This window comes from Beta vulgaris, chromosome 8 (genome assembly GCF_026745355.1).
Source record: "Beta vulgaris subsp. vulgaris cultivar EL10 chromosome 8, EL10.2, whole genome shotgun sequence".
Lineage (NCBI taxonomy): Eukaryota > Viridiplantae > Streptophyta > Magnoliopsida > Caryophyllales > Amaranthaceae > Beta > Beta vulgaris.
Genome location: NC_079209.1, coordinates 3,954,423 through 4,009,506, shown reverse-complemented (window position 1 = coordinate 4,009,506; position 55,084 = coordinate 3,954,423). Strand labels below are relative to the sequence as shown.

The 55,084-nt window shown below is 35.8% G+C and overlaps 5 protein-coding genes across 5 annotated transcripts; 3 read left to right on the top strand and 2 right to left on the bottom strand.

The window, feature by feature from the left end:
* Positions 1-1,219: 1,219 nt before the first annotated feature.
* LOC104900840 (tetraspanin-9) lies at positions 1,220-5,892 on the top strand. Its single transcript, XM_010688370.4, has 2 exons — positions 1,220-1,738; positions 5,525-5,892. Exons 1-2 carry the CDS (start codon positions 1,262-1,264, stop codon positions 5,822-5,824), a joined length of 777 nt encoding a protein of 258 aa, XP_010686672.3. The 5' UTR covers positions 1,220-1,261; the 3' UTR covers positions 5,825-5,892.
* Positions 5,893-8,762: 2,870 nt separating this feature from the next.
* On the bottom strand, positions 8,763-16,805 carry LOC104900716 (hypothetical protein). The gene is made up of 5 exons (XM_010688211.4): positions 16,489-16,805; positions 14,151-14,204; positions 10,054-10,157; positions 9,452-9,490; positions 8,763-9,294 (listed from the first exon to the last, which is right to left on the bottom strand). The coding sequence occupies exons 1-5, from the start codon at positions 16,580-16,582 to the stop codon at positions 9,160-9,162; spliced, it is 426 nt and encodes a 141-aa protein (XP_010686513.1). The 5' UTR covers positions 16,583-16,805; the 3' UTR covers positions 8,763-9,159.
* Positions 16,806-27,863: 11,058 nt separating this feature from the next.
* LOC104900715 (allantoinase) lies at positions 27,864-37,711 on the top strand. Its single transcript, XM_010688210.4, has 16 exons — positions 27,864-28,044; positions 33,278-33,371; positions 33,657-33,777; positions 34,198-34,271; positions 34,769-34,845; positions 35,000-35,036; positions 35,123-35,208; positions 35,310-35,369; positions 35,467-35,603; positions 35,700-35,826; positions 35,968-36,123; positions 36,227-36,337; positions 36,637-36,747; positions 36,876-36,974; positions 37,127-37,273; positions 37,382-37,711. The coding sequence occupies exons 1-15, from the start codon at positions 27,961-27,963 to the stop codon at positions 37,253-37,255; spliced, it is 1,503 nt and encodes a 500-aa protein (XP_010686512.1). The 5' UTR covers positions 27,864-27,960; the 3' UTR covers positions 37,256-37,273; positions 37,382-37,711.
* A 1,678-nt stretch (positions 37,712-39,389) lies between these two features.
* LOC104900714 (uncharacterized) lies at positions 39,390-47,697 on the top strand. Its single transcript, XM_010688209.3, has 5 exons — positions 39,390-39,922; positions 41,287-42,226; positions 42,321-42,845; positions 45,915-46,361; positions 47,246-47,697. The coding sequence occupies exons 1-5, from the start codon at positions 39,435-39,437 to the stop codon at positions 47,552-47,554; spliced, it is 2,709 nt and encodes a 902-aa protein (XP_010686511.1). The 5' UTR covers positions 39,390-39,434; the 3' UTR covers positions 47,555-47,697.
* Positions 47,698-49,919: 2,222 nt separating this feature from the next.
* Positions 49,920-51,582, bottom strand: LOC104900839 (glycine-rich cell wall structural protein 1). The gene has a single exon (XM_010688368.3). The coding sequence runs from the start codon at positions 51,413-51,415 to the stop codon at positions 49,952-49,954; it is 1,464 nt and encodes a 487-aa protein (XP_010686670.2). The 5' UTR covers positions 51,416-51,582; the 3' UTR covers positions 49,920-49,951.
* Between the last annotated feature and the right edge of the window lie 3,502 nt (positions 51,583-55,084).

Genomic DNA, 55,084 nt, shown 5'->3' with positions numbered 1-55,084 from the left:
GTTTAACATATAATGATCTAAGCAACCCGGAAAGATTGATGTCTTTGCCCAGGGCCACCTTTGAAAAAAAGGCAAGCTTTAGCTTGACTTGACTTGGCCTTCGGAAACCAATATGAAAATTGAGGAAATCTTTTGGGTCAGATGAAGTACTATATGGCACTTGCATGCATGTTTCTAAATTCTTTCATGTATTTTAATGGCTACAAGAGGACCAAGATCTGTATTTGTATTTCACTACCATTTGTTTGGTTGGATTTAGAAGAAAATTTGTTTTATTGCTTGTTAAAGGTGACTCTCCTAATATATATTTTAAAAAAAAACTCAAAGTATTAGGGTTCATCAATTGTTGGGGGTGAAAGGAATGTATCATGGGAAAGCTGATTTAATTGGATTAGAGCTATTTAGTACGTAGACATTTATTTTAGGACCTTAATAAATCTAGCAATTTTACCATTTAATGTCCCTGAAATTTGTTGCCAAACAGAATAAGATTTAAAGAATAATTGAGTCAACATTTGCTAAAATTTTATTAATTAGTGTGTCGTTGTCATTTAGTCATCATACGAACAATTCCAACCAACATAAAAACATTTCCAGTTTGTAATTCGGCAAGAGATAAAAATATAAGAGTATGATGTTGATAGAATAAACAATTTTGAGTTTTTGACCAAACATAAAATAATTGAGTCAACATTTGCTGAAATTTTATTAATTGGTGCGTCGTTGTCATTTAGTCATCATACGAACAATTCGATTCCTACCAACATAAAAATGTTTCCAGTTCGTAATTCGACAAGAGATAAGAATATAAGAGTGTGATGTTGATAGGAGCTAAATATTAAACAATTTTGAGTTTTTGACCAACCATAAAATGTAGAAACTATAGATGAGTTATATTAGAGGTGATTATTTTGGGCCAGATTTTTTCGGTCCGCGGGTCGGGTCCGGCCAGATTTTTTCCGCTTTGGGCAAGGCAAAAACGACTTTCTAGTCTATTTTCTGGCCCGGCCTGTTTTGACCCGCAAAAGCCTGCTAATTTAGGCCCGAAATAGCGGGCTTTGGACACAAAAATTCGACCCGAATTTAGGCCCGACCCGACGAATGGGCAAAATTTTTTGGTCGCTGCCCGGCCTGAACCCGGCCCGGCCCATGATCACCTCTAAGTTATATATAGTCTATCCAAACATGAGGCAGGACTTGGAGTATGTACATACTTCTATAGAATAGTCTTAAGACAAATTAACAGAAAGACAGTAAAAACATGTTAATTTATTGGATTAACAGAGGACTATACATGTTCTTGATTTGCACGGGAATGATCTTGATTGTGGCGATGGAAGTGTGGCTACTGAGGGAGCATCGCAGCGAGATGTGCTATTTCGGCATGCACAGGTTTTATATCGCGTTTACCATTGAGCTAACTATCTCGTTCTGTGTCTACTTTTATGCCTACATGCATGCAGCAGGTTGGAGAACGATGAACGAAGGTGTCTACAAGGAATTGAGACGTTATGGCCCGTATTTATGTGTCGTATTCTCTTTCGATATCTTATGTTTCGGCTTAGTTACTTTGGGACTAAGTATATTCAGTTTCTCCTTAGTTGATGGGAGTTCTAAATGGGTGTATATCAAGCCGTGTCTTTACAACAATAGCAATGTGTGCAGTCAGTTGCAGCACAAATTTGTAGATGATCACACCGCGGTAGCGTTCTTTGCTTCAAACTTGACTAATATAGAGGTACGTAATGATCTTGTGGGGCTCCTGAGCTACTTGAGTGAGCTAAACTTGATTTAAGAGGCTTGTGAGTAAGCTCGACTTTGTTAGTTTTTGTTTATCACTTTATTCTAATATATTCTCATGATTCATAATTTTCTCCCTTTTTTATAATACATGCAACACTTTTAGAATTACGAATTACAAGACAATTTTTCTTAGGCTATGTTTAGTTCATCTGAAATTTTCTAATCTGAACTTATCTGATCTAATCTGAATTTATTTTTTCTGATCTGATCTGATTTGATTTGATTAGATCTGTAATAAGCAAAAATAAGGTGAACTGAACATAGCCTGGTGTACAATTAGATGGAAAAAGGTATATAATTAGACTAACTAATACATTATATCAAACCCCAGGATCCACCACCTTACCTCCGCCACCACCACCCGCCAACACCACCACTCTCTCTCTCTCTCTCCTCATTCCACAATTCTCTGTCCTAAAAAATTCTAAAATTCATCTCCCTAAAAAATCCCCAAATTATCAAAATGCAGATTTTCGTGAAAACCGTAACTAGAAAAACCATAACCCTAGAAGTCGAATCTTTCGATATAATCGACAACGTGAAAACAAAGATCCAAGACAAGGAAGGAATTTCACCAGATCAACAACGCCTGATTTTCGCCAGAAAACAATTGGAAGATGGAAGAACTCTCGTAGATTACAACATTCAGAAAGAATTGAAGCTTCATTTGGTGTTCAGGCTTCGTGGTGGTACGGTGATTAAAGTAAAAACCCTAACTGGTAAGAAATTAAGATCAATATTGTACCAACTAATACAATCGATCGAATTAAGGAACGTGTTGAAGAAAAAGAAGGAATTTCGCCTGTTCAACAGAGGTGGTGTGGTCGCTAATGGTCGGCGAGGGAGGGAGGGAGGAGGAGGGTTGGCCGGTGGTTTGCGAGGGAGAGAGGGAGGAAGGTGTGGTGGTTGGTAGTCGTGGTTGTTGGTTGTGGTGGACTGGTGGGTCGTTGTGGGTTGCTATTGCGGTTGCGGAAGAAGAGAAGTTAGAAGGGTGGTGGCTGTTAGATAGGTGGAAGTTGAAATTAGTTTAATGGTTTTAGATTGTAGTTAAGCAAAATTAATTTTTATAAAGTAAGGATATTTAAGTAATTTTATAGTCCAAAACTTATCAAATTAGGAAAAAAAAAGGAGTATTGTGTCTATTATGAAACACTCCTTAACAAAAAGTGTTGCTTGTATTATGAAACGAAGGATGTACAAATTTTGACATACATGTAAACTAAACTAGGTATACTTATGGATGGCAACGGGGCGGGTCCACCTGCACCCAGACCCAGACCCGTTTATTTTTCACAGACCCAGACTCGCTTTAGATCCGTTGGGTTTAGATTTTTCAGACCCAGACCTAAATCTGCTGGGTCTAGCGGGTCCATGGGTCCTTACTGAGTGCTAAATGGATCCTTCTTAGTTTTAAGTTTTCATCACATTTTTGAATATATGTAATTAAAAAATTTCGCCCTAATATATATAGGTTTTTGTATCCATGGTTAAACCATTCTCCAAATAAAATTTTAAGAATTAACTCATAAAATATTAAAATGTTACAACTTATAAAGTTACATGTCTTAATGGAGTTACAACACTAACGAGTTCACAAAATCACAACTCATAAAATTTTAGAGTTTTGGTAAAAAAAAATATTATAATATGTAAATGGGTCCGCGTGGCGGGTCTGGGTCTAGCATATGTGGACCCGAACCCAGACCCGACCAATGCTTTTCGAGACCCACACCCGACCCAGACCCATTGGGTCTAAAATTTCTGGACCCAGACCCTTATAAATGGGTCGGGTCCGGGACCCATTGCCATTCCCGTATACTCATAAACTAATATCCGTGTTTTATGTTCCAAGACCTAAGTAAAATTAATGATAGGAATTGGAGTTGATTCAAGTGTTGGGAATTTTCCATCTTCCCCAACAATATATAGAGTTCAATTTTTACCCCAAGCAATTTGCTTAGAATTCAGGGGAAAATTGGCTTATAATAAGTATTTGGGTGAGGTGACTATACGAGGCAGCCCAGAAGATTTCTTCTTATATATTAGGAAAAAAAAAGTAGATTTAACTATTATATTTTAGGAGTGCATTAAACACTCAAACTTGGGATGGGGACGATGTAATTAATTATATTATATTCATTTTCTTAGTATACCTAAGGATATAATAGACATTCTATAATTATAAATTCATTAAACTCTCCAATTGTTTTAACAATCCGTCTTGCATGGACCCTGTTCACACTAAAAATAGTGTGGACGAGACCCATGCACGTGACCGGTTAAGAATACTATATGATACATAGGTACACTATATCAAAAATAGATACACTATATCAAAAATAGATACACTATATGATACAGAGGTACACTATATCATATAGGAAAATATTTACATAAACGCATTATAGAAACATACACTATATCAAAAAATAGATACACTATATCAAAAATAGATATACTATATTATACATAGGTACACTATATCATTTTAACATGTGAAAGTATTGGGTCAGACCGTCTGACCCAATATGTTTCGTCGGACGAAGCCGCGAGAACGGAGCCGCTGCTCCTTCATCTTCTTCCTCCGCCTTTGGACAATACGTTCTCTTGGAAACAAGTAGTAACAATGGCGGTCTTCTTATGTTCGTTTCCCGTGGAGTTGATGTGGTGGTCGAAACTCCTGGTCGAATAATAGATTTGGTGAACAGTAACAGCCTCAAACTGGGGGAAGTTGAATTTTTGGTTCTTGATGAAGCTGACCAAATGCTTGCCGTTGGGTTTGAGGAAGATGTGGAAGTAATATTGGAAAAGCTTCCATCTGAAAGGCAAAGCATGCTTTTCTCAGCAACTATGCCTGCCTGGGTTAAAAAATTGGCTAGGAAATATTTAAATACTCCGCTGACAATTAATTTGGTAAATCCTTCATTTGGTGGTGGGGACTTGGCCAGAATCAGGTAGTGTAGGTATTATACAATTTTCAGTTGCGCTTTGAATTTTTTCAGTTGGGTATTGATATTTTTTAGTTAGGTATTGTTTTGTTTCAGTTGGGTTTTGTTTTGTTTCAGTTGGTGCTTTGTTAGTGTTTCAGTTAGTTCTTGTTGTTATTTCAGTTGGTGTTTAATATATTTCAGTTGGTGCTTAATATGTTTTAGCTGCTCTTATTTTTCTTTTCATTCAGTTGGTGCTTTGTTAGTGTTTCAGTTAGTTCTTGTTGTTCTTTCAGTTGGTGTTTTATATGTTTCAATTGGTGTATAAAAAAATTTGAAACCAACTGAAAAAAAAAGAAGACTACCTGAAAAAAAATGAAGACTACCTGAAAAAAAATGAAGACTACCTGAAAAAAAAATAAAGACCAACTGAAACCCAAGTGCGTCTAACTGAAGCACAAGTACTTCTAACTGAAGTGGTCCGACGAGAATATTGTGTCGGACGAGTCCGACACAATACGAACTCATTTAACATACAATATATCATTTTAACATACACTATATCATATCAATATACACTATCCTAAACTCACGTGATATAAATTGGGTGCACACTAATTAGTATGCACCGGGTTCATATTAGTTTTTTTTTATTGTTTTAAATGATATTGGCAAGTGGTAACTAATACAAATTAGCTAATTACAGAGATTATGCATCATACATATATAATTTATAGAAGTTGTATACGAAAATACTTAACCAGTTTAATTGTTGTTTTGTATTTACTTTTCAGTCTGGATGTTGCAAACCCCCGAAGGAGTGTAACTTCAAATTCTCAAGCCCGACAGTTTGGATGAAGCCAATAAATGGCACCTACTCAAACCCTGACTGTTATAATTGGGATAATGACCCAACAATCCTCTGTTATAACTGTCAAGTTTGCAAGCTTGGTTTTGCCCAAGATATGAAGGAGACATGGAGTAGAAGTGGTTTTATTGGAGTTTTAGCGTCGCTAATAATACTCCTAGGTTTGAAATTGATTAATGAGGATGTACTCTTGTTAGAATCAATTCGAAGAAGAGACTCAAATTAATTGTATACGATATTGGGGAATAACTTATATAATAAGTTTGCCAAACATCAGGCTTGACAGGATTCGAACCCAAGAACCTCAAGTAACACTTCGCAATATCTTCTACTTGGCCTATCATGTAAAATAAGAAACTGGAATGAGTCTCACAAAATAATAGCTTGTATGACTATACTTATTTTAGATACAATAAAGGTCCAATGTAAATTTAACTATATGATCATCGATCAATTTTAAAGGTGATTTAAGGGTGATTTTATACATATATAATTATATATATGCATTGATGTAAATCAAACACCTCATTATCTATAGATTACTTTCTTAGTTTCAGTTATATAATTTTTACTTATTCAATTAGGAATAAGGTTTTACATGTAATCAGAAATATGTGTTCATCTTCTATAGTTGCTTTTAGGGGCTAATGAGGCTCCCAAATTGTTCTTAGAATTGTCTTTGGCTTTAAATATGCGTCAATACATTTACTTGGAATGTAAGTAAACTAAGGTTTTCCAAGTTAGCTTTAGTTAGTTACTGGGTTGCCGACGTACATAACTACATAGTAGATATGTTTGCATTGGTTCCCTACAGAAGACATATCTCTCTTTCTTTTAGTTTCTTTGTGCAAATGTGTCTTACTTTTAGGAAATTAGTAATCAATCTCTACCTTTTTTTTTTAAAGGAAATTTCATTAATTAAAAGCCAAACGGCATCTACAAATGAAATTGAAAACCGAGATACAATCTAACAAGGCTAAATCAAACTTGTCTTCAAACAAACGACAATGAGCCAGAACATGCACTTCAGCGCAGCCCTCCTGAAATCGCTGAAACAAGCAGCTTTGAATGAGGAAGCCTATCATTGTGATAAGGTTGAAGAAGAACGATCGTGATCGAACCCTGCAGATCGCACCCAAGAACACAATACCATCGAGATGACGCTTGAACTTCAACCAATGAAAAACGGCGCACAAGTACGAACTATAGACAACCCAGGCGCACAAACTCAAGCCTAAGCAAACCAACACGAAAACACACCCCAACCATGGAACAAAAACTAACACAACCGTGGGGTTTATTAATAACAACCAAAAAACAAACAAACACCTGACCCGATTACAGTCGCCGCCGCACAAAGCTACCCCAGCTAGACAGTCCCAAAAACGGTGGAATACCCCTTTACTGACTGACCCGAAACGGAAAAACCGACACACAAAGAGGGAAGGGAAAGGGGGGGGCCTTAAACAGCAAACCAAACCAATCAAAAGGAGGGGAAAGGAAGGGGGAAGCCCTACAGACCAAAAGGGGAGGGGAAGGGGGAGGCCCGACACTTAAACAGGGGAAGGGAAGGGGAAGCCCGACACACAACTGGGGGAGGGGAAAGGGAAGCCCGAAATTTGACGAGGTGAAGAGCATGGGGTGCCGACTGTCACAAGCAAGGGAAGGGTACACCGGAGCAGGCGCGCCAACAATCAGTAGATCGGGAGGCGAAAACGGAAAGAAAACGAGGGACGAGAGAAAGAACAAAACCAACGAGAACGACGGCGGGGGCTCGACGACCGCCGAAGGAGCACCGAGGCGGCTGCAGCGGTGATCGAGCCCCAGTGGGTGACGGCTGCGAAAGGAGGGAAAAGAAAATCGCCCAAGCTAGGGTTTTTTTGGAGAGAGAAACTTGTGTTATTAGAGTTTTTTCCTAAAACAATTTATTTCATTTTAATCAATCTCTACTTTGTGTCCTAATAATTATTAGAAAACAACTTAGAAATCACCTTTTTACCAACAACTTTTTGCAAAAATCACATTATTAATTTTTTTTTTCAACCACCCCTTATCAGAATCTTGTCATTGACCTAGAATATTTATCTCTCCCTTGCCTCCATCTCCTTGTCATGCTCGTTGCCCAACCACCAACCTTTAGGTGGTGAGCGACATTATAATTATGTCATAAGTTATAATCTTCATATTTTGGTTTCAAATTTGAAATTACGGTTTTTTTATCGTGTACCCTTGATATTTTTTTTGCACCATATACGCTTGCAAGTTTCAAAATTCATCATATACCCTCTGTTTTTTCATAAAATCCACAACATGCAAAATGACCAACGAAAGTTAACTCCGTTAGTCATTAACTCCTAATTAAACCATCTAATCCTAATTTACTCATCTAAACCTAACCCCCTCTAACCCTAATCCTAATCATAACTTTAACCCCTAACTCTAAGTCTCTAACCACCCAGCCCCAACCCCTCCCACCCCTGTAGCCCCCCTTCCCACATCCTCTTCCTCCCAAAGCGAAAGTAACTTGTACTGTCATTCATTGAACCAAATAGGCAACCCACGTCATCCATCGTCACTGTTGTTCGCGGGTGCAATTACACCCACGATTCTCTTATGTTTTCGTTCTCCCAATCTGAATCCAAACTTATGAATTTTACAACAATTTTGGCTGTGATTTTCAAAAATTTTGGGGTGTATTACTCAATCTCAATTGTTAACCAAAGTGGAGGGGGGTTGCGGGCTGCAGGGGAGGGGAGGAGAGGCTGTGAGAGAGGGTCGTTGCGAGGATGGAGGAGGGGGGGACTGCGGGGTGGGGGAAGGGAGGCTACGGGGTCGTGGGGTTGCACGGGTGGGGGGGGGAGGGGAAGGGATGGTGGTTAGATTAAGGGTTAAGGTTAAAAGGGATCAGATTTAGATGAGTTAATTAGGATTGCAGGGTTCAATTAGGGGTTAACAACTAACAGAGTTAATGTCCGTTAGTCATTAACGCCATGTGGATTTAAAAGTGAAGGATAAATGGTAAATTTCAAAACTTGCAAGGATATATGGATAAAAAAATTTTTGTCAAAGGTATATGATGAAAAAAACGTAAAAAAAATCATTTATGATCATCCACTTGACAAAAGATCTACTACTCCGGCACCACATCCACTTGACAAAAGATCTATCGCACAAAATCCACAGTTTCTTTTCATTTGTAAGCATTTCACAGTCCAATTTCCATCTTTCAGAAGTTACACTTCAGCTAAGAATCTAGGTATGATGCTACCTGTCTTGAGAGTTACTGTTAATGAAAAATTCCCGTTCAAAGAAATTTTAACCAGCTGATGGATCTATGAACCTGCTGCAGCTGGCCGAATCCGAGGAAAGGGCCTCCTTCTTCCCCCATTTAGAAAAAAAGTAAGACATGGGAAGAAAAGGAATTAATTACGGAAAATGCCCAACCGAAAAACAGTAAATCGAAATCGGATGGGCCAATGGCTGCCTAATTAGATGAAGTTTTCTACACCTAAATTACCCAAATGAGATAACTGTATGCATGACTTGGAAGTTGAAATGAGGTCAAGCAGAAGTGGTAGGCACATCATCCTCAATAGGTGCTTGTGGTGCAACAATTTTCGCCGGTTTTGGTGCAGCAGGAGGTTTAGATGGCCTGTTTGGGTGGCACTCTTCGACCTTCTTAGCAGGCATCTCAAACTGCACCATAATTAAAGGAGGAAGAAACCCATTAAAAAGAAAAAAAATTAGAATCCTTTCTTATCCATGTAATTGAGGTTTCCACATATAAATGTGCTATGAAAAAGGCATTGCTTCAATAAATCGTACACAAATTAGCTAGGACATGCAAACTGACCTTGTAGCCACATCCAGCAACACAAGCATGAAAACATTCCTGTGAACAATGACAGAATGTATACGAAGCTTTAGTTTTTTTCTGACTGAGAAGCTTTAGTTGTCAGAAATCGTTAAAAGAATGTTTTGAGAGTCACGATTACTAAGGAGAATTACCAAAGAGAAAAAAATGACACATAAAACATGGTGACAAAAGGACAGAAAAAAGTATCATCCACTTAAGGTCATTCCCCCGAGTTGGTTATGAAATCATATCTCCAACTGGATCACCACTTACATCCATAAACTCTATTTGGCAAAATTTCAATTAGCCAAACAAGAGATAGGAGGGTTTTAGGCACCACACGATGAGAAGTTACGAAAATGTCCTACTTTCATAGGATTAAAATTAGCTGAAAAGCTATATTCCTCGACCACAAACAGCCAATTTAAATGGCCAATAGATCACAGATATTATTTAAGAATCCAATGTCAGACAATTTGAATATTTGAGTCATAAGAGAAGTAGAGAACTATGGGTTTGTAACATAGGTAACTTCTGAAGCAGGGGTTGTTTATTCTGTAATCAAGTAATGGAATTGAAACAAGCACTTTAATGCAAACCTCAGAGTAACCAGCATCTCCAGGAGAACGATCAATATAAGCACTCCACTTCTGGTCTTTTAATACTGGGTCCTTGTAGCATATCTGATCACATTCACTCACACCTGTATGTCATGCATTTAGATTGAAGAAGATCAAAACCATGTACAGCTTTCATTTAACAAATAGCTGCAGTACTTTCACAAAAGGCTTACAAGTACATCCAATTAACCCCTTTGAGGGTACGAATTTTGAGAATAAGAACAGTTATTGTAACTGAGTACTATGAGAAGGTAAACAATAGATTTTACATTAAGGCCAACATCAGAGACCATGTACAGAAGAATATTGTGTAATGTGATAGTAGTGTGATACCATCAACAATATGTAGGCACATACGTCTTGTTGCCAAAACAGGGGAGACAAACAAATGGGTCCACGAGAAAAATAAATGGTAGCAACACTAACAAAGATTGCTGACTTGCTTAGAATAACCTTTTACTGCTTTCAAGATGACCACATGGATAAAGGCTTATACAGTTTTACCTAATTTACAAAATCCTCCATGAACTGCGATCCAAAGAAGGCAATTTGATACATGAAACTATGCAAGTGGTATACTTTTTGGGCTAATTTAACATAATCGGTAGCAAATAGCATTCTTTCAACTTTATTGTAACCATGAATTAGGTAACACAGGGCATATGGATACATTAAAAAACCGCACACTCAAACAAGAATTTCAACAGGTCACTATGGGATTCCCCTTAGTAGTCATTGCACAATTGTCAATCTTATCGGACAGGTATAATAGGAGCTTCTGTCTCATCAATCATAAATCCACTTATCCATATGTCTAATCCTTGATCAAGTGGTGCATAAGATACCTTATTTCATCCTATTCACCTCATTAAGTGGTACACCCAATATTCCAATGTACTTTTTTCTATATTCCTTTCAAGTAGAAAACCAAATATCCAGGAACAATTGATTTTCAGCACGACACTTTGGCCATGTCTGTATTTTGTCAAGATTATGAGCCCAAAAATTGCAGAATGCTGAATAGGAGGTGAAGATAGAGCAGGGAGAAGAGAACACCATAGCTGAAGGACGGCCTTAGCACAAAACTGCAGAATCTTAGGAAGACAAAAACTTCACATTATCATAAGTAGAAGCTACCCAGGCACTTAAGAGAAAAGCTGTTTCCGGGTTTAAAAGACTTGGCCACTAGTTCTTACAAAGAAAATCTTTACAGTCATATGAAGATTACCATCGAGGAGGCCAAAATTATCTGGAAACACAAACCAGTCGTAATTGAGAGTTTGACTTGAATAGGAAAATTGTCTACCTTGCTAAAGAGTAAAAGCTGAGCAAACACCTTCCCCAAAAAGAATAAAGCAACATAACTTGAGGATTTTCAATAAAACAGCATACAGAGGTCTTCTTGCTCCAAAGGAAACGGTGAATGCATTTAACTTGTAAGCAAAAAAAGTCTTGAACTGACAAGCCATTTCACCAAGCAACACAAACTTGTGGTTAAACTATTCATAACAACTTTACGCACTAACGAGGCTCGTGCCTATGGAGGAGTAGGGGGTGGATGTAGGAAACCATACCCCTGTGACAACAGAGATGTTGTTTCCAATTAATCCTTGTCCAAAATGCAATGACTATTTGCTACTTCCACAATATATAAGAATCGCAATCAGTTTTATAAGCTGTTTTGATTTGGTAGAATCATTATAATCGGATTGGATATGCATTGACAATAATAAACACATACAAACCAAAGGACATATTAAAGGATGTCCCTCATAGAGCGAAGAATTTCCTATACGAAGATTGCACCACGTGGCAATGCAACTTTCTCTTAACTCAGGAAATACATGAGGGGTTTTGGGGGAATCGTGAAAAAAGACAAATCATTTTCAAAATAATTTATATTGGTTGACAAGGGTTTTGTTGTACCATATAAAATTTACAACAGTTGTCAAGAATATTTTAAGCCCATAAAGTTACACAACATGTATGAACCAAGCTTTAAAATAAGAGTCACCCCATAAACATAAGCAATGAAATTAATATTCAAGCTTCTTTATAGTTGTTCCAATTGGGCTAGTCACTATTGCAAACACAAGACTTTGACCATTGATAACTAATTATCTATTAATAAAAGTATAAAAGTTGTTTAAAATATAGATACATTTGTCGTTTACTCTTTTTTTTTCCAGACACACTCTTTATCAACTGGTTAAAAAAAAGGGTCGAAGTGGATATGTGAATACTGTTCAAAGGCAAAGTTGAACAACCAACAATAATGGGGAAAAGAGGATGCAGCACAATACAATCCATTAGTTGGATAAAAGACAAGTGCAAGTATTATTTAGAACTTCCCACACATGAATGAGTTTGATCTAATGAAGCATGGGATGGAAAAAAAGTTACAGAATGACCATTGTTTCTGTATTCAAATAAAAAAGACTATAGAGTATTTCTGGCTCATTAATAACAGAAATATCAATGTTTCAGCAACATCCTTACACATGCAGATAGCACACAGCACAAACATAGTGTTCAAAGCTGCAGGAAGCTGCTCAATCGATAATAAAAAAAAATATTTGACACAAATAGAATCTGTATATGATGATACTAGATCCACAACTCTCCTTGACAGTTCCCCATGGCCATAGCATGGAGCACAGATAGCAGAATTGATCAAAAAACACTCAATCTGGATATCCAAGTCTAATGTAACTAACCCAAATTGAGGTAAAGAGTATATCCAAGAGTTTTACTTGCCAGTTAACACAGGTCAACATCAAGGACATGAGGACTTCGTCTAAGATCTGGACGCATTAAGAGAGATACCATCAATTAAAACATAAACTAAAATCTATCATGCAAATTCGTGTACCTATTACATTGATTTATTTGCGAATACTTGTTCAGCCATAAATCTTATCAGATCAATTTGTGTGTAAATGTTACATAAAGAACCTGTCTTGACTATTAAGCCATGATTAGCCATCCTCTCTCTTTCATTTCCTTCACCACTTTGTGTTTCACAATAGGCTTGTGTCCAACAAAGAAACAGAGAGCTCTGTACAGATGTTCATACCCTTATTAATGTTTTCTGTTGTGTGGACTATGGTGTGACTAAAAATGTCAAGTAATAAAAATGGTGATCCATACACAAGATAATGAAGAAAAATATGTACACCCCCTCCCTCATCTTTTGCATCTCATTTGGAGAAAAATACTAGTAAATGAGGGTGAATACTATAAGAGCAAGCAGGAAATGGATCCTTGCATTTAATCAGCACGATGACGTTACTAAGAAATAATAATTGTACCTGTCTTTCTTCTTTCTTTTTTAATACCCCGGGAGCATGTTGTATAGTCTGAAACCTAAACGGTTAGAGCTAGAAATTCTTTGAAGATGGTGCACTATAGTTTATAATTACTGTGTCAAATAAAAAAAAACAGAGGAAGATGAAAACAGGGATGTTTTGAATGTTAAGTGTGAAAAGTGTATTATTTAGCAGATCCACAATGTAATAAATGATGAGTTGTTAATCCCAGTAATAAGTCAAGAGAGCAAGAGATACCACACCTTTCCATGTGGATCCACCATTCTATACAGCCCTTTAGACCCTAAATAAGAACAAACAATCGCCTAACACTAATGCAAATCAGAATGCGTAAGAACTGCTCATTGGTTGCTCAGTGTTTTCTGTCTCCCGTAGTCAGATAGAGCTAGACTAAGGTGCATAACTTATTTAACTTGCATCATTTTTCATTTTAGTAGTACAACTAACTTCCAACTGGCATAAGCATGGACTTAGACTCGTCTCTGGAGTCTGGACACCACTTTCACAGCAAAAATCATCAAAAATGAACAGAACACATGTATTATGAAATGTATAAAACACCTACAGAACAAAAAACAAAGAGAAAATGATAAAGAAGGCAAATACGAATACAGGATAATACATTGACAATTAACAAATGTAGACACAACAAACCATATAAAGATATACATCATGAACTTGACTATGATTGAAATTTGTCTAGAAGACTTCGATGATCACCCAAGACAAAGAAAAGGTAATACTCACATTCATCCCACGTGTCACCATCAGCATCACATCCCTTTTTGCAGAATACTCTCCCTGCAGAATACACAAAGAAGCAAGAAAAATTAAGGTTGCAGAACTAGTTTATACAGCATTTATTGACTATACACAGATTTTTATTATTGTCAATCCATAGAAAATTGCAGCAGTTCAGAAACCAAAAGATACATCAGAATTCAGATATAAGATTGCCAGATTTACCACTTGCGGAAAAATATACCATGAAACTACAACCACTCCTTATCAAGGAGTTGAAGAGTTGAAGTTGCTTTACATTCTGTAGCTACATCAAGTAACTATAAACTTCTAAGAAAACAACCGGATTAATGGCAAGACAATCTAAGTAATACCACCAACTGCTTTTAGATCTATGAGTTTGTTTGCTATGTTGAAGACATGTAAAAGCAAAATCGAGTAATATGCTAATAGGTTTTCATAGAGTAGGCTTGGGTTTAGGACAAATAATCACTTGGGATTTTAGGAGTCTGCTTGTGATAGCACATGTTGAATGCATGCAGGAAGCCGAGAGAGATAAATAATAGATAAGATGCTGCAAATGGGGGCAAGAAATTAAAAACTAGACTAAGAAAAGATCTGGTGGAGATGCAAAGTATCTTATACAACTCATATATAAGGACTTTCTTACAGATTACTTAATTCACATCTCAACCAAATGGGACTCTTGATAGTTTGTTGTTTACAACAAGCATCCTTCCGTCACCATGTAGCAAGGATAAAATGGAACTAGATCCATTGTAGACAAGAATATACTTAACAAGGCATCGCCCTTATGACTTATGAGTACATGAATCAAAGGTTTCATCCATCAAACTCAAGTCTTTAAAAGATATTCTGATTTATAGAATCTAAAATCGTGTAGAAGAACTAAAGAATTATTATAGTATGAATCTCCCCACTATAAACTAAGGCTCTGTTTGGTAGAGCGTAAAATATTTTCCTCGCTACTGTTTTCCTCTATTTTTAATTTTACATTGTTTGGTTTGTAAAGGAGTGTAAAATCATTTTTTCTAGGAGTAAAATTGCTCTCTCAATGATGGAAAATCATTTTCCCTTCAAAATGAAGGGAAAACTATTTCCCTTCCTTTTCCTTATCGCTCTTATACACTCCTCCCACTACCTCCTTACTTTCCCTTTCATTTTCCTTTCGTTTCATCATTTTTCTTACATTTAACCAAACAACGAAAACTAATTTTGGAGTTATGTTTTCTATTGTAAATTGTTTTCCATGAAAATCATTTTACCCTGAAAATATTTTACACCCAAACAAACGGAGCCTAAGTGCCTCATTGATTATCTCAAGTATATGATGGAAGTAAATCTTGCAACTCACTAATAATGTTCACTAAATTATAACAAGAGTCTACTAAATTTCATTCACCGCCAAGTCTTGTGTAACAATCAGCATTACCAGAAGTAAAGCTGTATCCATCAAACTTCTAGAATGACATGAAAAACCATCATGACCAATAGCAATATCTTCATAAGAGATTAGATAAAAAAAATCTAAATGTTCCACCACAGTTTTCGATCGAGGTATACAACAAAAAACATACAAATCATACAATGGTGATGAGGATGATAACAGAAACTAAAAAAGAGAAAGAAAACAATATAAGGAGGTATAAAGGGACATGAACAAAGACAAATATAGATTTCAAAACCAACTATACAGTATAAATCCTTAAAATGTACCAACTAAACATACTTGGCAACCACATATTCAAGGAAAATGTAACACCAATATAACATACAAACACACACCCATCCTTCTTTTTTTTCTCTTCCATTTTTTTTCTTCTTTTATGGTTTTTCTAATTAAAAATTCCCAGCACCAACTGAATCATACCATTTTCTCAAACTCTGTAACAAATAATCCAGAACATAATTCCAATGTTCCCATCTAAAAAATAGATAATGCATATGCAAAGTTTGTCTAATAATATTAAGTTATTAAACATAATAATCACCACATAAAACCACCATTATAACATAACATGATCAACCAATGCATATGCAAAGTTTGTCTAATAATATTAAGTTATTGAGCATAATAATCATCACAAGATACCACCTTTATAACATAAAATGATCAATTAACCTAAGTTCTATCATAATAAAAATAGCCCAGAAAATTCATCAAAGTAACTATGAAATTAGCTATATAACCCACCATTTAAATATCTTTTTTCCTCCCAAAAAGAGGAAAAAATTACATATAAAGGAGAAAAGAAAGAACAACAATGGAAAAAATTAACCAAAAACAAAATTCAAGAAAAAAAAGAAGGAGAAAATAATTTACAGGGAATTTGGGTAAGAGCAGCAAATTTGTGGGTGCATTGGCTGCCGCAAGGTGATGTCCATTGCTGAGGAATAATGTCTCCTAACTCTTTCATTTTCTTTTTCTTTTTTTCTCTCCTTAATTTCTATTTTTTTCAAACTATAGAAATAATATTATTAATAATAATTTACCTTAAATTATTGGTTTGCCCATCTTCAACTTCAGGAAATTGACTTTGCCCTAATAGGCCTAAAGAGAGAGAAGGGGAAGGAGACAATTGAGGAGAATGAAAAGTGGGGAATATGGTCTATGGAGGCTGGTCTGAGAACGTGAGAAGTGATGGAGGAATTGCAAAGGGCATTTTTGTACTTTGATTTTGATTTTTCTTCGGTCCGGTTTGGCAATTAGCGGATAATTATTAGTTGTTAGCTTATTGTATTAGCTGATTATATTAACTTACCGTATTAGTAGTTGTTTGCATAAAGGTGTTTGGTAAATAGCTGGTAGCTGATTGCTATATTATTAGATAGAATGACCAATAAGGATATGTGCATAATCTATTATTGTACTTTTTGTTATCTATTAATGTAATTTTTAACAACTTTAGGATATAAATGTAATTGGTCCCCTCATTCCCAAACCTCTAATGTCAAAAAGCTCATCCCCAATCTTTTTCAAAAAGAGCTTTTTGGGCTCAATAAGCTAATGAAAACCTCTTTTTACCAATCACTCACATTAGAGGAATCACTAGCCAAATCCTTCATTATGAGCTCAAATCTTGCCCCAAACTTCTCTTTATCAAACAAGGTTTTCATATTTATGCTCATGAGATTTGAAAATATTCACCGTGTACTCGGATTTTTTTAAAAAGAAACCTTACGACGTATGTCCTTAAGAATAAGGATTCCCTTGTAATTTATGGACTCAAATAAGGCTTAATCTTCACATATTATATAGTTGAGTGTACCTACAAAATATGGTATACCATGCACCCCTTCGTATCCTCCTCCATCATGTGCTCTGCAAATGAGTACATGGGTGGAGAATGTGAAATGTTTTTAGTTGTATGTATGCACTTAAGTATAAGATGTAAATTCCGTATCTCCGGTGGCTCATCTCTCATCATCACCCTTCGTTTTTGTTTTTACAAGAAACTAAGTGTAGTGTTTCTTATGTAGAAAGTCTGCTGCAATCTACTAATCCAACGTTTTGTTGTGGGGTTGACTCCCAAAGTAGTAGGGGTGGTTTAGCCGTGTTTTGTTGGGGCCCTTTTGATGTTCAGGTGATCTCCAAATCTAGGAATTTTGTCTTCTGTAAAATAGTTATGACTAGTAATGGCAAGTACTGGCATGTTTTGTTTTTGTACGGGGCTTCGCAACTCCAGCATCGCAGTGAGCTTTGGCATTCTCTTTTTCTGCTTCTCCGAAATCATGATTGTTATTTAATACTCGGTGATATCAATCAGTTGGACTGTTATGGGGATAAGCTGGGGGGTCTGCCATCATTCGTGGGTGGGAGGACATCATTCAATAGAAACATTCTTTACAACTCCAGGATATTCCGTTTGTCGGCCCTCGGTTTACCTGGGCAAATAATAGGGAAAACCATGGTTTGATTATGGAGAGGCTTGATCGTGCTTATGCCTCGCCCAATTGGATGCTGGATTTCCCTCACACTCTTACCACCCACTTACCTATCTCGACCTCGGACCACGCTCCTATTTTCGTCCGTATGGATCCCCCAGCCTCCACTACTTTCCGCCCATACCAAGTTGAGTCTTGGTGCCTTTCTCACCCTGAGGTTCGCCACATTGTTATCTCAGCCCTTGCAATGGTTGTTTCTGGTTCTCCGATGTATACTCTCTCTCGGAAGCTTGCGGTTATTAAAAGTAAGCTTCGTCCTTGGTGCCTCGATCGTCGGTTATTTTGGGGTATTAATTGGCATAAAATTTCATCACATTTCTCTAGGCTAGGTGAGGGGGTCGAAAACCTCGTCCAAGGTGTTCATCTGGTGGGTCAACGTAGGGACCTCGTTAACCAAGTTGTGCTCGCTTTCTCTTATTGGAAGCAGCGTACTAAAGATACTCGCATTCAGTTCAGGGAGGCTGCCACGAGTTTCTTTTTCAGGCGGCTTCGGGGTCCGTAAACACCGTAATCATATTTTCATGTTGCGAGGGGATGATGGTACTTGGATTGACTCTCCGCAAGAAATCGAGGCCCAACTCATTTCTTACTTTCAAGGGATTTTCGAGTCAAGTCCTTCGGCCTCCGAAGCCACTTTGCACTTGGGCGACCGGATTTACCTCGTTTTGCGTGAGTTAAACCTTCCAAAAATTTCGGACATCGATGCTTTGCGGCTCTCTTCGGATTTTACAAGTTTGGAAATTCAGGAAGCCATGTTCAGTATCAGTGATGATAAGTCGCCGGGTTTAGATGGCTTCCCTGCTGTTTTTTTTAAAACATATTGGGAGTCTATTGGTCATCTGGTGATTGCTGCTATATCTCGTTTTTTCGAGACAGGCCACATGCTGAAAGAATGGAATCAGTCTCTTATTGTTCTAATTCTGAAGCAAGATCCTCCGGAGGAAGTTTCTCATTTTCGGCCTATTAGCCTTTGCAATGTTCTATACAAGTGTATCTCTAAATGTATGGTCAACCGCCTTCAACCTTTGTTGCCCCATCTCATCGACGACTACCAGAACGCTTTTATTCCAGGTCGTCAAATGTCAGATAATATCCTCCTGTCCCATGAGCTCTTACATACGATTAACAAACAACGATCCGGGTCTCGCCATTTGGCCGCTATCAAAATCGACATGAATAAAGCTTATGACCGTGTTAACTGGTTATTCCTTCTTAAAGTGTTGAAAGCTTATGGTTTCCCTGATAACTGGATTCATCTTATCCACCAATGTGTTTCCACGGTTTCCTACCGGGTTCTGATTAATGGGGCTACTTCTAAACCCTTCCGGCCGCGTTGTGGGCTTAGGCAGGGCGACCCCCTGTCCCCCTATCTGTTCCTTTTCTGCATGGATATCCTCTCTCGTACGACGTCTCTGGCTATTGATATTAAGCACCTCCAAGGCATCAAATGCTCTAGAGGGGCCCCTCCGATTTCTCATCTATTTTTTGCTGATGACTCCATGTTCTTTATTCGTGCTTCAGAGGAGGCTTGTTTGCAGTTGAAGTCTCTGATAGATCGGTTCTGCTCTATTTTCGGTCAAATGCTGAACCTACAGAAATCTCTCATTAAATTTAGTCCAAACATTGACCTTGCTCTGCAACTCCGACTGAAAGAGATCTTTCGAATGGATGCTCAGGCGGCATTAGGTTCTTACCTGGGAGTGAATGTCGACATTCAAGACACTAAGATTCGGCACTTCTCTCCTCTTCTGGATTCTTTGTCCGCTTGGATTTCTAAGTGGAAAAGTAAAGATCTTTCTCAACCAGCTAATCATCAACTCCATCCTCGTGGCTTCTATTATTAACCAACTGTCTGTTTTTGAAATTCCGGCCACGGTCGCTAGCCAGTTGGATCGTATGTTGACAAGGTTTTTCTGGAATAATGGCCATGATAAAGGTATTCCATGGCGGAAGAGGGAAGTCCTTCAGCTTCCTAAAGGCCTTGGTGGCCTTGGTATCCGTAACATTGCGGCTATAAATAAAGCATTACTAATGAAACAAGCTTGGCGGATTAATCACAATCCTCAATTACTTATTTCTCGTGTTTATGCGCGATGCACTTTCAATCACTTGCAGCGTGCCCATCTGCCTCGGCATCTCTCTTGGGGGGCTCGGGGTCTCCTTCGTGCTAGCCGTTCCCTTTTAACAGCCTGCGATTGGAAGATGGGTAATGGGGCCTCCATCTCTGCTGCTAGTGATAATTGGGTTTCGGGGGGTCCTCCGATCATGCACGATCAGGTCCCGCTTCGAGAAGCTGCCTTATTAAAAGTTGCGGACCTCATCCATTCCTCCTCTATGCGTTGGGACCTTCGACAATTCCATCGGTTGTTCACCCCCACCTCTGCTCGCCTCATTTCAGAGATTGAGCTTCCTAGTACTTCGAGGATCGAGGACCAGCGTGTCTGGCCCTTCACTCAATCTGGTAAATATTCCACTAAAACCGGTTATGTAATCGCTTTACAGCAACAGCAACACGAAATCTGTAGCATGACGGATGTTCAGAGGCGGTTTTGCCGCACCCTCTGGCATTTGAACATCATGCCTAAATGGAAACCTTTTCTCTGGAAACTATGGCAGAATAGTCTTGCAGTTTCCGCTAACCTTCTTCGTCGAAATATCTCCACTACTGGGACATGCCATATATGTCTACATGATTTGGAAGACAATGCGCATCTTTTTAGGTTTTGCCCTCTTGCTCAGGAAGTCTGGGATCGTGCCACCGGGTTCACGTCAGGGGGTCCTCAGGCTCAGCCCTTCCGCGATTGGCTTAGTGGGCAGGTGTTATCCTTGGTTGATCAGGAAGGTATCTCGGGTTCGCTGCTCCCTAAGTTTGTTGGCACGTTGTGGGCAATATGGCGTACTCGAAACGCACAAATTTTTAACAATGTGCGCGCTACTTTGGAGCTTTTTCAGGTCTACTATGACCTAGGATTGTCGGAGCAGACTCTCTTTGAGGGTCGTACAGTCCCTTCCCGCCTTTCGCTGGTCTCGGCTGGGCCCCCTCCGGGTTATCATGAGGTTTCGTTTGGGCACTCTGATCCGTCCTCTCTTGATGTTCTTATCAGGTGTGATGGCGCATGGGATAAGGTCACACATATGGTTGTCGCTGCCTGGGTGGCGGATATTTGCGCTTCTTATTTTCAAGTCGAAGATAGTTTGGTATTCCGGGCCGCCTCCGCCCTTCAGGTTGAAGCCCAAGCCTGTCGGTCGTGCCTGTTGTGGGCATCTAATAATAGGTTTTCCCAAGTGCTGATCTGAACGGATTCTTCTTCCCTTGTCTCCGCCATCTCCTCCAAGGAGTGCCCCCATCATTACCTTCAGCACTGCTTATCTGAGATTCGGGAGCTTGCGGAGTCGCTACAGGGTTGTCGTATTATTAAGGTTAGCCGAGAAGACGTATGGCGCATGACCTTGCCAAGGCAGCTCGTAACCCTAGTTTTACTTTTGTGGCACACTAAGTGGGTTGTGGTGTGTTTTTCTAGTTTATGTACGTTTTCCACGTTGTCAAAAAAAAAATCCTATTACTGCCCTAACAAGCTCATTAGACCTAAGTTGTACCAAGCTGAAAACATGTGGATAGATGAACTTAATTGTTTTGCTTAAATTTATATTGTGTTTTTACAATCAATACACGCCCAAAAATAAACGTAAGCATGTGTTAGATTAAGATTAGCGATTCAGTCTGAACGACTAGATTGAATGGGAAAAAAATCTGATATGACTCCCATAAAGTGGAAATCTAATCCAAACCTATCGAATATGGAGTTTGTGAAAGATCTGACAAATCCAACCCGAATCTGAATATATATTGTCATCTCATTAAACGATAGATTTAAATTACATTACAAAAGATAATTATGTTGGTATTAATTATAAAAAAAAAAAAGAAAAATATTTTTCTACAATTTTATTTTTTATGATCTTAAGTGATAATATAGTGTAAAGCCGACCCTGTACATGAATAGACTTGTGATATGAATTCGACAAATAAAACTCAAGTCCGGATACAAGGGGTTGAGTATATATGGAGTTTGGAAATCCCATCCAATCTAGCTCATTGCAATTCATAGTCATATTCTTACAGAGTTACAAGGGTGATGTTTGTTGGTAGCATTGATATTTTATAATAGAAAGATATATTCATCAAAAATTGCATTATAAATGTCTCAATTTACTTGCTACATATTTCTTTCTTAGATGTTTTAAATTACTTTTTAAATTTCTTTTCTGACAATTTTTTTATTTTATTTTTTCATTAAGGTGGACCTCACACAAGCCACTTATAATTTTTTTTTACTTCCCTTCAAATTTGTGCCAAAAATAATGTAACAACTAACAAGTAATATAGGGCACAAGTAATCAAATAAGATGTAGCACCAAACTATTCTATGAAACTTACTAGCTCTTGGAATATTGCATAACGTATGAGAATATTTTTGTTCAATAAATATACTTATATTTTTTTTTTGAAGGAATAAGTATACTTATATATATAAATATTAATGAATGCATATTTTATAAAAGTAATTGCATTTTAATATATATGATAAATCAATGTGATGTAGGAATTCATAAACAGTTGAAAATATAGTGAGCAAATTTAATTATTGACTCCATAATTAAATGTATTAACAAATGTTATTTATTATGATGAAAACACCAATAAATTATCCAAATGAGTAGATTATTCAAAAGTTTTACCCATCTAAGTAAATATACTACACCCTCCGGCCTCCGATAAAAAAAAAAATTGATATTCCTATTTTGACTTGCATATTTATCAATGCACATCTTTGACTACTACTCACTCCATTTCCTAAAGATCTTCCTTGTTACTGTTCCTACAGATATCAAGGATGATCCATGTGTTTGGGGTGTGGGGTGGGTGAAGTAGGAGAGAGAAAGGGGTTAAGATAAATAAACAACAATCCGACTTGCGTGGACCCGGTTCACACTAAAAATAGTGTGGACCAGGTTCAGGCACGTGACCCGTTATATCACTTTAACATACACTATATCATTTAACATACACTATATCATTATAACATACACTATATCACTTTAACACACCCTATATCACTTTAACATACACTATATTACTTTTAACATACACTATATTACTTTAACACACACTATATCATTTTAACACACACTATATCACTTTAACACACCCTATATCACTTTAATACACCCTATATCACTTTAACATACATTATATCATTTTAACATACACTATATCATTGTAACATACACTATATCATTTTAACACACACTATATTACTTTAACATACACTATATCACTTTAACATACACTATATCACTGTAACATATACTATATCACTGTAACATACACTATATCATTTTAATATACACTATATCATTTTAACATACACTATATCATTTTAACATACACTATATCATATCAATATACACTATCATAAACTCACGTGATATGGATCGGGTGCACACTAATTAGTGTGCACCGGGTTCATATTAGTTTTTTTAAATAAACAAATAAAAAGGGGTTAAAGTAGGAGAGAGAAAGGGAGTAAAATTAAATTAATAATGTAATGGTGGACCATATATATGATAGGGACATGTGAGGGTATAAAGCGGGAATTTTTTTCCAAATAAGGAATAAAGTAAAAGAGAGAAGATATTTTGGAAACGCACTTAAACGGAAAGAGGGAAGATCTTTAGGAAACGGAGGGAGTAATATGTAATTATGTATTATTAAAAAATGTAAAATTAACCTCAACACGATAAACTATAGCGGATGTGCATGCAACACCAAAAACTACGACTTATAGCCAAAACACCACTAAGTATGAAACTGGGTGCAGCCAGTACCATAAATGAGGCTGGAGATTATAATTCTCACAAAATCAATTATTCATGTGATTAATATTCATGTGATTAATTGTATTTGTTCCAAATACAGTTTGAACCAATCAATTATTCATGTGATTAATTGTATTTTTAATAAATATTAATGAAGTGTTGACAACTATTTTAATAAATATTTTCTAAATTCTAAGATATTATGAAAATCAATTTTTATTCCTTAAGATAATTGATTTTCGTATCTAAAAGATAATATTTTATCAAACATAAAATGAAAATTTTAACAAACAATATCCGGCTTGATGCGTTTGCGTAACACAGAACCGGATGTGTCAAGCGAACCCCAATGCACGCGCATCGACACAGTCAGCGAAACAAAGAAGCGCATAATCTTTTGCGCTGATGCCGGAAGCTTGAGAGCATGTTCGACATAAGCTTTTAAAGTAACTTTTAGTGTCTTGACTCGGTCAAAATACTAATTTTAAAAAATAGTAGTGTTTAGTAAGGTAGTGGTGTAAGTAGCTTTTAGTGGTACAAGTAATATTTTAGTAGTGTTTGCCAAAAGCTACAAGTTGTAGCTTTTGGGGGTAGCGTTTAGTGGTTGCACAAATTATAGATTAAAGCTTTATTTTAGTTTTTAACTAATTATTTGTAAACAACTACATTGATAACTTCTTTTACCGAACATCAATATCTTATATCGCTACTTGGATAGCGTTGGGCGTGTTCGGCACAAGCTTTTCAAGTAGCTTTTAGTGTCTTGACTTGGTCAAAACACTAATTAGAAAAAATAAGAGTGTTCGGCAAGGTAGTGGTGTAAGTAGCTTTTAGTGGTACAAGTAGTGTTTTAGTAGTGTTTGTCAAAAGCTACAATTTGTAGCTTTTGGATAGCTTTTAGTGGTGTATAAATTATATGTTAAAGTTTTATTTGAGTTTTTAACTAGTTATTCTTAAACAGCTACTTTGACAGCTTCTTTTACCGAATATCAATATTTTATTCCGCTACTTGGACATCTAACAGCTAACAGCTACACACAACCACTAACAGCTACCAGCACAGCTAACAGCTACTCTCACAGCTAAAAGCTACCACCACAGCTATTGTTGCCGAACACTCCCAACAACTAAACACGAACCACTAACAACTAACAACTAACATCTACTCTCACAGCTAAAAGCTACCACCACAACCACCATTGTCGAATACGCCCTAAGTCACGCGCATGGCTATTGACCAAGCGCAACACTTTTGTTGTCTTTTACGCGCGACTTTCAAATTTGTTTTCCTATAAATATACCTCATGTTCTACAAATTTTTTTACGACGTCACTTCAACACTTTCTCACGCTTCCAACTACGAAATACTCTCAAAGCACTTCAAACTCATATTCGAACACTTTTTGATCTCCATTAATCTCATATTTTAAGCTTCAAGACTGCTCCTCTCGCGGACTTAGGTGACAAAGGTATAAGTCCCAATGATCAATTTCAATATACTCCATGTGTAGTTTTAAATATCAGTTTTTGATAATTTCTAGTAATACATATATATATATATATATATATATATATATATATATATATATATATATTTACGATTTTTTTAACTACAATACTACAAACTTTTGACCATTCTTTCGCAATAATACAAACTTTTGATTATTTTTTAATAATACAAACTTTACATCAAAATTCCTCCAGTAGGTCAAGTTGACTTGTAACCGGTAAAACAAGTCAAAAAAAATTACAAAATGATCTTTATTCTTTCTCCCTTCTCCCAACCCCCACCCACCTAAACCACCTCAGCTTGTTACCTCCTACTAGGGTTGTTCAAAAATATCTGATCCAAATCATCCGATCCAAAAATCTGTCGATCTAAAATTTCAGATATCAGATCCGATTTTAAGATTTCAGATATTTCAAATCGGATATCCGGAAAAAGTTCGGGTTTTCGAATCGAATACGAATCGAAATTTTCCAAAAAATATCAACGCTCCGATTCGAAAATCTGGTGCTCTGATCAGAAAACCATATATCCGATCCGATTTCAAGATTTCGGATATGTCAGATTAGATACCGGAAAAAGATCGGGTTTTCGAATCGAATACGGATCGAAATTTTTCAAAAATGTCAACGGCTCGAGCAGAAAATCTGGTGTTCCGATTCGAAAACCCGATATCCGATCCAAAAATCCGGCAATTTTTCCGATCCGAAATTTCCAAATATTCGAATTTTCGGATCAGATCGGATCCGATATCAGACATTGAACAACACTACCTCCTACAACAAGTTAACAACCAGTATTGTCCTACTGGAGGAATTTTGTTCAAAAATTTGTGTTATTAAAAAATAATCAAAAGTTTGTATTATTGTGAGAGAACGGACAAAAGTTTGTATTATTCTTGTTAAAAGATCCTATATTTTAATGGTTAAAGTAATTTATTAGAGACCAGATAATTACAAATGTTATAAGCATTATGAAATAGTGAAAGTACACACTCCTTCCGTTTCACGAAAAAGTACCCACCTAAAATCTTGCATTGCTCAAAATCAAATAAAATCTTCTAAATTCTTTATGAGAAATATGTCAACCGGACAAATACAATCTTATGGTATCTTGTTTAATTCATTTTAATGAATATATTTAGAATCAATGCAATCTATCTTAATTAGTAAAGTCTTATTAAAACGGTATCCAAAACCTGATATCGAATTCGATTTAATATCACTCTAATGAGTCGCCTCCCATTTACACTAAAAAACAATAATATCGAAATAATAAGCATTAACAAACATGTAAAATGTAAGTGGATACATACTCATACATTATAGTCTTGGCTTGTTGGGCCTCTTGGCCCCAAGGGGGGGGCAAAAAAGAAAGACGGGTGGTGGGTTGGTAGGGACGAAGGCAGTGGTAGGAAACTTTGCAGACGTGTCATTTGGCTTTTTGCTACTTGATGCATTCTCACTGGACTACCAGATCCTTTTTTTTTTAACAAAATATTTCCCAATTTGCAATTTATTATTAATTTCACAAATGATTTTTCAAGTTTATTGTTTTTTTTTTTAAAAAAAAAAAAAAATCGATGGTGGAGAATATTTATAGTACACCTGGGTGTACATGCTCATGGTACACCCAAGACTATTTTTCTCCAAATGAGCAAAATGAGCGAATGAGCAAATAAGCAAAATGGACAGATGAGCAAATGAGCAAACATTTTTACTCATTTAAGAAAATGAACAAACACTTTTATTACAAAAGAGTAAAATGAGCAAATGAGTAAATGAGCAAAATGCGCATATGAGCAAATTTGGTGTCAAATGAGCACCTGAAATTCTAACTTATTACAAAAATACTCCTGGGTATACCATGCTCATGGTACATCCGGGTGTACCATGAGTCAACTCGTCGATGGTGCATGCAACTATGCCAATGATGTAAATGACAGCACGAGCATAGTCTAGAATCCACTTGGATGTGGGACCCAAATTTTGTAATTTTTTTCGAAAAAATAAAAAAATAAAAAAAGAAAGAATCTTGGGTATCTTGACTATTAAAAAATAGAGAAAAACAAAAATGGTAAAAAGAGATGCAAGTTGCAAACGTTTCTTATTGGTCCCTTTCTTCACGGAGTGTTTTGATTCCTTTCCTCTTTCTACTATTACTACATACATATTTCCAACGATTCTGGTGGGCCACTCACTTTTTTTTTAACACACACAAAAAAAATTAAATTAAATAAATAAAATTGCTAGAGTCAAGTGGTTGGTATATTATTCCTTTTTTATAAATAATATTATTATCATATAATATAGTATTTTGAAAGAATATATAAGTATCTAGTAGATTTATTGATATTCATTCATTTATTCTCTCATTCATATTATTGATAGAGAGAGATCTAGAGAAATAGAGAGGAGAAACATCGAGTGTATGTGAGTGAAAAGAGGTGAGAAAGAGATAATAATGGAGTTGCACAAACGGAAGTTCTTCTCTTTACTACCTGTTATCGCTTCCATTCTCTTCTTCTTCCTTAAAATCTCTATCAAGGTCCGTTCTTTTTTTCTCCTTTTTCATGTTTTTTTTTTCACGTTAAGAGAGACTAGTCTTTTATGCACGCGATAACTGGAGATTATTTCGTTCCTTAATTCTGTTATTGTATGCTGCTGGGTGTGGGTGTGGGTGTGTGGGTGTGGATGTGGGTGCGTAGGGTTGCACCCTTACATTCTAGGGAGGGCTGCATGGTAATATTTTTAAAATAAGATTCTCTTCGTTTCTTTTTTTTTTTTCAATCAAGGGGTTAGAAAACTATAAATAGTTAAATATTGGTTCTATTTTTTTTTTTATGAAAATTTGACTAAGGTTGAAAAGTAGAATTTAGGTCCTTAAAGTTAAGGATTTGTTCATTATTACTGTTTTTTTAATGGGAAATAATTATGTTAAAAACCCATAAAAAAATACTAATTTTGTATTGTTAGTTTTCAAAATAAATATGATAAGGAATGGCTCTTAACTTTTAACTTCTAAAAACACAATCAACTAGCTAGATCTCTTGTGAGTTGTGACACTGTATGTTACCTCTACACTACTAATGAAAATTTCTCATAGCTTGCATTTTATCTATATCTATTGTAATTTTGACTTTTTATTATTATTACTTCTTCGTTTTCTTTTATTGTTTCTCTCCAAAATTATGAGAGAAAATTGGTCAAAATAGGAAGAATTTCGATAATAGAAAGAATATTATTTTAACTAATAGCGTGAATATGTCAGACCATCTAATACATTAATGAAATTATTCTCATGAAATGCATTTTATTTGAATCATCTATTGTAATTTCGATCTTCTTTTTTCATTATTTTAACTATTAGCGTGAATATGTCAGACTATCTGATACAAGAATTTACAATGTCAAAATATCTCATTTCTTTCCTCTTAAATTTATTATCGTTTTCCACAAGCTGTCATTCATTACAATTGTGCTTTGTTGACGGCTAAAATCTGCCCGTGCATACTGCATGTTGAAAAAGTGTTTGGTTGGGAAATCTGAGTTGTTCTTTAGTCTCTACCACACAAAAAAAAAAAAGTTATAAAACTTCTGCAAAGAACATAGTTCTCCGTTTCAATTTAGTTGTAACACTTTTAAAATTACAAATTTATGGTCAATTTTTGGAGAGGAGAGAAATAAAGAAAGAAAATGAAAAGGTCCTATGTGATAAAAGAGAGATAAAAAAAATTATTAGTCAAAATAGAAAGTACTCCCTCCGTCCCAAAATATAGTTCCCATTTCCATTTTGAGTGTCCCAAAATATAGTTCCCATTTCCATATTTAGTTTCACATTTTTCCGTAATTTGTCTAAAAAAACTGTGTCCCATCATTTATTTTCTTCTTGAAATTTGTTTTTTCCTTTGTTTATTCAACCAAAATGTTACAATTAATGCTCTTTTATCAATTATTTTCCACTCTCTCTCTCTCAAAATCATCTTTTCCCATACAACATTTATTTAAATAACTAAAAAATCTTTATTATCTCTCTTAGATTCTACTTGCATAAATTACCGTGAAAAAAGAGAAATGAGAACTATATTTTGGGAAGGAGGGAGTATCAATTAAATTGAAACGGAAGAAGTATATAAAAAAATTCAATAAACAAATTCATGACACTAGTTAATGTGGAGCGTCAATCTAACTCTGGTTAGGTTAATTGGTCAATAATGACGGCACTTCTTATTGGAGGATTAATTTTAGTCAAGATACTTAATAACAGTACAACGTTAGCACTTAGCAGAATAAACGTGAGGAAATCGTCATTAGTATTTAATCTTGATTAAAATATTAAGCTACCAATAAAATGAGCACCTAAATCGTATCAACTTAAGATACTGAGTATAAATTGTTATTTTTATTTCACATCTTATCTTTACCTTATCTTGTATTGCAACTGGTAGTTTTTTTTTTCAAATTGAGGGGTTATTGCAACTGGTAGTAGTTCTGAAACTTATTCTATTCCTAATAAGTAGTGTAAAACCGGTAATTAATACTACTAGCTACTTTATTTTCTAGGCAAAAGCTAACAAGAGCTTTTTTTTAGACGTTAGAAAATATATCAAATAACTAAACATGAAATATTATATTTAAACGTTAATTATATCAATTGACGTATGATTTGAAATAGATTTCAAAATTTATGTAAGATATATATAATGCTTATTTAACGTTTCGTGATGTCAGGTAACAAGATTTTTATAATACATGCAACATCTACTATTCATAAGCACCTGAATACTTTGGTGTCCTCCTTAATATCTATACTAATATATTAAAAGGCGTTCCTAAACAAGGAACGGTGCCACGTGACGCTCTCCCTAAGTTCATTTTACTCCATGTAATTCACATACAACAAAAAAATTAGAAATTGCATAGTATAGGATTCGATCCCATGACTTCAAGTTTATATATAGTAAAGTTTTAACCACTAGACCAAGTGATATTTAGTGTTATTATTTCAAGGTATAATATTAATAAATGAAAATTTATCTTACCCGGAGCATAGCTCGGGCCTAATAACTAGTTTAAATTGTTAAAAACATGTCCTTGTTTTTTGTGATGGAATAAATTTTGAAAGCAATTTTTTTTAGCAATTATGTATTCACACATCAATGATGCGTGCATGTAGGACTATTATTTTAAGGTGAAGTGGTCAAATGGATAGGTTCTAAGCATCATATCTAAATTAATGATAATATTACTTTGGAAATCCTGGAACTTTCTAATTTTTTTCATTAGAGTAACTTTTATAGAATCATATACCTTTCATTCTTTTATTTCCTTTATCAAATATTTCAAATCAATCACATCTCATAAACATTTGGTAATAAATGGTATATTTTGCATATTTTTAATGATATTTCTACAAATAAAATCAATATATTAAAAAAAATGTAGACTAGACAAAATTAAGGAGGGATTGACATATATATACAATAGTATATCAATTATCATTTTTTTCACATACAACTAAAGATATTGGATTAAAGACGAAGAAGATATTATGTTATCACATTATGAATAATTAATTACATGTTAAGTGATATAACTGGTATAAATATAACTCTACAAATTACTACTTCAGTTCCTTTTTAATTGTTACACTTTCATTTTTGACACTATTTACAAATTTTCCTTTGATTATCATTTGTTATTTATTATTAATAAAAAATATAGTCATGTGAGATTTTGTTTGATTCATCTCGATATGTACTTTTACACTATCAAACTTTTATATTTTTGACAAATACAAAATTAGAGATATAAAAGCTCAAAGTAGTACATAGGCATACGTGAAAAGTGTAAGTGTGGCTATTAAAAAGAAACTGAGTAGTATATCCAAATATGAAAATATATCCCTATTATTTTTTATATTCTATCAATAACCAGGTCGAGATAGAGGGATTATCATTGTTAAAATACAGGATACTATCAAAATTCACCTCTAAATTTTTTCCTTCCATCAATATGAGCCATTGATTTTAAAGTATATGGCTCAGATATAAGTCTATCTTATAAAGTTTCACTAAAATTCTAGAGGATCCCAACTCCTACTTTTTTTCTAATGCTGAATTGAAGCTTACTAAAGTAAACTCTAACAACTCCAACAACGTAGAATTGGTTAAAGCTACACGATTCTTATTACCTAAAATCACGAGGAAAAGGAGCTGAGTATTTTGTAACTGCACGTTTGCTTCTTTTATCACAAAAAACAATATGGAGTTTACTAGTTTGTAGTATGGACTACTTTCTATCTTTATGGTTGATGTGATGTCATAGGAATATTTAACCATTTTATGTTGGTTCCAATTTTTTTCTTGTAAAGTGAAAACATTCCATGCTAGTGTAGCAATTGAAAGAGAACAAATATTTCACTTTTTTCATATTGATTGAAAATATTCAGATAACTATTTTATGCAGAACAATTTGTACGTGTATCTATTTTTTTTTACTGTCGTTATTAACACAAAGATCAAAAGATAGTAGTGTCGAAATATACTTTGTTTTCTATAAAGTAGTTAGATGTTTAACCTTTTATTTCTTTTAAGAAGTGTATGACAAAGTTTTGATCGAACTTATTAAGTATCATAAACATATTCATACATTATTTGACATTCGTCTAAAATGAATTTAGTTGTGTATTGAGTCGGAGGTGAATTAGCTTTTGTTTTTAAACTTTTAAGGCTAAAACGGAGCAATGTTATAATACTTTTTTTTATATAAAAAATATACATGCCTGAAGACATGACTGCATGAGCACGACCTTTATAAGAATAGACGAAATAAGGGAATCGCAACTCATAAAAATAACTCTTAGTCATTTAAACTAGTTATTAAAATATTTACAAGTCTAAGTCCCATGATAATATCCGATATAGATCTCGGTGAAACTCTGGCTAAAAACAAACATAAATTTTGGCATTATTTTTGTACTATCTTATAGTAGTACGAATATTTAACAATACACCCTTGTGTTTAAGTTTGTGCCATCAAATACTATATGGTCAATTGGTCATACACTACTAATACTAATAAAACAATTTTGTCATTTAACCTCTTAAAGTAAGGGTAAATTTCAAAGGGATTTTTCTGAAATTATAAGATTGCATGGTCCAAAAAATACAATACAAACATAAGCACATGCAAATGTTGTTATCTTGTACAGTTGCACTGCACATAGTGAAAGTTCTGTATAACAAAAATTCCCAGCTAATTGTCCTCTGTATCCTGTACTGCAGAGTGAAAGTTTCTTAGGGCTTTGGTATGATTAATGGAAACGAAATGGAAAGTATTTGGATTAGGAGGGGAAATGGAAATAATAATTGTTAATTGTTATCTTTAATAGTTATTTGGTATTCTAGTGGAATGGAAACAATCGAGAGATTTATGATTGAGGAAGGAAACGTGATTTGTTTCCACTAGTTTGACAAGGATAGCAAATTGGGGGATTGTGATGAATCTCTCCGGAAACGGTATTTGTTACTTAACACTCATACCAAACAATTAGAAATGAAAACGCTTATTTGAATCCGTTTCCTATATCAAATTTTTCTATACCAAACACTCTCTTAAATAGAATGCCCCAGCTAATGTCTACTATTATATTTCCTCCGTTCTTTTTCTATTGCAACAATTACCACTTTATGTAGTTTCGCATCTATTATAACAATTTCACTTTTGATAGTAATTTATTTTGCAGCAAGTCTAATTTATCTATTTTCATGACCTTGCAGACTTCTCAAACTAAATGTAGCCTTCTGCCTCACAACCATTATTGGATTTCCAGCAAACGGATTGTAACACCGGACGGAGTCATTTCTGGCGCAGGTAGGTGTACACTGTGTATTGCGTCGCTTTTTTATTTATACTTTCTTCGTTTTAAAATAGTTGCAACGTTTTTTTAAGGTCAAATTTCACAAATTGTAACCGTTGCAACTAGTATAAGATAAAGGAAGTATATTTTTCAGCTTAAAAGTGAAAGTTCTAGGCATGCATGATCATACTTGTTTAGTCAACAGAATAAAAAAGAAGCATAAACCTTATCACTAATGTAAAACTTTCTCCACAATTACCAAAATTAATCATATTTCTTTAATGTGGACAAATTAACAGTTGAGATAAAAGATGGCAAAGTCTTTAGCATTGTTAAAGAAGAAGATTGGCATGGATATATCAGGCAGGGTCAAATAGTTGACTTTGGGGAGGCCGTTGTCATGCCAGGCCTTATCGATGTGTAAGACCTCAATCAAGCCTATATACCTTATCATCATTATAATTAATTTAATCAAACCAATCTTCATATTTAATTTCCATATAACTTATATGTATGTATTTGCGCACGTATCACAAATTCTTATATCAGACAGGCATGACTGTATCAGGACGTCTATTAGTTACATAACATACGTTAAAAGTTAAGCAAAGTACGTAAAAAGTTACCATGCATTAATAGAATTGGCAACTTTTTGCGTATTGAGCTTAACTTTTTGATGTATCTTGTGTAACGAGTACTGGGCTTGACCAAATGCCAAATGGTCCGGTTGTATGTGCAATTTTTCGTTTTCGCTGCTATTGAAGGTTTGGATTCTTTAATGTACAGGAGAATTGAAGAATTTTGAACATTATTTCAACAACCATCTTCTTTTGTTAACAGGCATGCACATTTGGATGATCCTGGAAGAGATGAGTGGGAAGGATTTCCTTCTGGTACTAGAGCTGCTGCAGCTGGTACATTCTTCTTTCGCTTTTTTTTTGTGTCTATTTTAGGCTCTCTTTGGTTGGGCGTAAAACATTTTCAGTGTAAAATGATTTTCATGGAATACAATTTACAATGAAAAACACAATTTCAAAATTAGTTTTTCGTTGTTTGGTTCAATGTAAGAAAAATGATAAACTAAAAGGAAAATCAAAAGGAAAAGTAAGGAAGTTGTGAGAGGAGTGTACAAGAGATACAAGAAAAGGGAAGGAAAACAGTTTTCCCTTCATTTTGAAGGGAAAATGGTTTTCTATTATCAGGAGAGAAATTTTACTCCAAAGGAAAATGGTTTTACACTCTTTTGCAAACCAAACAATGTAAAACTGAAAATAGAGGAAAACAGTTTTTCAGGAAAATGTTTTACGCCCTGTCAAACGGAGCATTAGTGTTCTGCTCCTCTGGATATCAAACTTATGCCAACTATCTGCTTATAATCTCTATGTAACTAAACTAACGAACGTTTCGACAGGTGGGATAACTACCCTGATAGACATGCCTTTGAATAGTGAACCTTCAACAGTTTCTGAGGAAACTCTTAATCTTAAGGTAAAGGATACTGCTGTTAGTAGTAATTAGTAAACAACTTTCTAATTAGTCCACTAATCAAACCAGAAATTTGTGTCAACTTTCACATGTTACACATGAAATTCTATTAGTTTCATCTTGAAAACACTGTAACATTTCTCTGTTTATTCAACAGATTAAGGCTGCAAAGAACAGAATTTATGTTGATGTTGGTAAGTTTTAGAATCTATGTGATTAGTTTGTTTTTGTTGATTTTTTCCATGATAAAATTGCTTCTAAATTGGGATCATTAATATAGGCTTCTGGGGCGGTCTTGTGCCTGATAATGCCCTCAATGCAACTGCTTTAGAACGTCTCCTTAGAGCCGGTGCTCTTGGTTTAAAGGTAATAACATCTTTGCTATAATTTAGTCATGGATCAGTTTCATGATAAATTATCAGAGTTCAAATTTCCAAGTTCATTAGATAACACTTTCTGCAATGCAGTCTTTCATGTGTCCATCAGGAATTAATGACTTCCCAATGACAAACATTACTCACATTAAGGTGATCATTTCCCTCTATTGGTGAATCATAATAACACATTACATTACAGTTTTGTTGAGTACTTATTCCAAATGTATTTGAATCTTTTGGTGTGTAGGAAGGACTGTCCATCTTAGCTAAATTCCAAAGACCATTGCTCGTTCATGCAGAAGTTCAAGAAGATGACTTAGTGAAGGACAATAAGAATGATGCTCAATTATATTCAACTTATCTCGAGACTAGACCACCTTCAATGTGAGTTACATCTTAACTTACTCAACTAAGACTTAATGTTGTTTTTCTTCAATATCCCTATATCATATTGAATGAACATCGATCTTTCTATGTTAGGGAGGAGGGAGCTATAAGAAATCTCTTGACTATTAGTGAAAACACAAGAGTTGGTGGTCCTTCAGAAGGAGCTCATCTTCATATAGTTCATCTTTCTGATGCTCGATCTTCTTTAGACCTTCTTAAGGTATAAATGATTTAAGCTTTTGTTAATTTATCTGAACAAACCTTGTGAAAATGTGGTAATATGATTAATACTATGAATTATCCTGTGATACACATAGTGTCTTCTCTTCATAATATTGTTGTTTATAATCTTTTTATGCAGAAAGCAAAGAGTAGAGGGGACAGTATAAGCATAGAAACATGTCCACATTACTTGGCATTTTCTGCAGATGAGATTCCTGATGGAGATACACGGTTTAAGTGCGCTCCTCCTATCCGAGATGCTGAAAACAAAGAGAAACTATGGGATGCTTTGAGGGTAATTTTCTGTACCTATATAACCCCTGTGCACCAAATGATGATGGTTTCTATAATTTCAATCAATTAATTGGAACTTTTTCTCATTATGCTGTTATTTTTAGAATGGAGATATCGATATGCTGAGTTCTGATCATTCACCCACACTCCCTGAACTTAAACTTCTACAAGTGGGTGACTTCTTGAAGGCATGGGGTGGCATATCATCTTTGCAGGTCAGTGCATTCTACAATACCAGTACACATTAGTTTTGCAGCTTGTTTGGTAACACTTAATTGATAGTAGTACGAATTTATGGGAGATTTCATGAAAAAAATCATCCATTATTGATTGGTAATGGAAATTTATGAAAAGAAACACATTTTTGAGGATGAAGTTTCAATACCATGAACATCAAATGACACTTTCCAGACAAATTGACATGTAAATTTATATCATCATTACCAAACCAGACGTTAATATCATTATTGGATTTATTCATTCAGCTAAATTAATCTCCTCTATATATGCACAGTATGTTCTTCCCGCAACATGGACTTCAGGTCGTAGTTATGGGGTGACTTTAGAGCAAATCGCTTCTTGGTGGAGCGAGAAACCAGCCAAACTTGCTAGCCAACATTTGAAGGTATAGAATTGTAGCATTGTGATTGGCCTACTTTTGTGAAACCAAGTTCATATATGCATGAAATGAGACATGGACGCGGTCAACATTAATCTAAAGTTCTGAATAACTGAGCTTATGAACATGTACAGGGGTCCATTGCAGTTGGGAATTATGCAGATATTGTGGCATGGGAGCCTGAATCAGAGTTCCATCTTGACGAAAATCATCCTTCACACATTAAACATCCTGTATGTTACTACATTTTTACACTCGCTTTCTGAACTGTCGGACAAAACAGTCAATACTAAGCCATATGCTATATGCTACTCATCAATTTGTGCTTTCAAATTCTAACAAGAACATATATTATCTGACTTGTTTTCATCTGAATGCACTATAGAGCATCTCGGCTTACATGGGAAGAAAACTTTCTGGTAAAGTTTTGGCAACATTTGTAAGGGGAAACCTTGTCTATAAAGAAGGAAAACATGCTCCTGGTGCCTGTGGAAACCGTCTTCTAGCAAAATAGCCCGCGAATGGATTTAAGGTACTAATTTACTAATCTAAAATCTGTTGATTACCACTAATCTTTCTTTCTGTCTGTGGAAATCTAATGCTCCAATTACTCTAACTCTTGTTTATAATACTTGTATAGGTTGGCGCGACACAAATTATATAGATGATTGCTAAATGTACAGTTGGAGATGGTTGGAAATCAGGATTCAGAAAGCTAAGCCAAAATGTACATAGTATTTATGTGGCTAGCATTCATGAAGGAACTCTATTCTTGGAGATTTGATGTTGGAATCTCATGTAGGTACCGCGAATTTCGTGTGTTTGATAGTGTTCTCCAAAGGTTTGGGTTGCAAAACTGGGATATTGTACAAAATTGTACTGCAATAACCAACCTTTTTGTGTACTGAGTTTTCTTCCATGGACAAAATATTGTTGGTTGAAGGAAAAATATGAACTGTTCTCCCTGTTAGTCTGTTACTTATGCGGTTATGCCCCTTGATGAATCCTCATCTTAGCACAAGATGATAAGATATAGTTGGAACTCAATCTTTCATGTAAAGAATTAGTAATTCATCAATCTTACAAAATATCAAAGAATTCAAATATATGATCATTCGAGATAATTTAAGGATAAATATTAAGTATAACGAGTTGAATTTACTCATTTAAAATATGGTCAGCTTATTTTATTGCAAACAGAATTTCTAATTCCCTAATTTTAAAAATATTATAGCAGAACTTGTCAAAAAAAATAAAAAAAATAGCAGTTGTAACTTGTACATCTTGTAATACTTCTCTATTATTTTAGATATAACATTTGGTTTTTTTAATACTCTCACGAAAAAGGCAAATGTTGTATGATTGTATTTGAAAAACAAAATATTATAGTATTATTGTAGTTTAATAATAAAAAAATATCTTCTTCTCCGATTTCTTTAAAAGACTAATCTAAATGAAAATAATGATTCTTTGATACGGTACCACTTTACAAATTTTATCATACATCCGGATGTACCGTGAATAAGGTATACCCCTTTTTTTTTTTTGCTCATTGCTCATTGGAAGTCATCCAAATGAGCAAAATGTACTAAAAATGAGAGTTCTAAATAGGTAGAAATCAATCTTGAGTGTATCATGCACATAGTACACCCGGTTGTATGCTAAATGAACTCATATTACTTTACTTTAACATTAATTATATTGGATTTTGTATTAGTCTCGTCCTTCCTATTATCCACCCTCTAATCACAAGTTTGAAATTGTGAGTCCAATTCTCATCCTTTGAGAATTCGCTACACCTCACGTAATTGATAACTCCCTATTGGGGGGTGTTTGGTTGGAGGGTTTCAAGAAAGGGTCGGGAAAACAAAGCTCTTGATCCTTTCTTGATGTTTGTTTAGTCATTTCAATCATTCTTTTTACCACTTTCTTCCCCTCAAAGTCCTCTACATCCATTCCCCACACTCTCAAGGATTTCACTTACCTTTCCTCTCCTCTACTTCATGATCACCTTGACCAATCATTAATCACCACAATACCACCTAAACCCACCACCCGAGCAGCTAGAACCACCACACCGCCACCAAATTCACCACGCTCGCCACCAGAACCACCACATCACCACCCTCGCCACCCACACTGCCATCTAACGCTACCACCCTCGGCAACAACACCGCCACCCAACCCAACCGCACCATCCAACCTGATAAAATTATTCCTCCCACCATCTAAATCACCGAAAACACCCCCACCAACCACAACCAGCACAAATTTCCACCCACAACTATCGCGGAAAATAAACACCCAACTCGTAAAAACCCTACCATCCCGTTAGCCACCCCCACCCCTTGAAAACCACCCAACCCACTCCAAAAAAAACTTCGTCCACCCCAACAACTACTGTGAAAGAAAGGAGGAAAATGCCGCACAACCCAACTAAAAAACCAACTCCAATAATTGATTATGGTTTTAGACGTGAAAACTAACGGTATAAAAAGTAGTTAAATCATACGAAAACTGATTATATCGAATGAAAGCTGACTGACTAGTATGTCAAATGAAAATCGTAGAATTTCCGATATCCAATAAGTTATTGTAAACGTGTCCCATTCAGAATTTTTTTTTTTTTAAAAATGTTCCCAACCCCTCAACGGATAACATTGAAAAAGGCAACCAATACTTTACGTCCTCCAATGGAGGTGGTGAAGCTATCCTCCTTAAACACCTTCATCATTCCTAACCACCCTTTCTCTCTCCTCCGCTTCCCTCAGTCTCAACACCGCAAACTCACCTGCCGATCATCTCTCTCCTCCAACCCAACTCACCACCTTAAACTCTCCGAAGAACTCCAATCCGAAACCCTTAAAACCCTAGAATGGAATCGTCTCTGCAATCATCTCTCTCGCTTCACTTCCACTACTATGGGCCTCTCCGCGGCCCAAAATGGTTCTATCCCTATAGGACGGTCCATTCAAGAGACCCAAAGACTCTTGGCCCAAACCACTGCTGCATTGGGCCTGATAACCCGACTTGACTTCTCTGGAGTTTACGATGTTTCTAGTATTGCTCAATTGGCTGAATCCGGTGTCGTTTTGTCTATTGCTGAGCTTTGTTCGGTTAAGCGCACGTTGCAGTCGGCGAAAAGGTTGTTTGATCAGTTGCTGGAGCATGATGATGGGAGGTTAGTTGCTTTTATTATTATACTTCCACCGTTTCTAAATACGTGCAACATTTGCTTATTAACCACTATTCATCTATTGGTTTTATATGATATTCTCTCACGGATGTATAAGAAAAAAAGATAGTGTATTGGATAGCATATAGGGAGGAAATGTTGCATGTTTTTAGAAACGAAGGACGTATTATTTAATTTGGAAAAGTTTATGTTGCACTTCCTAAGTTCCTGTGTTCTTTTTTCACTACCTTGCATTCTTTTTTAATTGCAACATTCGCATTTTCACATTTGCATAGACAAAATTTTGACTATTAATAATTTTTGTTATGTATTTATAAAAAGGGTAATGTTAGGGCTACATATAAGCATTAAATACATGTCTTAAAATAGAAACAGTTTATGAATTCATGACAAAATTTCACATCATTTGAGATAATAAATGCTTGATTAAAATTTTTATTTCTATTTTAAGCTTCTTATACATAGCCCTAAGGGCTATGTATATCATTTTCCTTATAAAAATTAGAGAAATTTGTTAAAAAAACCTTTTAAATACAAGTTTTTGCCAGAAATAACCTTTTAAAAAATATCTGGCAGAATAAGACCTTAGAAATAATTTTTTTGTGAGGAACAACCTTGAACCATTTTTGAGCATTGACCAAGTATTTTATGGCTTCGATTCACTGAAACCAAACATGGCAACTCACATCATGTATATTTCTTATGTTTCAACCCTATTTTCCTTCATATACTGATCAATTTAACGTCAGAAAATATTTGGTCAATGCCGAAAAATAGAGAAAAAAAGAGTTGAAACACAAGAGATGCAGTTCACGTGCCCTCCACATGTTTGGTTTTAACGAGTCTAACGCTGAAAAGTTCTTGGTCAATGCCTGAAAATGGGTCGAGGTTATTTATCGCAAAATGTTTTCTTATTAAGGTCTTATTTTGCCAGTTTTTTTTAAAAGGTTGTTTGTCGCAAAAACTTGTATTTAAAAGGTTGTTTTCCATTTTCCTAAAAATTATGCAAATGAGATAAAAAGCTACACACACGAATCAAATAAGATATCATTTGACTATGCTAGCTTTTGTGTACAGATCATCATATAGTCAAAGTATGCTGCAATTAAAAAAGAACGGATGAAGTAATTATAATGTTTCCCTTATTTGGAACATCGAAGTTTCACATTAATTGCAATGTTTTCTTATATGGTATTCTAATGCCTCTTCTTTCTCCTTCACATGAGTCTCACTTTCTTGTTTATCTCTATCTCTCTTCTATATATGGCTTTCTTAATAAAAGTAATGGAACGGAGGAAGTAATTTGTATAGATTGTAAACTTTTTGTAGTGCTGCTTCTGTTTGTACAGGAGCTATCCTTTGGTTGAAATTCTTCAGAATTGCAATTTCCTGGTTGAATTGGAGCAGAGGATTGAATTTTGTGTAGACTGTAAACTTTCAGTAGTGCTGGATAGAGCTAGTGATGACTTGAAGTTCATTAGGTCGGAACGGAAAAAGAACATGGATGCTTTAGATTCTCTTTTAAGGAGTATTTCACTTCAAGTATTTCAGGCTGGGGGCATTGACAAAGCTGTGGTTACTAATCGTAGATCGAGGATGTGTGTTGGTATTAAAACCTCGCATAGATCTTTGCTCCCAGGTGGAATTGTTTTAGATACTAGTAGTTCTGGAGCAACATACTTCATGGAACCTAAAGAGGCTGTCGACCTGAACAACATGGAAGTCTGGCTGGCGAGTTGTGAGAAAGATGAGGAACGAGCTATTTTAAGCATGCTTGCTTCTGAACTGGGAAAGTCAGCAGCAGATGTCAATGAATTGTTAGGCAGAATTCGGGAGGTTGATCTTGCAGTTGCGAGAGCTAGTTATGCAAACTTGTTGGGTGCAGTCTGTCCTAAATTATATTCAGATACTTGTGATGATGATGCTTTATTGGTGGATGTTGAAGGAATACGGCATCCTTTGCTGCTTGAGCCATGTTTGGATAGCTTGAAGGATATAACAGGACCAAGTGTAGGAAAATCTGAGAGCTTAAACGGGGAATTCAATATAATGTGTTCCAGAGAGCTGCCTGATGAAGTGCATCAGTTTCCTGTTCCAATAGATATTAAGATTGGACGTGAAAAAACCGTGGTAATTATCTCAGGACCAAATGCTGGTGGCAAAACTGCTTCCATGAAAACTTTGGGACTTGTTTCCTTGATGTCAAAGGCTGGCCTGTATTTGCCAGCCAAAGGTATTCCTAAGCTGCCCTGGTTCAATTATGTTCTGGCAGATATAGGAGATCATCAGGTAGGAAATCTTCTTTTTAATATTAGCTAATGTGTCAGGTGTTACCCCACTTATTCTAAAACACTTCTATGTTCTTTTTTTCGGATAATTGAAGTCCTTGGAAGAAAGCCTTTCTACTTTTAGCGGTCACATTTTGCGGATTGGCAAAATATTGGAGGTGGCTACAAAAGATTCACTTGTCCTATTTGATGAAATCGGGAGTGGGACTGATCCTTCAGAAGGGGTGGCACTTTCTGCTAGCATTTTGCAGTATCTTAAAGATAGAGTGAATTTAGCTGTTGTAACTACCCACTATGCTGATTTAAGTCGCCTAAGGGACATGGATGCGCGATTTGATAATGCAGCTATGGAGTTCTCGCTGGACACACTACAGCCTACCTTTCAGGTGTTATGGGGTTCTTCTGGTGAATCAAATGCCTTAAAAATTGCTAGGAGAATTGGCTTTGATGATAAGATTATTGATCATGCAGAAAGCTGGCTCGAGAGGCTGATGCCAGAAAATCAGGCACAGAGAAAAGGTCAGCTCCATCAGTCTTTGTTGGAGGAGAGAAACAGGATGGGTGAACGGGCAAGACAAGCTGCATCCCTCCATTCGGACGTAATGAATTTGTATCATGAGGTAAGAAACTTGAGTTCTGCCATTGTTGGACCTCTATGGCTCTTTATGAGCCGTATGCCTAAGTCCATTTTTTAGTTGCTTTAATGTATATTGTATAGAGGGTCACGAGTCACGACTGAGGCTCACTCTTCCCGTTGAATTTGGTGATTAGATTTGGTTTAGTTGAAACTTTTATAATGATTTATGTTATTTTATAGTTGTATGATCTGCCGATGTCAAAAAGAAAAAAGAGAATGACTTTCCCCGCATAAACGTGCATATAAGACTAGTATGATATAAAACAACACGACAATCAACATGTCTTCCGATTTTGGACAAATTAGATGATGCATGACAAATTTCTTGAATTTTCAATTCACTGCTGCTAGTAACACAATATTCCCTGGAGAACCAATATTACATTGAATTAGTGTAATTGCATTGATCTTTTATAAAATAGTATTTGAGCTTTTGGATAATGTCTGTGTTACAAAACATTGTTCTAAGAAGAGAAAAAGAACCTAAAGCACCTTTTCTCTTCAAGGGGAACAAATACGAGGACTTTGTTTTCTTTTCAAATCTAATTTCTATTCATAAAAATGTTATTTAATTTCTAAAGATATTCTTTTATTAAAGATTTATCATGTAGGATCTTGGGATTCGGGCAAGTATAGTGTTGTTAGTTGTTACTTGGCATAGTAAATTCGAAAGTGCATGATATGTCATGTCAATGATTGCAGACGTGTCGAATGTGTTGTTGAGCCATTGATGTCTACTTCAATTTACATGGAAACTGCTGAACTTGCTTTACAATATTTTCTTTCTAGTTTTTCTGTCAGTGACAAATAACAACCCTGCTTTTTGGAGCTTGATCCAGCTGATCTTTAGAAAAAAGGGACAATGACCATCATAACTATTGTCCGTACTCCATTATGTTTAGTAATTCATTAGGTGACATCGCTCTTTAGTTCCTTTGCTTCGATTGATTAATCCAGGAAAGAAGATAGATAGGAGAAAAAATGTTTCTAGAAGAGTGAATGGCTTTACGTGTTGGTATGTTTCAATGTGAAAAAACTGGGACATATGTGGGGTGTGCTTGAGCTATTGACTATTGAGGCGCCAGGCTCAAGGGTGATAGCCTCTTAGGCACCTTGAGGAGTTTCCGCATAACAAAGCCTCACTAGATTATTGTTTTTTATAAAATTAGGTCATGAGTTCTTGTGTCCTTTTTAATATTTGGATGTGCTACGGCTAATTGGATAATATGCGAATACTAATGATTGTATATTATACATCCCAATATTGCACTGTGTTTTTCCAAGGTGCACTCTTTCTTCACTTCTCGCTTTATGCCTAGGCTCTAGGACCCTTATTGACTCAATGTACCTGGTGTCCTCAGTATGTTGGCTTCTCTACACAAGATTATAGCATTATAGACCTTCAGTATGGATCTCATCCCTGTTGCTATTTGAGTCATCCCAAGTTATGGACCTGGAAAGTTGTAACGTATGGTCAATTAGGGCGACCAGATGATGATGATTTTGTTGTCTGTTAATTTTCCTGGACATGGTGTAGTGTTTTAGCATTTTGATAAAATGAGTAATATGTAAATACATAGATATCCATACAGCACGCAAAGAACCTGAACTCTGTACTTGTGTGTCAAGTGTCAACTAGGAATTTTTGATCATCTTCCTTCAATACTCATTTTACAACGACAAACAATTAGTCTGGAAGTCCTAGCTATTATTTTCTGTAAGGATCTGCATTAATTAATGAAGTACCCGTAACTTTTTTTCTTCAAACGTATTTATTATCCATTTTTCTATATTCTTTTTTTTTTTGGCCTATCTACTTAGGTTAGCTAAGTAAATTATCTGAAATTATAGATTGCTTTTAGGAGACAAGTTTTTTACTACTTTTGAAATCTCTGAGTTCATTTACAATTTTTTTTTGCCTTTTCATTGCTCTACCTTTATGATGCTATATCGCTATCTAGTGTTTCTCTTTGTTGGTGGTGTCTCAGGAGGTAACATTTATGACGCCTTATCCCTAGAAGAAAAGAGTGGTTTTTTCAAAGAAAAACTATAAAATGAATTACCTCTTAGCCACATAATAACAATATAATGAGAAAAGATATTCTCAAAAAATGTTAGTATGAGTTGAAGTTGGGCCACAAGAGAGAGAAGTTGATAATCCATTTGATCTTGCTCTTTTCATTAAAAATTGGGTTTGAAGAAAAAAAACTAACTTCAAAGAAGGACCAATAAGTTTGGATAAGGGCAAGTTTGGTAAAGTTCAGTGAATTTGTACGAAAAACACCTTTGATGTATAAGTTAAGGAAAACCAAGCCTTAGTCTTTCTCTTTTCCAAAAATTCTAAGTCTTGTCTTTACTATAGTTAGCCACGCTTTGAAGAGTTGTTGAAATGTCTTATAACCCTTATCAATTGAAAACATTCTTTCCTTTTTCACATTGAAGCCAGTGAAAACTGACTGTTCTTTGCTGCTCCTACACAAATTTCTTTCCCGCTATTTTTATATGTTATTTATCAATTCATGGTCACACTTGGGCAGACTTTTGTATGTTCAAGTTTTTTAAAAATTTGAAAACTATAAGATTTTATGCTTTTCAATTGATTAGATATTTCCCAAGAAACCTGCACAGCAGGAGTAATGAACCGCTGTTCCTTGAAGAATAACATTTTCTTAACGTGACTTCCTTTTGAGTCGAGGTTTTTTTTTTTTTTTTTGAAGGGATAAGTCAAGGATTTTTTAATTTGTATACAAATCTTTATAAGAATTTCCAATAAAAGGGACATGTCAGAACTGTGGGAGTGTTGGTACTTCTTTTGCCATTTTTGTGGGAGAGGCAATTGTGGTACTTTTTGAGCTTAATGAAAACTACAAAGTTCAGATTACTTTTACAGAGAAGAAGATCATATTTCTACTTGATGTTAGGGTAAACTTTGGACTTTTTTGGCATATATTAAGCTTGAAGTCGTTTGTGCTATACTGCTATGTTCTGCCAAATGAGAAACTTTGTTCAAATTACTAATTTTTGTGTAACGATTCCTCTCGAATCTATGAAGATTGAAGATGAAACGAAGGATCTTGATTATCGTGAGAAGGCTTTGATCGCAAAGGAAACCCAACAAGTTGAAGAAGAACTTGATCTCGTGAAGTCTAAATTAGAAACTGTGATCCAGGAGTTTGAGAATCAATTAAGAACTGCAGAGATTGATCAGTATGGTTCTCTCATTAAGAAGGCTGAATCAGCAATTGGATCTTTGGTTGAAAGTCATCGTCCAATGTCAGTTAGTGGTTATGAAGATTTTGAAGTTCTGCGTACACCTCAACCTGGTGAGCAGGTCCATGTGAAGCGATTAGCAGGTAAGCTAGCTACTGTGGTTGAGGTGTCTGAAGATGATGAAACTGTTCTTATCCAGTATGGAAAAGTAAGATTTCGTGTGGATAAAAGTGGTATCCAACATGTACAAGGACTTGCAGCTGGCTCAGGCTTACATTTGAAAAAGCAGGTCTGTTGTGCACTGTATTACATTTGCAGTCTTTCCAAATTCTTCACCTATCAGTTACAAATTTTATTTTCTCAAGAATTATCTTCGACTATGGGGAAAGGAATGCACTTCCTTCTAGGCAGTAATTCAGATCGTGCAGTAATTGTGATGTTTAATATATTGTTTATAATCTATTGATCCGAACTCCTGAATGTCGTTACAATTTGGACGTGTTTATAGAATTTTACAATATACGAATTATGCTCGAAAGTGAATACTAAAATAAGGGGGGAGGGGATTGATCTATTGAACTCGTCTTATCTATGTCTTTGTAGACTGCATGGCATTGTCTTTTCTTTTAGCTGATGTTTGACTGATCCTGTTGCTTTTTTATAAAATAAAAAATTAATAGAGGATACTTGCAATTTCTCGGTGCGATAAATTTCACACAGATGCCCTTTTCCTTATATATCTTGGGGATTATGTTCTACTGTGTGTGTGTGTGTGTATTATTTTGGGGGGGGGGGGTTCTACTTGTTCTTATCATGTTTAAGGATAGAAAAAGGAATAGGAAAACATCATTCCTTATTATGTTTTCCCCTCTGATACTTTTTTTAGCCAATCACTATTTAGATCTATGATATTTTAAACTCTCTTGCCAATTGATGACCGAAACTTGGCGCATTTGTTAGGATATTCAAGAAAGTAATGCTTGACAAGTAATATAGTTGAAGGGGGTATACTTTGTTCTGTTTGTGTTTGCTGTAGTGAACTTTACTGATCTGAGCTACCTTATGAAATAAGATGTATGGAATGTGTATTATCTAAGCTAGTTAGTCTTTCAATTTTTTATTGCTAGAGGGACATTCGTTTGAATTGTAATTTATGTACTATGGGCACTGCAGGCTCGTATACCTGGAAATTCGGATCATTTAGGTGGAAAGAAAGAAGAGGAACTATCTTATGGGGCAGTTGTACAGACTTCAAAGAATACACTCGATCTACGAGGCATGAGGGTAGAGGAAGCTTCTCATACACTCAGTATTGCTATAGCATCAAGGGAATCTCATTCTCTCCTTTTCATCATACATGGAATGGGTACTGGAATCCTTAAGGAATGCGTAATTGAGATGCTGAAGAACCATCCCCGTGTTGAGAAGTTTGAACAAGAAAGTCCAATGAACTACGGTTGTACAGTTGCATTTATCAAGTAAAAGTACATTGCAATTCTATATGTTCAAATAGTGAATATGATAAAAGTAAAGGCTATAATTGTTTGGCTTACCTTATAATTTTCCATGTACAGTGAAACCTTATTGAATATTTTTCAGAATAGCAGGGGAAATCTTTTCATCAATCTCTTCTTTGCTAATATGTTGTGTGTACATAATTTTCACCATTGGCCAGAATTTGCTGTCCAGTTTTATAAGAATAATAAGTGTTGCTCTTATATCATTTTGTATTAACTTTGGAAAGAAGGCCAAAAGTTATTGGCTGTAAACTTGTATATGTTGCTATGTTAATATGTGGCACATCATACTTTTCATTTTAATGTGACGGTGCAACTTGCATAACTGTTGTGAAACAAACAAAGCTATCAGCTCTGGTTAGTTATAATTTACAAATGGATAAGCATATCTAGCATCTGTCCAAAAAAGAAATTGAAAGTCAAAATGATGTTGTGCAACTTATTGTTTCCTGAAGTCTAGGAATTATATTTTCTTGGAAAATGCTAGTTGTTCTGGAGGAGAATGTTGGCAGAGCTCCGGAATTTCCTTTCGTGTTTCCGAACTGAAAAAACTTCAGAGGTAGAAGAAGTCATCAAGCATCATTTGACGGCCAGTTTCCTATCACTTTTCATGGCTTTGTTTCACAAGGATGCAAGGTGATCGAATCATCTGTGGTGATTTTTTTTCTGGGCATCTCTCTCCCTTCTCTGTGAGTATTTCTCGCTGCTCTTTTAAGATCGAGTGTTCGTATTTTATTCATGTCCTATATATTTTTGCTTTAGATGAATGAACATCCTATTAATTTTTTGTAATTGATTAAAAATGAAGCTAACTAATGTAGATCTATGACATCCTGTAGTCTCCTTCAGGGAGTAGAAGGTTGGGATGTGGGTGTGTGGTTGCGTGCAGCATGTTTATCATTGTCAGGGATGAAATTTTTCTGCACTTCAATTGGTGTTTGGAGAACCCTGTTAGTCAAGGGCAGCATTATGGGCTCTCTAGACAAGTAATAGAAGCTATGATGGTATGGTAAGTCCGGAGGAACTATTCTCTGTATCTTCCTGATCTAGTTGTTGAAACTTTTGAAGAGTTTCCTTTTGCTCTCCTCATGGTGTTGTCTTTATTACCAGAACAAGATAAATAGGGAATGCATACTAATAATACACTTAGCCAATATCTTTGGATCGTCTCTTAACATGCTTTGACATAATCTTAATTGTCTAGCATCAATATGTTCATCTTTGGTTCCGTGACTTAAGACTTCTTTTTCACCCAATATGTCTAAGATTGAATCGACTCAAACTGAATTTATTATATGTGAGTGTGACCTGAATTTACTTGACTTAGTTTCCCTTATTTGAACTTATCTGATCTTATATATAGTTGCAACTTGCAAGTTGATTTTGCTAGCTCTTATCTAAACTTGTTAGTCTAATGAACTTATTTGAACTTCTTAGACCTTAAACCTATTTTTGTATGATGTAAATAATATAGCCTTAGTTGTTCTTAGCTTTTATTGTTTTGAGTTCAAGACGGTTTTGTTGACACTGAAGTAACTACAGAAGCTCGTATGATATGGTAAAGTGTTTGCCCTCCAATGGGCAGTCATTGTTAATGATTTTTAATTTCTTTCGGGGTTTAGCTTCATGCTTGTGTTTGGAATGTGATGTTTTCATGCTGTAACTGACGTGTAAACTTGCTGCATACAGGCTTCATCATTTTGAATGAACTAGGTTTATCAACTTTATTAATCTACTTTACAAGATGAAAGGAACTTGTGTAGATGCTAATGGAAATATAAATTTGGTGTTGCTTTCAAGTTGACTTGCTAACGAATTTCACCGCATGACATGCCCTTGGACTGTTGCAAACTGGGCTGCAGCGATGATCGTTGAGGGAGAAGAATGATAAGTGAAGAATGAGACTTTCTAAACTGGTTAGACAATTCTACGTCACTTTAGTTCTCTTGGATGCAAGAATTTTGGAGTTGAGATTAGATACATAGTTGTCTTATTCGAGTATGCTTCTGGATTTAAGTTCACTCGGACAACAAGTACCATGACAATGCTATAATATCCAAGGTGGTAAGGAAACTTTCACTGTTTCAAGTGTTGTGAAATGGTAAAGTCCTAATTTTGCTTACATTCAATTGAATATGAATACTTTTAGTGGAACTAACTTAGTTGATTGTCAGACAATATGGGACCAGGTTTATGCAGCCTCATGAAAACCTACTTTATTTAATCATTATCTACCATATTAGTAGTTTCAAAGCCTTATTCTGTATATCTATAGAAACAAGGAACTATCATCTGCTGCTCTCTCAGTGTTCTAGAGCATATACCAACACTGAATCCTGCAAGTAACCTGGAGTTGCGATCTTTACACTGATGCTGGAGCCAGAGTTGTCATTTCTCTATTGTGCTCCCAGTCACCATATAACTCATCATTTAGCTTCCCTCTTATATTTTGTTGGTCATTATCATTTGGATGATCATGAAGCTGGCCCCCTTCTACTCTTTTAGGTCTTGTCTGTGTCTCACTGCTATCATCTTCCTTGCTTGTGCTTCCGTGATAATAATGCTTGCTTTTTCTTTCTCCTCTTAACGGTCCCTCTGATTCTATTTTATGGCTATCATCGTGCTCACTTAAGATACCATGCTGAAAGTGCTCAGTCCTTTCTTTGTTTTTGGGTCCTCCCTCCGATTCTGTTCCAGGGATGTCATGATCATGCTCATTCTTCTTCTTTCTGTCTGAGTCTTGGGAGTCCAAGAGTTGCCCTCCAGTAGCAGAAGCAAACAAATTGTCAAAATAGGGAGGCTCAGTTAAACCATTCCCAGCTTGTGGGTAATGCTCTCCGTCATCAACCCCCCAACCACTGCCTCCTCCAGAACCACTTTCATAACCTCCGCTTCCCTCTCCTCGACCACCTCCATAACCTCCACCACTCCAACCTTCACCACCACCTTCACTGCCTCCACCTGAACCTCTCCCCCAACCTTCACCACCACCTCCACCACCTGAACCACTCCCCCAACCTTCACCACCACCTCCACCGCCTGATCTACCTCCATAGCCACCACTACCCCAACCTTCACCGCTTCCACTGCCTCCACCGGAACCACCACTACCCCACCCTTGACCGCTTCCACTGCCTTCACCACCAGAACCACCACTACCCCAACCCCGACCACTTCCACTTCCTCCTGATCCACCACTACCCCAACCTTGACCGCCTCCACTGCCTCCACCTCCATAACCACCACTACCCCAACCTTGACCACTTCCACCGCCTTCACCACCAAAACCACCACTCCCCCAACCTTGACCGCTTCCACTGCCTTCACCACCAAAACCACCACTGCCCCAACCCTGACCACTTCCTCCTAATCCACCACTGCCCCAAGGCCACCAAATTTGACCACCTCCACCGCCTCCACCTCCAAAACCACCACTACCCCAACCTTGACCACTTCCACCGCCTTCACCACCAAAACCGCCAGTCCCCCAACCTTGACCGCTTCCACTGCCTTCACCACCAAAAGCACCACCATAAGCAGAAATGGTGATGGGGAAGCCTGATAATCGAGGGATACCAAAACCAAGGATGGGGAGGTTAAAGATGAGCAATCCCCCTCCTCCGCCTCCGGCTGCTCCATTCCCATTGCCAAAGCCTTCCCTGAATCCATTTTCTATTTCTGATAGCTCCTTGTGAGAGGTATCTTTATTATTTGACTTGTCAGCTCTCTTGTCCTCTACTAACAGTCTTCCAGCAGCACAGAAAAAAAGGGATGAGGTGAGTATCAAAACGAAGAGAGAAAGAGAGGCCCATTTTGATGGTGCCATATTCAGCTAAGAATTTACTGGGCATTTACTATGAATTTAGGACTTAAATAGTTGTAGACAATAGCTTGGAGGTGGGAGATAGACATACGTAAATGTTCATGTTCTCTGGCAGTTTGTTCTTAAATTCTGGACTCATGCTGGTTGCATGGAGGTAGAAAAGTATCAAGTTATCTTCTTGTCAATCATGGTATTTTTGCTCACTTAACTTCTCTATAATCTTTGGATTCATCCATTTTTACTTGAATGATCGACCCAAACAATTGCCTTCTCATATGATTTTACAAAAAAAAAGAATTGCTAAATGAGACACATACATTTGATCTATGACTTAGAATTATGGCCTGTCCGACTTTAGAATTTGTATAGCTTCTACATTTCATATAATTTCTATGATTTATGCTTTATAGGTGTCTGATCTTGCAATTTCATGAACACAAAGTACTTACACCTGCCCCATTTATAATAATATTAACACTATGAATTAATCTCAAATGATTTTGGGTTAATTTACCCAAATGAATTGATTTTTCCCAAATGAATAGATGAACTTATGAAATTCACCACACTAAATTTGCCGAAGTACTCTGTCTATTTTACTCTACCAAATTCTTTGGATGGTTCACATTCTGCCATCCACATATTAGACTATTAGAGGGTTGAAACGCCTTATTGCACAACTTGTAAAACGTTATATTCTCCTGCAACAGTATTTGTGTGGCACAATATAAAGGCTGAATGTCATTTGCAGGCTCTAACTGAAGCATAAAAGCTTGGCAATATAATGATGTATGATGCACGGAAACTCTCTTTGAGGCCAACGTTTCTGTTTCCGCCACGTTTCCGTTGTAAAAATTTCTTATATTATATGTTATTTAAAATATCATTGCATTCTTACTTGCTAGTGTCAAATACACAAAACACAATCCTCATCTCATTGTGTATCCTGATATATCATCATTATTCACGAGTTATGCCCTGCAGCTGTAGTATTCATTCTTTGGGGGGGACGAACTTTGTCCATTTGGGCTTAATCCTGCTACTGTAAATTGTGGGATCTGAACATTTTTATTAGCTTCTATGTAATGTTCGTCCCTCCAAATTGGCAATCATTCATATTGTCACACGTCACTGGAAATATACTACTAGACCAGCACGGCCACTGTCACAGTAGCAGTCGCAGTCACAGACACAGTCATTACGTTTTACACTCAGGCTCCGTTTGGTAGGGCGTAAAACGTTTTTCCGGAAAACTGTTTTCCTCTATTTTCAGTTTTACATTGTTTGGTTGGCAAAAGAGTGTAAAACCATTTTCCCTTGGGGTAAAATTACTCTCCCAGGATGGAAAACCATTTTCCTTTCAAAATGAAGGGAAAACTATTTTCCTTCTCTCTCTTGTACACTCCTCTCACTACCTCCTTACTTTCCCTTTCATTTTCCTTTCATTTCATCATTTTTTTTACATCAAACCAAACAACGGAAAACTAATTTTGGAATTGTGTTTTCCATTGTAAATTGTTTTCCATGAAAATCATTTTACACTAAAAATATTTTACGCCCTACCAAACGGAGCCTCAGTCTTCTGGCAATCACAGTTACAGTCAGGGGCGGAGCCACTTGGTAACAAGGGGTAGCACATGCTACCCCTAAAAATTTTTGAAAAAAAATTAGTTTAGCTACCGCATAGTTGGTCGCAAAACTTTTTTAGCTACCGCTCCGGTCGGTCGCAAAACTTTTAGCTACCGCTCCGGTCGGTCGCAAATGGTTTTAGTGACCACTAGATTGGTCGCAAAGACGCAAAATGGTTCTTCAACGTTGTTGAAGAAAACTGCCAACTTCAACATTACCAACTTTTATACCTCTATCTTTCCATGCAACTCTACCAACTTCAACATCACCAAATCTCTATAAAGTGGAGATTTTTTTGTTGCCTCCTTCTAATCAGATAGTATAAGAGTGTAGTGAGTGCTAAACCAATGTTGACAGTGATAACTATTATGAGTGGAATTAAATATCTGGATTTCATATTGCCTCATTTACAAGGCAAAAAGAAGATCAGCAAAATTATTAAATTGAGACAAACACTGGCGCAGTAGAAGTTGAGTGTGATTAAGACTTAATCACAATGATCAGATGCAACCAAAAAGAAATGGGGAAAGCTAAGGGAAGTGATCGAAGCCAGTGATCCAAGAAAGCGAATAATATAATGTTGTGGAGTGCACGAAAATAAATTTTTGAGGAACATAAGTAAAAAAAAAATTTGTTTGTATGTGTTCTGTGTAAAGATATGTCAAAATTATGAAAAAAAAATAAAATAATAATATCTCATTATCTCTCAAGACATTTTTTGTTCTAAAGGGCCCTAATAAAAATGTGGATATTTTTTTTTTAGGTATTAGATATAATCGTGATATTATGCTACCCCTAACTATAAATCCTGGATCCGCCCCTGGTTACAGTTGCATTCGCCGCCTCCTTTACCACTTCTTTTTCTGCTGCTGATGCTGATGCTGCCATGCCCTTTTCTGGTTTTCTTGATTCTTTGCACACGGAAGATAAGATGCCCAAGTGTATCTAGCTTTTGAATCCTGCCATTTATGATGTGTTATTTCGCCTTGACAAAGGATAATAATCATAATCATAATATAAGGAGTGAGTGATCAATCATTGAGTTTTTGCATGCAATTAATTGTGAGCTGTTAGGTAAGCTGCATTCTTTATCTTTCCAGTAATCTTGTTCTTCCTGATTTTTTTTTCTGTTTTCTTTAAAAATGTTTTAATTGGATTGCTAATGATTAGGCCATATTCATTTTATTATCATGGAGTATTTCTTAAAGAAATAATGGACCACTTTTGGTTAAATGTCTTTTAGGTTACGGAAAACCCTAGATGGCTAAATTTTAGCCAATTAAAAGCATTATAATTACCTTTATATCCTTCTATGTATAATCATATTTCATTATTCACACCTTGGTTAAGGGGGAAAATGTAATAAATTATGAAAGTTAATCTTTCTTGGACTTAATTTCAGTTGAGTTCAATACGATTAAGTTAGTTTTCTCTCACGGTTCAGCGGAGCGTAGCACAACTTAAAAGAATAAGGCTTTATTGCCATCAAGAGAGATAAAGTCCTAAGAGAGGAGATAGAAACTTCAGAGTGAGAGCAAGATGAAATTCTAGAATGAATGTAAATTGCAATGATTCAGCCAATTCATTTGCAAAAGGAACCGAATCGAATGTTGGAGTGCAGTTTATATTTCTTCGAAAACTGAGAATAATTAGTATTTCTCTTGGTTGAAGGACAATGTCAAAACATGTATGGCCTAAACCTAGATCTAGTGTTTACTAGTACCTTTTTTTTCTTCTGTTGAACAGGAAAATAGATTAAGGCTATGTTCAGTTCATCTTATTTTTGCTTATTTCAGATCAGATCAGATCAGAAAATATAAGTTCAGATCAGATCAGATCAGATGATGCTTATATTTAAAACTATTAAATATCTTTCATTACATATTAGTAAAAATTATAATAATTGAATATTAATAAAGAACTCATTGAGACGAATCAAACAAAACCCCACATGACTATATTTTTTCTTATATATTGAGAAAAATCTAAAAAATAAGATCTTGTAAATCAGATCAGTTCAGATCAGAAAAAATAAGTTCAGAT

Excerpts from the sequence above, each read along its gene's own strand:
- LOC104900840 (XM_010688370.4), top strand. The coding sequence starts at position 1,262 with ATGTTAATTTATTGGATTAACAGAGGACTATACATGTTCTTGATTTGC. Across the intron at positions 1,739-5,524 it reads CAAACTTGACTAATATAGAG|TCTGGATGTTGCAAACCCCC; the intron begins GTACGTAATGAT and ends TTTACTTTTCAG.
- LOC104900716 (XM_010688211.4), bottom strand. The coding sequence starts at position 16,582 with ATGAAAGAGTTAGGAGACATTATTCCTCAGCAATGGACATCACCTTGC. Across the intron at positions 10,158-14,150 it reads TGGTGACACGTGGGATGAAT|GTGTGAGTGAATGTGATCAG; the intron begins GTGAGTATTACC and ends CATGACATACAG. Across the intron at positions 9,295-9,451 it reads TTGCTGGATGTGGCTACAAG|TTTGAGATGCCTGCTAAGAA; the intron begins GTCAGTTTGCAT and ends ATTATGGTGCAG.
- LOC104900715 (XM_010688210.4), top strand. The coding sequence starts at position 27,961 with ATGGAGTTGCACAAACGGAAGTTCTTCTCTTTACTACCTGTTATCGCT. Across the intron at positions 28,045-33,277 it reads TCCTTAAAATCTCTATCAAG|ACTTCTCAAACTAAATGTAG; the intron begins GTCCGTTCTTTT and ends ATGACCTTGCAG. Across the intron at positions 36,748-36,875 it reads TTGCTAGCCAACATTTGAAG|GGGTCCATTGCAGTTGGGAA; the intron begins GTATAGAATTGT and ends GAACATGTACAG.
- LOC104900714 (XM_010688209.3), top strand. The coding sequence starts at position 39,435 with ATGGAGGTGGTGAAGCTATCCTCCTTAAACACCTTCATCATTCCTAAC. Across the intron at positions 39,923-41,286 it reads CTGGAGCATGATGATGGGAG|GAGCTATCCTTTGGTTGAAA; the intron begins GTTAGTTGCTTT and ends CTGTTTGTACAG. Across the intron at positions 46,362-47,245 it reads GCTTACATTTGAAAAAGCAG|GCTCGTATACCTGGAAATTC; the intron begins GTCTGTTGTGCA and ends TGGGCACTGCAG.
- LOC104900839 (XM_010688368.3), bottom strand. The coding sequence starts at position 51,415 with ATGGCACCATCAAAATGGGCCTCTCTTTCTCTCTTCGTTTTGATACTC.